At 35.2% G+C, this 72,089-nt stretch overlaps 3 protein-coding genes and 2 long non-coding RNA genes across 5 annotated transcripts in view; 3 read left to right on the plus strand and 2 right to left on the minus strand.

Annotated features, from left to right (window-relative positions):
• Positions 1 to 3,129, plus strand: part of LOC126681605 (uncharacterized) — a 4,124-nt gene extending 995 nt beyond the window's left edge. Inside the window, exon 2 of the mRNA XM_050377151.1 lies at positions 3,083 to 3,129. Within this exon, the coding sequence (XP_050233108.1) occupies positions 3,083 to 3,129 (47 nt within the window). The remainder of the gene's footprint in view (positions 1 to 3,082) is intronic.
• Positions 3,130 to 5,080: 1,951 nt separating this feature from the next.
• On the minus strand, positions 5,081 to 8,448 carry LOC126681607 (uncharacterized). The gene is made up of 6 exons (XM_050377152.1): positions 8,270 to 8,448; positions 8,102 to 8,198; positions 7,775 to 7,984; positions 7,397 to 7,466; positions 5,328 to 5,466; positions 5,081 to 5,228 (listed from the first exon to the last, which is right to left on the minus strand). The coding sequence occupies exons 1-6, from the start codon at positions 8,446 to 8,448 to the stop codon at positions 5,081 to 5,083; spliced, it is 843 nt and encodes a 280-aa protein (XP_050233109.1).
• A 13,147-nt stretch (positions 8,449 to 21,595) lies between these two features.
• LOC126680539 (uncharacterized) lies at positions 21,596 to 23,784 on the plus strand. The gene is made up of 3 exons (XR_008790798.1): positions 21,596 to 22,299; positions 23,298 to 23,384; positions 23,466 to 23,784. It is a non-coding gene; the product is annotated as an uncharacterized LOC126680539 (long non-coding RNA).
• A 628-nt stretch (positions 23,785 to 24,412) lies between these two features.
• Positions 24,413 to 37,137, minus strand: LOC126680536 (probable LRR receptor-like serine/threonine-protein kinase At1g56140). Its single transcript, XM_050375673.2, has 24 exons — positions 36,947 to 37,137; positions 35,086 to 35,269; positions 33,924 to 33,995; positions 33,768 to 33,839; positions 33,443 to 33,514; positions 32,862 to 32,933; positions 32,709 to 32,780; positions 32,545 to 32,616; positions 32,338 to 32,409; positions 32,137 to 32,208; positions 31,979 to 32,050; positions 31,824 to 31,895; positions 31,647 to 31,712; positions 30,876 to 30,938; positions 30,471 to 30,515; positions 30,252 to 30,313; positions 28,751 to 29,130; positions 28,464 to 28,659; positions 27,971 to 28,129; positions 27,597 to 27,715; positions 27,294 to 27,504; positions 26,178 to 26,409; positions 25,803 to 25,953; positions 24,413 to 25,436 (listed from the first exon to the last, which is right to left on the minus strand). The coding sequence occupies exons 1-24, from the start codon at positions 37,053 to 37,055 to the stop codon at positions 25,011 to 25,013; spliced, it is 3,123 nt and encodes a 1,040-aa protein (XP_050231630.1). The 5' UTR covers positions 37,056 to 37,137; the 3' UTR covers positions 24,413 to 25,010.
• Positions 29,129 to 31,003, plus strand: LOC126680540 (uncharacterized). The gene is made up of 2 exons (XR_007641218.2): positions 29,129 to 29,364; positions 30,818 to 31,003. It is a non-coding gene; the product is annotated as an uncharacterized LOC126680540 (long non-coding RNA).
• Positions 37,138 to 72,089: the final 34,952 nt, after the last annotated feature.

Here is a 72,089-nt window from a genome sequence, read left to right on the forward strand (position 1 = left end):
TAATTTATGGAATATCAAGATAAAGATTAAGTTTACCGAGCGGATTAATTGTTTTAGCGATTGTAGATTCGAATTTGACGTTTAAACCTTGGATTTCGCGTTATAGACGTGTTTGAGCGTTAATTGAGTGATGGGTACGTGGAATTAGGTCGAAAGCACATCGGAAACGAGCCCGGGGTGAAAACCCGCGGCTGTTGTCACGACCCAAATTATTGAGCCGCAACCGGCGCTAAGGAACGGGAGTGGTAGCTCCGGAACCCGTAGCAAGCCTCAAATCATTATAAATTTTTCGCAAATAATAAACAAATAACATAAAGCAACAGAAGCAAGTATACGTAACATATATACACAAACATTTACACTAAGTGTTTAAAACCTCGCAGGCTCTAATTACCGTACCCTGTACGAACTGGCCTCGCGATACTACATACATCAGTTAGTGTCTCAAGCTTATCACCGGCATCTGGTGCCGTGAACAAACATATTATACGTAGCCTATCAAAACATATAAACAAGACAACAAGTGAAATACACAATCAAAAATGTACTGCTGTCTAGGCTACGACTCTGTCAACGCGGGACCACTACTGCAGCATTCACAGAAGTCAGATACTATACATATACAGCTGACTTCTGGACTTCAAAATTGGCCTCTAGCTAGGTCCACAAACTAAGTACCTGAAAGACATCAAAGGTGAGGGGTCAGTATTTGGGAAAATACTGTGTGAGTTGACATTTACTAACAGTATTAATATAGAAACATAGCATCGCACCTCAAGAAAACAATAATTTAAAACATATAAACATGTATTTGATCCGTACGAAACTAATATCCTAGCATGCGACACAACTCTCGAATAATCATATATCGTTCAACCCAATCATAAATCTCAAGTTGTGAGTCCAACTCACTGGTGGGCCCAACCCACTAGATACGGGAACTTGCAGACTACACCGTAGCCGAGTTCACTCTCGTATTGAATTCATATCATATCATACATATCTCATCATTTCTCAAATGAAAACACACTAGACTGACCCATTACTTGTGATCACACGGCCTATTGACACCCAATAGGTAGCTAGTTTCTTCGGATCGCATACTAGTTCTCTTATATAGAAACTAATAAAACATATAACATTTCAATCAACTATATATAATGCGATGCGTGCAAACAGTATATATATATCTATATAAAATAACTTTAATATATAATACATGAAAGTAAAGTGCAACTCACAGTGACCGCAATCCAAGTAATGATATGATCGATCTGATAGTACGCTCTCGCTAGTTCGCTTCTACTGACCCCACTATTCGCTGATACGTCTGATAAATTGTTTAATAGTTAGACGTGAAACTCGTATTTTTATACATATAATACTTCTAAGTTTTAGGGTTTAGTTTCATTCTTATACTTATTTACGTATTCAATAACTTTAGTCGTATAAATGACTTAGCGAATACTACTTCTTATAATTTGAGAATCGTTTAACGTCCTTGACGTTTTCCATTATTATTAATCTCGAGACTTTTGATTCGCAAGTCCGAAATCCGTCCTTTAGAGTCAAATTACTCAAAACGTCAAATATCTAAGTCAAATACAGTTTGTATATACATGGGGGCGAGTCGGGGTGCACGGGCATGCCCTTCGGTGGGTGCACGATCGTGCAACCAAGTGCACGTTCGTGCACCTCACGGGTGCACGTTCGTGCACCTCTCGTGCACGTTCGTGCACCATGAAGAGTGCACGTTCGTGCACTTCAGGTGCACGTTCGTGCACCTTGCTAGGTGCACGTTCGTGCACTTCTAGTGCACGGTCGTGCACCCATGGTGCACGGTCGTGCACCACGTGCACAGCTCCCCGGAATTCTATTTCCGGGGTTTCGCCACAATCCCGACGTGCTAAACACTTCCCTAGTCAATACCCATATCTCAGTTTCTTTAAAAACGCCATAATAACCTCGAAAACGTCAAATTTCAACCCAAACTCAATCCTAATCAAAACAGCCCTCTTTATATCAATTTTCAACCGAATTTCTTGAAATTTACCTTGATTTGATGCTCGGATACGATAGAGATTTCAATTCTGAAGAGATCGCCGCTGGAATCGCTCGAATCGGACGTCGAACGGAGAAACAGCGGCGAAACGACGGTATCGCTCGATGATTCTTGATTTTTATCGATTCTTCTTCTTCATCTTCTGTTTCATATTCAAAACCTTATATATTAAGGTTAAAAGCTCATTTTGGTCCTTGTCCTTTTTATTTATTATCATTTATCCTTTAAACTTTTCTTTCGTACGATTTAGCCCATAACTAAATCGATAAATTCTTTTATTATAACTTATGAATAATACGAAGCTCGATATTAACACTTTCCTGTTAAAATCCAAAATTTCCATTTCCGACACAAAGTGGCTAAATTACCACTTTGGTCCCTGCACTTTATTTCGAGCTGTTCTTGACATTTTTCCTCTTAATTCCAATTCAAACTTTCAAATTGAAATATACTATTAAATTCCTCGCATATAATCCTTCCCAAAACCGACCTACTAAAACTTATTTATCGGAAAACTTTCTAATATCGTCACTTCTGCGACTCAAAATTGGACACGTGGTCCAATTAGCTAAATAATTAATTTGGGGTATTACAGCTGTGCGCCGCACAACCCAGCTGTGCGCGCGCATAGTCTTGAGACTGTGTGGGCGCACAGTCCCAGAGACTGTGCGGGCGCACAGTATGACTATGCGGGTGCATAGTCCCCTGTACAGCCGCACCGACAGACGCGTGCACGCACAGTGAATCTGTCGATCCTTTACGTTCTTAAGAATTCAAACTGTATTTGCGTATCGTGATCAAAATCGATTAGTTATCAATTAATTCGTGTAGTTAGACCTTAATAGGTTAATTGAGAATCGATTCGGAAAAGTGATACAAACTGAAACGAGTTATAAGTCGTTTATCGGGTTAGAACACGTGAAGCACGAGAGTTGATAAGTTTAATGTATCGTGTCTTGAGTCTAGAGTCAATCTTAGAATAGGATTCTGATATAAGTTATTGATTTAAAATTGTTTTAGATCCGGCAAGGCAAGCAGCAGCTCGACAAGGAGCTCGGGAAGCTTGACGGTTTCTGAGCACCGCAGTGTTTTTGGATAGCGTTTTCTGTGAGTTTATATTTATTTACTTTTAAAGTATTGAATTGAGCATTGTTTACAAAGCAAATGTTTTATATTGCTTTACTTTTGAATTGAATGTTTTCAATGCAAATACTTTACATGAAATGCATGTGTTTGGTTTAAAACCAGTATTGATCCGATGGAACGTGCCTTCCCATTGGGCGGTAATAGGAATGCGTGATCACCAGTTATGATTTATCACAGTTGTGAACTTGATTATGAATACGAATACGAAAGTTGGACATGTGAAAGATATATACGAGGTTGAACTCGGTTGAACTAACTTGGGACCCGTATCTAGTGGGTTGAACTCGGTTGAACTATCTCGAGACCCACAACTTGGGATTAGGAGACTGGCAACGGTTGAACTCGGTGGAATTGTCTTGGGATCGGGCCAATAGATTAAATGATTAATTCGGTTATGTTTGGCATGTTCGAGGACTAGGATTTCAATAAGATCTTTTACTCGGCTACACGTGATTGAAATGTTATTGCGTTGCCTTATGTTTTATATGAATACTTATTAGTAAATATATGAACTCAATTATTATATTCCCGTATTCTGACCCCTCACAGTTTTCCCTCTCAGGTGTAAAAGAACTTTTGAAGCGACAGACTTCTATCCTTGTTCGAGAAGTCTGATATTTTTGAAAGTATGTAAAGATACAATACTTTACTTCTAGAGCTGCAGTAGTTAGATGTTTTACATTTCAGTTCGTATCAGGCGGTTCGCTGTAAATATAACTCCGATGTTTTAAACTTATGTATGCATTATGTTTCTGCGCTATTACCATTTGTTCGTGCCAGATGATGTGTATGGTCTGGCATGTTTTTAGCTTGACACGTGTTTATGTTTGTCATGCATGACGTATATTATTTGCGAAAAATTATTTATCATTTTTAGGCTTGCTACGGGTTTCGGAGCTACCACTCCCATTCCCTAGCGCCGGTCCCGGTCCATGAGATTGGGTCGTGACAGAACAATTAAGCATGCACCCTAATAATCAAAGATCCAACAATATGCATAAATAATGACAGAAAAGTGATAGGAATTGAAATTGGGTCCTTATAAGCAACGTTTTGAGTCTCGGGATTATTTTCTAGTGATCCGAATGTAAAATCCAACTTTGGATCGAAGTGCAGCAGTGTTCTTGATTGATTGAAGCGTTTGAGCTTGATTTGGTATACTAGAATTGGTGTGTGTGCTTTGTGTGTAATTCAGCCTAGGTATGTTATTTTTAGGATTTCTGTTCTTTGATCGTGTATATTTTTTTTAATTTGTCCCCTCTTTTTTAAGGTTTCAAAAAGTAATATTTATAGTATTAGGTTTAGGGTTAGGTATTAAGAGTTAGGATTAGGTTTAAACTCTATTTTAGGTTAGATATATATAAAATTAGTAAAAATTAATATATGCCATGAAAAAAGAGGCAAGAAGGCTGTTTTGGTCCCTAAAAGTGCAAAAAGGGGCTTTTAAGGCCACCAAGGTATGATATTGGTTAATTTAGCCCATCAAATTTACAAATTGGCTCATAAACTTCAGAGACATTGTAATTAGTCCAATTTTTTAGACTTATATCGTAACCTCTTTGGATTTTTATGGGTTATTTATGGCAAATTACATTTCAATCCTCCAAGTTTGTTGTTGTGCATTGATCTAACCCGCTTGAATTCTAACATGCGGATCGCTAGCTCGTCACCCGGACAGATATCTCTGCAAATCATCATTGGACGCTTTAGTCCCTTATCACTTCTCTACCTATCCGTAAAAGAGGTGTCTATATTTTCCCCCTCTTTGACGAGAATTGATAAAGTAGGTCAATTCTTGTCAAAGAACGAGACTCGCTGTTCGATAAGCAATATATCGTCTACCACTAGAGGTTCTCGCTCGCTGGTGGTTTGTTAATTTATTAGCTTGAGCATTAACGGTTGAGGTGCACAATTCTGATTCCATGCCCTTACTTCTGGTTCACTCTGCGTCTGTTCAAGAGTAATACTTCTCAGCTGGCCTGAAGGTCGTCCGCTGAATCTGAACTGCCTATTATTTGTACTGTGTGGTTTGATTTAACACCATTAGCTTTATGTCCACCTCTTAAATTTTTTAAAAAGCCGCTGAGTGGGAGTCGAGGATTCCAAATAAGTAGGCAACAATAAATCAGTATAATCTGCTTCACCGGTTTGAATTCTCTTAGAAATGGCATAAACTCCCTTAAGAAAGGTCAATTTCTTAACATGGTGAGACAAAAGAGAGTCGATTAAGGACAAGAAACCGTCACAGAGAAGTAAAACTAATATCAGAAAGAAGTAGAATGGATTCAATTAGAGAAGAATCGGTAACAGAGAGGCTTCAGAGGAAGGACATAGGATCAGTGGAGAGTAAAAAGAGGGATCCGGAGGAAGAGACAATGTAGATTAGGGTTTAGGAATGGGAGGGTAAGAAAGATTGATTGAGGAAGCGGGGGAGTAAGAAGAGAGGTCGAAGGTAGAGTGAGGTTTGAGAAATGTTCGATTGGAAGATATTGGTTTTGTCATATTAGTAATCATGATGTTGAGAGCGGCATAGTCTATCACTATGACTTCGATGAAGCCATCAAGGAATGGCGGTATTGCAGTGTTGTTGGTTAGTTGAACCAAAGATGTAGTGTGAGAAAAAACAAAAAAAGACACCCTCCGTAATTTACAACAGTTACAGTTTACTTTCTCTTATTTGAAAATTAAATAATATATAACTCTCTACTTTTATTTTAGATATTATTTTAATTATTTTATTTATTTTTTTAAACTAGTCAACTTAATTAAATGATTAAATTCATAAAATTAAATTTTAATTTAATTTTCAATATATAAAATTAAAAATTATATTCTATATAATTAATGATTTGATGAATTCAGTTTTTTATATACTTATTCATGTTTAATATTTCTAATATTTTTATAATTTAAATTTTAAAAAAATAAAAAATCAACAAAAAATACTAAAATAAATATAAATTAAATTTAGGAAGCCATATATTCTAATGAAAATACAATTTTTATTTTTATTGAAAATTAATTGTTATTATCTTCATGAAATCGGGGAACTAGTTCAGATCTAATATCATGGAAGTAATAATGTTAACTCTTAAATTTATGTTAAGAAACTAAAGAATTAAATTGAATTTTAATTTTTTTTAACAAAATCCTTTAGTTTATTTAAACAACACAAAAAGTAGACAGAAAAAATAAATTGTTATCGGAAATAAATAGAGGACCGTGTCGTTTGATATTCAAACAAGATAAATAAAACTTTAATTTGCATCATATGTGAGGGGTGGCAGAGTAATTTACTCAAAATTAGCTTGCAGCTTAAACGCAAAGTTTTTCATTTACCAAGGCCAAATTATTAAAAAAGGCCAAACTTTTGAAAAAAAAAATTCACAAAAGTCCAAACCTTTCAATTTGATCCAATTTGTCTTGAAAAGTAAGTTTTTGTTCAATAATATCCAATTACGTGATTTTGTTGATATGGCACCTACGTGGTGCTGATGTGGCATGCCATACATCAGCGCCACATAAGCAAATCGCGTAGTTGGACATAATTGACAACAAAATCCTGTGTTTCAGGACAAATTGGATGAAATTGAAAAGTTTGGACTTTTGTGAAACTTTCATGAAAAGTTTGGCCTTTTTAGTCATTTGGCCTTAACTAAGATTCATTTTCATAAAATAAAATCTCCGCCTTTTGCGATTTTTTTGATTTTTGCATATTTTACTAAACGTGGCACCCTACACCCTAAACTTTCTAAACTTTTCATCATTTAATTTGGTGTAGTCTTAGGTGTTTTTCTGCAAAAAAAAAAAACGATGTCTTTTGACCTTTTTTAGAAACTAAAACATCAAATAAGACATTTGGGCTTAAAATGCCAAGAATGAAAGGTTAGGCTTAAAATTCCAATAAAGAGAAAATTACACTCTATGACTAATCCTTCATGTTAGATTTGGAACACTTTGTATATAGGAGAATCCATGGTATTTCTTTAAAATAGTAAGATTATTTCTTGTTTCGTATTGATAAGATTTTCAGCTGTTGATTCAGGTCACGACCAGTCATTTGTCCGTTTGTTGCATCCTCTTCTATCTATGTTATGTATTCCTACATATACTATAAATTTTTTGTTAGTTTTGGATAACAATATTTATTAAATTGACTATTGTAATTTATTTTGTTTGTCTTCTTACCTTTACTGCAACAATACTTCTTTGTAGACCACGTTTTTTGTATAAGTTTTTTCCCTTTCTTTTGTTTCGTCTGTTTTTACAAGCACTTTTGTTGTAGAAGAAGAAATTCCTCGTGATAGTGCGACGTATAGTTGACCGTGTGAGAATACATCTTGAGGTAAATATACTCATACATTAGGTATTTGTTTTTCCTTGAGCTTTATTTATTCTCATCGCGAAACATAATCGAACAGGGTATTGTTTTCGTTTAAAATGGAAAGGCTATCCCTCATTTTCCGCCGGTGTTAATGGTATTCTTGGTAAGAAAACTTATTTTCCTGCATGTTGTCCCACTGTTATTTCTTCATGTATCATATTTTTTTCAAACCTTCCGCATACCATTCTTGTGCCATTGCATAATCCATTGGATGCGTCTAGATTTCTTAGTAGAATGATTGGACAATTCACTCCGAGTTCTAGTCTGTGGGGAGATAAGCCATTCAGTTGTAGCGTGTTGAGAAATTCTTCTTGATAGTATTTGTTTGTATCATCGACTGCCTCATCGTAGCTATTATATAATTGGCCTTGTCGGGGAAACATCTCTATCATCTTATGGTTTAAATCATCCACAGATTCATTTTTTGTTGCAAGGATGGCTCAATATGTCATGTAATCCGATGATTTTGAATTTTTATACATATTAGGGAATACAATATCTATCAATACCATTTCACAATCATTGTTCGCATCATGCTTTATGACCATTTCTTTGGGTATCTCTATATTGTCTTCATCTATTGTTGGCTCTTCTCCATTTGCAACTCTGAATAGAAAACATTTGTCGATCTTGCTCTCATATTGTTAGTCAATTTTATTATTTCAAATTTTCTCTACAAATATGATCTTACTAAACTTGCATATACAGTCTCTTCTCTTGTTCCTTTAGGTACAATCAGTAATACCTGTCGAAGATCATCTCCAAACACAACTATTTCCCCCCCAAAAAGTTCAATATTGTTCATGAAATCTCTTAAAGTTTTGTCAACAGTCTCCATAGCAAAATATTTTGCCATGGGTGCCTCAACCCAGATTATTACTTTAGCCTTTTGTATTAGTTTTGCGAGTCCGCCTTACTTTGATATATCACACATGCTTGTTTCATTTGGGGTCAGGGGGTATGTGGAATCTTGAGTGTGAAGTTCTGCCTCTTGGCATAATTGCAACAGCTACTCTGGAAGTTGCAGTGGCTAGTGCAACATTCCCTTTAGATATGACATTTGCTAGTATTGCTTTGTATAAATATGTTTTTCCTGTACTTCCTGGACCATCTACGAAGAAAACACCTTTTCTGTTCGAGTTCAGCCTCTCCATTATGATTGTGTATGCATATTTTTGTTCGTCGTTCAACTTTGTTTCTACATCGATGTCCTCTTTGGATATTTCTACAGCTAATTCATCTTCTATCTCCCTTGTATTCATATTTGTTTGCTGATGTTGTATATTAGGGACGTCGTAATTTTTTATATCCTTTCCCATGCTATATAAGTATGCCTGAATGCTTTTCAATTTTAGTGTAATTTGAGTTTCTATTGATTCAGGATAATCTCTTTTAAAATCTTTAGACATAAATTCTACATTATCTTTCCAATTTTTTTTACGTCCGTAGGTTCGCAATACACTAATAGAATAGCAAAAAGTCTTCTTAGCTCATTTGGCATCTTGAATGCAACTGCTTCACTCATGCACTCTGATGGCATTTGGTCGGATTCCAATACGCCTCTTATGATTGCATATTAAAGGTGGGAAAAAAACAGGTCAAACCGATTAACCAAACCAAAACCGCAAAACGAAACCGGAATATGTGGTTAACTGGTCCAGAATTTTAGGTGTAGGTTTTGATTTTTTATTTTTATGGATAATGATTTAAGTTTAGGTTTTGTAATTTTTAAAACCGCTGTTAACCTGTTTATAAATAATATTTATTTATATATATATATATATATATATATATATATATATATATATATATATATATATATAGGATTAATTACATATAAAATCACCATATTTACACGAAATTGCAAAAATAACACGACCTTTAAAACGTGGCAATTCAGGGCACCACGTTTCATTTCTTTTCAAAAACAACATGAGCACATTTTTAATGGCGTTTTTGCTGACGTGGCATGACACGTAGCACTCTCATCGGGTGTTCAAGTCAGCAAAATTTTATCTAAAACCGTGCCCATGTTGTTTTTGAAAAGAAATGTAAGGTGATGCCCTGAATTGACACGTTTTAAAGGTTGTGTTACTTTTAAGAATTCGTGTAAAGATGGTAACTTTATATGTAATTAATCCATATATATATATACATACATACGTTTTTAATTATTTAAATAAAATATATTTTATAACCTACACACATAAAAATATTTAAAAAATATTTTATTTAGGAATTTTTTTTTCTGTTTTAGGAGAATATATATAATATTTTGAAAGGATTTTATTTTGCTTTATAAATATTTACCTAATTGAAGTGGGAATGTATAAGATTTATATTTTAATAATTAAATAGAATGGAAATTAAAGTTTAATTATTAGACTATATTTAAAATTTTATCTTTTTATATCTAATTTTTTTTAATGGTTACATGGTTAAAAACTGCAAAACCACAAAACCAAACCATTTTAAATGTTTAACTGATTTAATGGTTAACTGTTTAAAATTTTAGATTTAGGTTTTTAATTTTGAAAAGGGTTAGTTACATATAAAATCACCACCTTTACACAAAATTGCAAAAATAACACGACCTTAAAACGTGTCAATTCAAGGCACCACCTTTCATTTCTTTTCAAAAACAACACGAGCAAGTTTTTAGATAAATTATTGCTGACTTGGACACCCGATGGGAGTTCCACGTGTCACGCCACGTCAGCAAAAACGCCACTAAAAATGTGCACATGTTGTTTTTGAAAAAAAATGAAAGGTGGTTCCCTGAATTGCCACGTTTTAAAGGTCGTGTTATTTTTGCAATTTCGTGTAAAGGTGATGATTTTATATGTAATTAACCCTTTTAAAAACTATACTACTATGAACCGGTTTACAAATTACCCTCGTGGACCGGTTGACCGGTACATACCCACCCCTATTGTAGATTCTTTGAATGTTGGATACTGGACACCATTTACGGTAAGAAGGTCATTGAATGATTTTGGGCCTTTTACATGACTAAGAAGCAGTCTCAAATAATATCTTTCGCCTTCTATTGGATTTGCAGCATTACTCTACCAATCACGTGTCCTGTTTTCCTTTTTGTCCACCTTCGTTGATCTGAATTTCAAACATAGTGTTCAGGCAATTCTCCGTATAGTAGTTCTTGCTTGTCCATTAATAGAGCATACAGTGAAAAATTCAGTGAGCGTCGTCTTTTTAACGTGTTCCCAAAAAAGTATTTTCTGTAAGTTTTGTTTATGAAAAAATGTCACCATCTGCTTGTTTGAAAGATATAGTTGTAGGTTTATTACCGCCAGATTCATTTCATTCATTTCAAATTGAAATATTCTCCACATAGCCTCTTGTGCTAAGACCCATCTTGCATCCTGGTACTGTTTTATTTCATCTATATGATTGTCTTCACCGCTTGTACTAATCTAAACGGCTATTTTATCATGGCCTTTATATATGTATTTGTATAAATATTTTACTGCTTTTATATCAGAACAAACCTGTTTTAAATTTAGTAGTTAGTGGTGATTTATAAATAATAATAATGAGAACAAAAATTTGTTTTTAAATTTAGTTAGATTCGTAAATTTTCAGGTAAAACATAATTTAGAATTTTTGATAATGCGTCTAATAATAATATGCATAATAAACTATATGTAAACTCAAATACAGTGAATGACATAAAAGAAAATGATAATAATGAAACTCAGATTACACTACAACATTATAATTGAAGTTGTCCCGTCACTTGTATTTTTAAGTTTTACTTTTGAATTTTGGATATGATGTGTTATGTTTTGATTTTATCTTATGGCTGTTAATGATGCATTTAAAGAATATATCAAGTTAATATTACTGTGCAGCGAAGTCATTTTACGGATGTGGTTGTCAGCACATTTGGTGATTTGACTACTATTTTTAACTTGTATCTATCCTGTTTACTGTTGTTTTGTTATAAGTGCATATTATATAGCTGTATATTTCATAAATTACATATAAATTTAGATTAATTTCAACATTGATATGACAATCATATCGTGATAATAGATATGGATTGTAAGCCACTGTCATTTGATTGTCCAATGTCTTATTTTCTTTTTTGACCTGGTAAGTTATGCTTCATAAGTAATAGGGTATAATAAAATTCTAAAATGAATAATTTAACATTAAAAAAAATGTTCTTATTATTATAAATGTATGAATTTCAATACCTTACGTCCATTATTAGGTCTTCTATTTTCACGACTCAATTTCTGGAGTCGAGATCGGCGCTAGGGAATGGGAATGGTAGTTTCAAAACCCGTAGCAAGCCTAAAACTCACTAAAACCTTTTCGCGAATATTAACCATACGATGACCTTATAAACGGAAGAATTTATACACTAGTAACTCATCGATACAAACTACTTGGTCTTATCGTTTCCGTATCCTTTAAGTACTAGCCCAATACATACTAGTGTTTCCGATCATATTACGGGCATCTACCTCCGTATACAAAAGATATTCATCGTACCCAATACACTGTATATATACCAGATAGCAATATAGACAACCATCATATCAAAATGTTGTACTATGCCACGACTCGATCAAAACGATATTCTACTGCAGCAACTAGGGAAGTCAGGACTGTACATTGTAAAGTTGACTTCCGTTTAAAGGATGGACTTCTAGCCAAGTCCAGAGTCTAAGTACCTAAAAACATTTTTAACAACAGGGTCAGCTTAATCTGGGTCAGATATACGTTACTTAACATATTAACAAAATAGCATCGCATTTAAAAATATTTCAAACATATACAATCACATCATATAAGGTAAGTATTTGATCCGATCGAAACCTTAATCCTGAAACAAATCTTAACCTAGGTATCTTCCTAGGTTTATCGAGAGTACTGCTTTCTCTTATCCTTTTAGGTAAGGTCCCGAGATAATTCGACCGAGTTCAATCTATACCAAGTGATACAGTCCCGGGATAGTTCCACCGAGTTCAACTCCCTAGACAGGTCTCGGAATAGTTCCACCGAGTTCAACCTCGTGTCTGTCGTAAAAGAGCTCGTGTTTGTCGTAGAAGAGTTCGTCTACTTCTACTTTCTATTGTCTATGACTGACTCGACTCTGTGATCACATAACTAGTACGTATCTTCGGATCGTATACAAATCATCACATTTACAATTAATCATCGAATCCATATACAAAATAATATAATCAAATCCAATTCAATCCAATCCAATCCAATCCAATCCAATCCAATCCAATCTAATACAATACAATACAATACAATACAATACAATACAATACAATACAATACAATACAATACAATACAATACAATACAATTCAATTCAATCATATACTTTATGCAATGCATTTAATATTATCCATATAATATTTCAAATAAGTTTAATACAATAATATGCGTAAGTAAAATATAACTCACGACTTGCTATCCAATTATCTTGATAATTTTACGTTGGCCGAATCCCGCCAAGTCGATATCGTCAATCATGTAGCTCGTCGATATGTTTGTCACAAACACATTCAAATACGTTTAATTCCATAAACGTATGTCTCACATAACAATCCCAAGTTTTTCACTTAGGTCGACTTTTTTTAACCCCGACATATGACTTTAACTTTTAATTGCATTTTATATCGTCGAATAATTTATCTCGTATTCGATTTCGATCGTTATTTGATTTCCGTATCAAATAACCCGACATACTATATTGACTTGACTTTAATATTTTTATCAATATCTTACCTTAAAATCACATTTTAGAATGATTTATACGTTAATTAGAATTGTTTAACGATTTATCATAAAATCGTCAACCTATCTCGCTTAGATTCGAATCAAAATTATTACGCGTTGGGACTATAAATCTATTGAAATTGACGTAAAATAGAGGCTTATCACCGCCACTATGAAGTGGAATCGCTTCCACTCCCATTGGTGCCATGTTCATCATTTTCCAGACCCAGATTTCGACTTCCAGATCCTTTTGGACCCGATCCAAACTTGTTTTCGTGTCTCCGGGCTCGTTTGAGCTCGGAATTGGGCCCCGTTTGAGCCCATGTGTACTTGATTAATTGTGATATCCTAATATGATGTGTAATGGGTCTGTCCTAATTTAATTTAGGCCTCAAAGCCAAAACTTGTAACCAACTAAGCAAACCGGTCCCTGAAGCCCACGATGACGAAACCAGCAGCTTCCAAAAAAGATATCGGGTTCTTTTGAACGCGGAATCGACCGCGGTTCAAACTATTATATCCGTATCAATAAGAAGAAGAGCTTCAGTGTTCTTCCTGAATCCAGTTCTAACCACACCGATGATAAAAATGCATCAAGTTCCACGGACTCCAGTCAACGAGGTTAAAAAGTATTTCTAACCTTGCATGTTTACCAACTGTACATGACTATGATGATACTGTTTAAATCGCTTTCCAAAAGCATGCCAAATCCAAACATTAACAGGCTAAAGGAATTACCATGTTAACTTAGCAATTAAATCAATCAAATCTAGCAAATCACCTAGACATCTTAAGACTCCCATGAAAAAAGTGTTGTATATGATTTCAAGGTGACTTAAAAATAAAAGCAATCTCACTTAGACATCCGGTTTTAGGTTTTATGCATGTAAACTAATCCAGACCAGACATTACTTGACTATTTGATAGAAACTACTAAATTTAGATGTATGCTTAGAAGTAAGTGCTATTTGCCTCAAATGCTAGAATCGAGTCATATGCGCGTCTTGTATGGGCCCCTTTACCGATTTCATATGTGTGTAATCTCCTACAAATTATACCGTGAACTGCATGAATATTGAGATAAGATAACCAAATATGTCTAGTAAATAAACCGGTAATTGATAAGCCAAGCACACAAGTCTCGGGGAGGTCCACGAACTTGGTCTTTTGGTCTGGCATACGATAATCTTACCCATAAGCGAGTAAGGTTATCCAGTTGGTATAAAAGACATTTCCTAGTTGAAGTAGGTGGCGAGTCCATTATTTCAAACCTTTTCAGATCCAAAGTCCGCCATATGGTTGGGAAAGCGGCCCCCGAACCCCGCTTCTCTCACAATACCTTGAAAAGGTGAATTCCTTATTCACAATCTACTTTTGCTTTCTCTTTCTTACTTCCTTTCTCTCTATTGTTTGCATTGTTCTCTCTCAACTTTGAAAGCATTTTCTATTGATCTTCATCATGCCACAACAACGAATATTCAGAGAACTGTGTTCTAACCTTGACAAGTATGATGTGCATGATACTTTGTCTCTCGAGATGGGCCAGGATGTACTGCTTTTTCTTTGTTTGAAGCGTCATATTTGCACCAGATTTTAATCTAAGGTAAGTTTTTCCAAATTTTTCTCTAGTGTAAAGGCGTTAATTGCTTGAACGCTCGAAATACCGCTCGAAATTGTTCAAAATACTGCTCGAATATAGGTTCGGGGTTTGAAAAACAGTTGTCCTGGGGGGATAAACTGAACTGCCGTAGGCGCTGTTGCCATAAAGAACTGGCGTCGCCGCCAGTGGATTGCCGCCATGAACATGGCGCCGATCCTCTTGGACTGTGTGATTTTTTACCGGTATTAACAAACTTGGCATTCTTACAATTTCAGGATAGAGACACATTCCGTACATCATGTAACTTTCACCATGCTTTGTTTCCGTTTGAGTCTTTACCTCTTCCAATTTAAAGGCGGATATATGATACTGCTTTTGGCAGCTTTGTCCATGCCTTCTTTATTAAAGTTAGAAAGTGTGACAGTCCCTCGTTGCATGCTCTAATAGAGAGATGGATGGACACCACCCATACATTTTGCTTACCGATAGGGGAGATGACAGTCACTTCTCTAGATTTCTCGCTCATTACCAGCTGGAGTTTGGTAGGCAGCCTGTGCCCTTTAATAGCGGTGTTATGAACTACTCTCTCCATCCCAAATTGATAGGCAGTTTAAAACAAACACAAATATTAAGAAATTTAGTAAACCTATACAAAATGAGTATTCTATAAAAACATACCACATTTGCCCTTATTAAATGCTGTGTTGACTTTATTTTTTAGTGGGTTTTCCTCTCTTTTTAATGTAAAATATTATAATTAATGAGGGTATATCTGCCATTTAAGCATTTAAGCAATAAATTACCGCCTATAATTTGAGACAAAAAAAAATTCAAAATAGTGCCTACCAATTTGGGACAGATGAAGTATTTTTTTTGGGATGATTACATCTTCGAGATGCTGGGAGTGTTGTCGGATGCCAAGGGTCGTATCGCGAGGAGCAGTTTTGATGTTGATCAAATGTTCTGGGCCTTTCTATTCTATCTGCTTGGGACCACCTTATTCTGCAACTCGGGGTCTACTCTGCCCCTTGGTGTTCTTCCGGCGCTAGAGGACTTAAATGAGATTTCAACCTATGAATAGGGATCTGCTTCCCTTTCATATCTGTATACTAGCATGGACTTGGTCTTCCGAGGAGGCTCCCACCTCTATGGGATGTGTTCTGTTGTACACGTGAGTTCTATTGTGACCCTCGTTTTTTGTACATTCTATGTATACTGATTTTTTTATTTGATCCTATATTTTGTTTTCAGATTTGGGCCATTCAAACCGACATCTTGTCCTGATTCAACCGTGTTCCAATACTGGTTATTCCCTTGTTGAGGAATCGGTACATTTACCCAAAATCAGGGATCTGCTTGTAGGGGTCAACTGAATTACATAGCCTAGGTTGATGTAAAGAACATATGAGAAACTCTTGTTAGTGCATAAACTGCATTTAAAATGCATGCTTGGAGTAATTTTGCAGGTGAGATCGTCATGGAATACCCCTCTAGGGAGGCATTGGCCTAGCTGTCTAGGGAGCCATTGAGCGATCTAGAATGCGCTACTTGACGCACGACCCCAATTGTTGGGCTTGGTTAATAGGTGAGCGAGTGCTCCGCTGAAGTGAGCTTCTGATTCCTAGAGCGCCTTTTATTTTCTATGCTGCGTGGCCGAGATATGCAGCCTTCTAGTGTTCGTCGTGATTTGCAGAGCTACCCTGCTACTAGCTTTATTTATGCGCCTCAAAGGAGCTATACGGATGATCTATTGAGATCCCAACTTCTGGGGAGATTGCCTCTGATAAGCGGGGTGCCTCCTCCGGTGCCAATTTTTCCAAATGCTCTGGTCCAATGTCTTAAAAACCGGACTGGACCGGCCGATTGAACATGTTGAAATGAGATTTGGTCCGCTATTCGATTTGAAAGACTCTTAAAACAAAAATTCAATCGTACCAGATTGGACCGTATCAGGCCGCCAGAACCGGATAAAACCGGCGAACCGTTAAATTCTTAAGAACTGCACGGTTAATGGAAAAAAGAACGATTATAGCAAATAAGAAGAAGATATTTGGCTTGAATGATGACGCGGGAAAGGAAATTGCAATCCTTTCTTAAACATTATGAAACTTTACACAAATTAACATACAGATAAAAAGAAAAATTATCCAACTGACATTAGGTTAAAGTTTCTAACAGAGATATTCAATAATCCTAGATAGGCTAGGGTTCTAGCTAACGCTAAATAGCAGGCGACGGTAGCTGAGTAAATAAACGGCGACGGAAAATCGAAAGCAGCTGCGGCAGATTAGGGGCAGTAGGCGACAAAATAATGAAAAAAACAAATGAAATGAGAAATAGAGAAAAATTAAAAGAATCAATTGAAATGAAAAATAGAGAAGAATAAAAAGAATAAAAACAATCAAAAGAAATTAACCTAAATAGACTAAGGGTAAGATAAGCCATAAAAAATTTGTTAATAGTTGCTCATATTTAAGGGCTTTTAAGGTAAATAACCTAAATATGCTAAAGCGTGAGAGGAAACAAAATGAAAGAGGGGAAGCGGAATATACGTAGTTCTCAAATTGTGGGTTGACGTGTTCAACTCTTTTATTTTCCTTGGTTTTTCCGAATAAAAAGCACCAAGATAGAAGCGACAAAATAAAATAAATATTATTTGAGAAAAATTTCTCAAAAGGCAACGACCAAATTATATGAAAAATATTTCTCAGAAGGTAACGACCAAATTACAAGATAAATAATTTTCGTAAGGCAACGGCCAAAAACACTTGAGGAACACTCCTCATAAAGCAACGACAAAGCAAGAAGTGAAAAAAAAACAGCAACATCGAACAAAGGAGAGAAGGAAGAAATACACAACAAAAGAAGAAAACACAATAAAATCACATCAACAACAACAACATAAACTACCATAAATGATGATCAACAAACAAAGTGCATAAATACAGCTGTTAAGGTATCTAATCTAGTGAAAACAAAAACAAAAAGATAAATATCTATCAACTATTAGGTGTGTTCAACAATCCAAATTCACCGGCAAGAAAAGGCGTGTTGTCTAGAAACAATCAACGATTGAGATGCCAAGGGTGCAGACAAGCCCAAAAATAAAGGAGGAAGATTGGGATGAGCAGTTGAAGGAGCAACAAAAGGAGCAGGAGCAGGAGCAGAACTCGGCAGAGCAGCGGATGCAGAGGGAACCTTCTTCTTGGAATCGGCTAAAGCACGCCGAGCTTCCTCCTTCAGTACACTTGCATCCACGTATCCCCACCAGGATTAAGAGCCAAGAAGTTATCACAGAGAACCTTCCGATACAGCTTCGGCATGCGGGAAAGAAAGCAACAACAATCCTTGTACACCTCTTCAAGAGCAGCGTAGTTCGACTGAAGACTCTAAAGATCATCCCTCAGAGCAACGACATCCCTTTTCTGAGCCTCTTAATGTACAATGGCGGACTCAACCTAATTAGATACAAATCAAAGATCAGCTCACTTATTCACATTCCTTGGAGACGTACCTCTCCTGCGCGACTTGAACCTCATCAACAACCGTAAGAAAACCTTTAGAGATGCATCATACAACTCATTGTCCTTGGAGACTCCATTCCCCCAATAAAGTCCCGAAGCTGAAAAAGAATGCCCAAGTCATTTCGCTGGCTATCATAAGGAAGAACGAGGTGAGAACCGGCATGAACGACAACACTAGGAACATTAATGATGGTATCATTAGCGACCTTAGGGAGGAGGCACAAGCAACATGCGCCCCCACGAAAAAGACGAGAAGCTGGCGGAGGCACCAAGGAAGTAGTCACAAACGCGGAAGAAACTGGGTATGCCAATGGGAAAGGAGTATCTGCAACAACCTCAGCAGACGCGGAGACAGACGTTCCCCCAACCAAAATAGCGACAACCGGGGAAGAAGGAGGCAAATCCGAACTAGGAAAGTCCTTCCGGCTACCTTTCTTTTTCGCCGGAAAGACCAAAGAATCTTCCCCATGACGTTTGCGATAAACAACAAGAGACGCCTTACCCTCGGCAGGAACAAAAACAACAGCCAAAGAGTGATATACAAAGCATAAAAAGAAAAGACATAAATAAGCACACAAAAGAGAGCACCAAACATACCAAAGGGGGACCAGAAGAAGACACCTACTTGTTGAAAGGAGCGGCGATCTCCAACGCAGGAGCAGGAGAAGCGGCCAAACACCAAACGTAGTCACTTATCAAAGTGGTGTACGATATAGGCTTCTCAAAGTAGGCATTTCCTACCCAGGTCATGAGTGCTTGCTCAGACCTAAGAACATCAAGAGTAGGATTCTACTCAACATGATAGCGCCACGATCGAGGTCCAAATGATTCACTAGGATGAGAAATGATGTAAAAAATGTCCTTCCACTTCTTCAGATAATCAGGGATGTCCTTAAACATCTTCAAACCAGACCTGAAACCCAAAGTAAAAAAGGGTAAATCTTTAAGGCGATAATGAGAGTTAAACCAGTAATGCAACCGAGTCAGCGTTAGTTGCTCGCCATGAAGAAAATATAGCGATTTGAAGCAAATAATTTGGCAAATGGCGTTGGAATGCAACTGAGAAAGAGCGATACCCGAGATATTTAGAAAACAAAGTATCAAATGGTCCAAAAGGAAACGGAGGTCACCATTCAATTGCTCTTCAAAAACAAAGGAATGGAGAGGAGGAATAACGTTAGGAAAAACATCAGCGTTAGGCACTTTCATGTCAAATTCGTTGGATATGCCATCAATTATTTATATACAATTATTTACTAAAAAATAATTAAAATAATTCCATTTTTTCTAAAACTATTTGTTTTAATCTTTTTTTTCAAATATTTTTTTTCCAAAATTATTTTAAAATTTATTCTAAAAAATATTCCAAAAAGGTATTTTTTTTGTAAGAACTTGTTTTTTTACGAATTTATTTTTTTGAAATAGTTTTAACATTTTTGGTCTCGATCAAAATTCGAAACTCAAATTTGGTTTGGTTCGTGGGGGACTTGGAATTAAATTTTCACGTATATTAGAAGATATCAAATAAAAAAGAAATCATTCTATTATGGCAAATATACTAAATCAAAATTCAAATTCTACAACCAATTCCCATTTCAAATGTTGGTAACCAAAGGTGCACTTAAGCTATATTATTTTCTAACATATTAATCTGTCATCAAAGTTCAACTGAATGAGCTTTGAATAGTTTACTTCCCATCCATTTGAACCTTTTTTGATGGAATTGGCGGTAGCTTTGGATCAAACTTTACCGTTGCTATGTATTCAGAACATATCTCATTTTACCTTGAAAAAGTATTAATTTTAAAATTAGATTTAAATTAAAATTACACATGATTAATTGAATAAGTAGAGAGAATGAATTAATTCATTACTTCAAATCAAATTGTAAATAGAGAAAAAAAATCAAATAAATAACATTGCATACACTCAAACAACAGAAAACAAAGTAGGCATACATACAAATATACTAGGAAAGTGTTTTCTATTGTAATTTTAAACATTGTCCAAATTGTGAAGCTTGGAGTTTGGAGGTGGAGATGACGGAAACGCAGAAGGAGGCGGAGTGGGTACTCCGTAGACTTGAGCATTTGTACGGACATCTTGTCGACCTCTGGCTCTTCCGAAGAAATAGCAACCGAATCCAAGCGCGATGCTGAATATTATGAATGGCAACGATATCACCACTACCATACCCATTTTTATTTCTATATAAGAGAGAGAGTGAGATGTATGTAGAGTGCAAATATGTGTGTATATATTTATATTTAGAGAGATATATAAATGTTTAATAATTTGGTGAATGAAGTGTAAATTAAGGTTCACGAGGCTGTACAGCAAATGGGGTTCTTGCAACGGTAGGCTTCAATAATGCTAACGGATACTTTTTAGTAAGAGGTATATGATTTTTTTTGAATCCAACGGAAATATGTCTTCATGTGTGCCAACGCACTCAAAATTCGAATCCAATGGAACCCAAAATACACTATCTGTTTAGGCTTTAAAAACCGAAAAATTATAATCTTTTATATTAAAATAGTACTATTTTTTTAAAATGTTCAAATGATCAAAATGTACTATGACAAAAAAAAACAAATTATATATTACTATTTAACATAGATTTGATTTCTAAATTTAATAACTATGATTTCTTTTTCATTTTTAACATTTTTAAAAAGAATAATAACTCTTGTCTTTTGGTTAAATTGAAAACCAAACCAAACAAAACTTTATTCTATAATCCAGTTTGATTTTTATTCTCTTCAGAAACTGAATGGTTTTCCTTTTTTAACTACCGAACTAACACGAAATCTTAATTTTAATTATGACTCTAATTTCCGTAACTAAGCAATAATTTTTAATTGAGAAAGGAGTTATTACAGTCCTTGTATTTAAGCATCATGACCAATTAACTTGCACTTAGTAAATTTGAATCAATTGAAATAATGCTCTGTAATTTTAAGTCAATTAACTTTTAAAATGGATCATCAGGGTCCGTGAACGCGTTTATTCTATACAATATGTGAGTTAATTGATCTAAAATTATAGAATACTGTCCTTAACAACTTAAAATTGCTAAGTGACTTTCACACACAAGTTTTAGGATTGGGATGACCCTTTGCTCATTCTTAATATCTTTCTAGCCACTTACAACCATTGCCTAATTTCTTAAGATGGAAAGGAAAAACAAAACTCAGAGAAAGTAAGAAAATTCTCAAACCTAACTGCAACTATGTACAAAGTTTGGAATCTTTGAAAAAGTAGGAACGCGCGTATCTTTTAGAGAAGGAATATTTCGGCAGAGGAGGTAGTTTTTGAAAGCTTCACTGCAGCAACAAATCTATACTATTCTATAATCCTGAACTCCACAAAATCTTTTAACCTGGTTGTGCCACGTGGCTCTTTTAAATAATGACACGTAGACTCTCAGCCCATTAACTCTGCCACAAACAAAAGCGTTGCAGAAGTGAAACCATACACAACCGTTCGGCGTCTTTCCGCCTTCTTCAGCAACTTCCATCGCCCATTACAACCTCCTTGCCCTTTACACCGTTGCACCCATTAGCTATTCAGCTTCCATCGCCCTTTACACTGCCCTTTACAACGTTACATGACAGTGCAGACGGAAGGACTTAAATGGACTCCAGACTCATATATGCGGCCCCATATATATTCGAAAAAGACAGCAACAATCGTCTTCAGCACCCAGAAAAGCAAAACGTTCTCAATCGTCTTCATCACCCAGAAAAGCAAAACGTTTACAATCGTCTTCGTCACCCAGGAAAGCAAAACGTGGGAACCCAACAATCTCGGCAACCCAGGTAATGTTAAATTTAGAAGTTTCCAATTGCTTTGTTTTACTGTTGGTCCGCACATAAACTGCTTGATAAAATGGGTTTAGCTGTTACATCCGTTCTTTGTATATTTATATCGATTATATTGAGCAGCTGTTTAGAATACATAGTCATTTTAACTTACTGCGTGCCGTAAGTCTAATACGAGATCATTTTTCCCCGGATTAAAGCTCCCAGTTCATTTTACTAGGTTAATCAGTTAGTTGACGAAAAAACAAACTTCATTAGCTAGATGAATGCAATTGAAATCGGCAGAAACAGGTTTGTACACTCTTGACCTACTCGGTACTATGGCCGTTTCCCTATTACTTTTGAGGTTAATTGGTTGTCTAAAATTGTTGTTACAGTAAATTAGTTCCTTTCTTTTTGGCATATTGTATGGTCATTTTGCTGGAACAAATTTTGTTGAAAGATTTAGAATTTAGTGGATTAGCTTGCCACTTCTACCATCTCACGTTCACCAATTAGATAACTCTATTTGAATAACTGCAAAAACAGTGCAAGAATTTGATTTAGTACAGTTCTAAATCTAGGCCATGTTATTTCTATGTTTTTTAAAAGAGAGGAAGTATGCATTAAGTTATATTATTTTGGCAAGAATTTCAGTTATTAGTTTTGAATGTTTAAATGCAAAAATTAGTTTCATTGTTTAAACTTCCATTTGTCATAGAATATGTAGCTAAGTTAATTGTTGATGCATATGCTAATAGACAGAGACCTTCATGCGGTTTCATGACAATTTTGCATGCACTTTGTAGCAGATTCTTATGTCTATTTGCTACAATCTTTATTCATTTATGTTACACAATGGACTTGGTAGTTATTTTCCCATTGCAATATAATAATGGAGTAGATACTCTACATTTATGTTTTTCCTGTTACTAAGATATACTAATAATCATCTTTTGAAGCACCTAGAACTTAATTTTTATAATCACGTTTGTTGGCTTTTCATGAAAATTCAGGTAGTAAATCATATTATTGGATTTATATAGTATGTGCCTTCACTTCAGTATATATAAGGATTTAGTTTGCGCTCCACAAAAGAAGAGGTCAGCTCTTGTAATATTTTTTTATTTTGAACTTACATTTATTATTTTTAAGTTTGAATGAATTGATGATGAAATTCATAGGTCTGTCGAGATTGTGGGGTAATGAGTTTCCTCTGTGAAGGTAAAAGAAACACAATGCTTGCTTTATTTTTATGAGATTACTTGAGCTATGAAAATTAAATCAATACATGCTTTGGGGATGTATTTCTCTATAAATTGTAAACTCAGCAAGTTTTGTAGTGACAATAACATAAATGGAACCGAAGCTTTCTTCACTAGATGAGCATGAAACAGATTCTCAATGAGGAAAATAAAAACGCTATTCCAACTTCATAGGAGTATTGTTTATACACAATTGGAATTAGAAGCTCATTTCATAATACACAAGAGTTTCTGTGCTCTTTTTTATACTTCATTATTAGAAAGTTTTGATAATTTATTTTTTGTCTAAATATGATTATGAATACAATAATTTTCATTTATTGCTCAAAGATATATCGTCTTATATCATATTTAATATTTGTATTTCATTTCTTTATATTTATTAATTTATATTTAAATTGTGAACACTCATACATCACGTATATTAATTAATTCAACTATTACATTAAATAATTTTTTATTAAAAATATATTATTATTATTAGTTATTAATGTTTTTTTAAAATTTAAATTAGAAAAATTAATTATAAAAAAACTTGAAAGCTGTTAAATAACCCGCGCAACGCGCGGGCATCGACCTAGTAACTATAAATACTTGAATCCGTCTTTCTATTATTCTAGTTTGGAGTTGTTTAGAAACCCGGATTGTATTTTTTTGATTGCTTCTTTGTCTTTGCCTCGCTCTAAATCCGTTTTGTTTTTTGAGCGTTGGTTTGCCTTTTCTCAAGGCTTTTAATATATTTTCATTCATTAAAAAAAATAACTATGTACAAAGTTACTTGATTTATACTCCTTAAATTAATTTATATTTTCTTCTATAATTAGGCTCAACAAATAAGAAAATGCTAGAATGAAAAAGAAATTACATAAAAATAAAAAGCTACTTTTCATAAAAGATTAAATTAATCAACAATTATACACTTGTTTATTTTGAATTGTATTTAATTACTCTTCTAAGGTGCAACCAGTACAATAACATTCTCTACACCAAATGGGTCTTCTCTTGCTTGAAATTGAATTTTAAAACATGATGTAACAAAAATATTCCTATGTGTAGTTTACTTTGTACAATCATTTTTCCTATTGTGTAATTTATTTTGTATAGTGAATTTTTTCTCCCAGTTCTATAATATTTTCTTTTCTCAATTTGTTCCAATACTATAAAAAAGTGAACTCATTTCACCATGTAAGATTATTACATGTCCATTCATAATCAAACACGGTGACATAATTGAGTTAAAATCGCCGATCGGCCGCATCAAATCTAATTAAAACAAGTTAACTCAATCACCAATTGATGTGGATTCTATTAATTGGCGACGTAATCCAATTAGGCCACGTGTTAGATTATGATTAACAAGTTTATAATTCTACATGATGAACTGAATTTAACTTATAACTTTTCAAGGACCAGCTCATGAATTTTAGCAGACCTATATGAATGGCATAGACGTGAAAATGACACTCATCTTCCTGTGCCAATGAGGTCACTAAGCCTCGGTTCTGTAACATTTAGAGGAGTGTTTGCTATTTCAACTTCTTCCCGCTTAATCGCATTGATTGGATGGTCACGACGGCTTCCAAGATTCCTGTCAATACTAATCAGAGATCCGGCGGATGTTTTAGTATCTCCATAGCCATAAGAGATACCACAATGCAAATCCTTGAGATCCCAGTCACTTAAATAGCTTGGCTTCGACGTAACAACACTAACTTCAATGTCTCCAGTAAGCATTGCCACAACACGCGACATTGCTGGTCGCGTTAGGGGTGATGCCTGGGTGCACAAGAGGGCGACTCTTATGAGTCGAAGAGCTTCATTTTCATCAAAACCCATTAATCTTGGATCCAGCAGTCCCAAACTTTGATTATTTTCATAAAGATTCCATGCCTAGATACAAAAAGGATAGAAATAATTTTTTAAGAGAGTTAACCGGGCAAAAATCACTCAAAAAATCCGGACAAACTTTATTAATTCTAACCCCTAATCTTTTAGCATAATTTAAATAATCGCATTTCAATTATGAAAAAATGCTCAATTTGAGTGAATTATACTCAGTTACATATATGGGCAAGTCACATACGTAGTACTCGCTCAAACGAGACATTTGGCTACAACTGAAATTGCAATTATCTAAATCAGATTAAAATTGACAACATTAAACGGTTATGGTAGAATTAATAAAGGTCGGTAAGGAGTGAATGTTTTAAATGATTATGCCGAAAAAAAAATAACATCAAAGTATGATGATTTTACCCATCCAAGAAGATATATCCTTTTCTCTTCTGAGCTATTCTCATAGTTAGGTAATCCGCTAAGGACTTCGAGAGCAAGAACACCAAAGCTGAAAACATCAGCTTTCTCCGTTAGGTGTCCACGCATTGCATACTCTGGTGCCATATAGCCACTGCATGTAAATAAAATGTCTAGTCAAGGCTAATGTTGTTTTTGATTATCACATAAAATTCAATGAAGGAGAAACTATGAAAATTCAATGTCATTTTGATTATCAACAAACTTGCATGAATTGATAAACATAATCATTGCTGTACTTGTAAATGGGCATTCAGTACAATTAGGCAAGGAGTGGATCATGGATTTGAGCAATTAAAAAAGGTAAGAAGAGATTACATTGTTCCGGCAATTCGAGTGCTGATGTGAGTTTTCTTTTCATCATAAAGCTTTGCCAATCCAAAATCTGATAATTTGGGGCAGAGTTCGTCATCAAGCAAAATGTTACTTGCCTTCACATCTCGATGCACAATCCTTGGCCTTGACTCCTCATGAAGGTACGCTAGCCCTCTAGCGGTTCCTAAGCATATACTGAATCGGGTTGGCCAGTCAAGATGCAAGCTAGTATCTCCTGCATGAGTAGCCAAATCTATATTCAATACTTAAGAAGTTCCATTTGAATTTTTAATACCTTTTTAACATAAATTTCCTTCTACCCTTATTCTATTTTAATGGTTGAACATGACTAATTAGAATTTCAAAGCAATTAATAGGCGTAAAAGAGACATAAAAAATATGTATTAATGTCTTCTCAAACTGCGTATATTAAAAAAGTTCATTTTTTAAATGTGACGAAGGGAGTACTAGTTTATAACACGGGGTCATCATTGTATATAAGTAGGATAGAAAATTAAAACGCAAGTTATACTAGAAAATTAATAAAACCAGTAGTTGTACAAATAGAAAAGAGCCTGAAATTTTGAGTAAAAAATGGAACTTAAAAATAAATACAAAAAATCCTTTTTAGGGGGCCGTGGTCCCCCACGGATTCTAAGAACGGTCCACTACCAGTGCCCGGTGGACCAATCAAAATGAAGGTTGCTTCTAAATCAGTACTTTTAGTACAGGTTAAAATTGGTATTGATTATTTTTTAAAATAATTTTGTCCTTCACATGTTTCCTAAGATTAGGATATTATGGTCAAGGGTGCGCAAAAACCGAACCAAATCAAACTGACAAATTCAGTTTGATATTATAAGAATTTGTTTTTTGTTTGGTTTGCATTTGGAAGTAAAAAAAAAAGTTAGTTCAGTTTTGGTACAACCAGAATCCAAAAACAACCAAATTCGGTTCATTTAGAAATATATCAAATTTTTGTAAATTTGACTCAGTTTGGTTTTCTAAAAAAACCGAAATTCCGGTTAAGTTCAGTTCAACTGAACGCACCACCCCTAATTATGTTCACCATGTTGACAAAGTACGCGTCATTGTTGAACCAATTTTCTAAGTTCATACCAAAGAGTGCCTGATCGAGACTCTTGTTTTTGAGATATTCATAAACCAAGAGGCGCCTATTTCCTTCAATGCAGCAGCCATACAGTCTTACAAGATTGCGATGCTGCACTGCAGATATTGTAGCTATCTCGGTTATAAATTGATCTTTCCCCTGGTGAGATGCCAGGGAAAGTTGCTTCACTGCAACTTCCCTTCCATCAGAAAGTGCGCCCTGTAGATTACCAAAATTTAGTAACCAAAATTTGACATCTATGTACATTGTATGAAATGATCGAGTAACAATCTTGCGAATGAATTTATTACCTTGAATACAGGTCCGTATCCCCCTTCTCCTAGCTGATTGGAAGGGCTGAAGCCTTTTGTGGCCGTTCTTAATTCGGAGTAACTAAAAGTGATAGGTCTAGAGCCTATTCCGGAGAGCACTGCAATGTGAAGCATTATAAAAAGAAATTCATCAGCTAAAGACAACTTTACTCTAGTCCATAGCACTATGCTAAAGTTGAAATATTTCAGTAAAACAAAATGAATAAAAAAAGTTCACAATCTATTTCTATAAAGTTTCTAGCAAACAGATAACAAGTTTAAAAAAAAAATCACCTCTTCATTGATGTTAAAATGCATGAAAGCAGCAAGAAGGTTTAGTATTGAAATCGTTTCGACTTTATCATTAGTCATACCTTCCTCATCAAGACGGCGTGCTTTCCTTCTGATGTAAAGAATTAAAAATATCAGTATGAAGCTCAGGACTCCAGCAGGGACAGAAATACCAACAATCAACCCTTGACTGCTCTTCTTCCGAGTATTAGGCGGTATTCCACTAACTGAGGGTCTGAATGCTGTTATTCAAATTCAACTACCATTAGCAGTCGGCAAAAGCAAGCATATTTTGAACATCTTTAGTAGAGTCAAATAACCAAATCGCCTAAAAAATCAAGTAGGTGGCGTGGCTCCAACCATAGTTATATTATCTTAACACACCCTCGCACACGAATATCCATTGGCTTGAAGCAACTTGAAGTGTGGCTAAATAAGCACACGGGCCCACCTCACCTTATGCTCAAATGTTTTAATTAACCAAATGAGTGTTGCTAAGGATTGAACTCTAGACCTTTCAATCATAGAAGCTCTAACAATAGTTTTAATATTTTAACAAGTAGGAAACTATACTACCTGAAACCACACTTAGTGCTGAAATGATTGGTCCATAATAGCCTTGTATGGGCGTGCAGCAGGTCCCCTTACCAGCCCAAAACAAGTGAATTTCAAGATAGTTCTCTGTAACAGTAGCATTAAATCTCTTAGTAACTGCACGCTCAACTCCACCTGCGTCCTTTGATATGTCAAAGTCCTGCAATAGGCGTCTTCCCTAGGAAACCAATAGAAAACAAATGCAACTTTAATATATCGGATACATAAAACTTAGATTATTCACAATTTTCTTAATACACCATTTCTACCTGTATATAAATGTCAAAAACACGCCTCCCATTGCTCTCCCAAATTTGCGAGCTTCTGTGTTTTAATGCGGTTTCCGCAAATAATAGAGTTATGAGGTAAGGTCCATTTTCGAGGCCAAGGCCATAGTATCTAATTGAACCAGGGGAGATCCTTGAAGTCAGATATAGTTCTGGAGTGTTGGTGCTGGTCACCATTGATTGTGTATCTTCAATATACGTTGGATTCTGTCTATCAGCATAGAAGCCTGTAATACTGACTGCCCACTTTTGAGTATCAATTACACGGATTGATGCCGCACCTAGAGATGAATTTTCGGCCTCAAACAGAATGCCATCAGCTCTCATCTCTGGGCCACCGCTCTTTATTGAAAAATTTGCATCTATAACAGATAATAGCATAATGTTATAGTTCCCAACTGATTACATCATGCTGCTAATGGATATGAATGAAGTTAAAATCAATATCTCCACACCTTATGATAATTCAAAGAAGTTCCGAAGGATCAAACATGGTTTACGAGTCGACATAAATATACTCCAATATTTCCATCCTATGGGATTTAAAATCAAGTTTTGAACACACTGGATACTACAGGGCAGATGAACAGATAAAGGTTTGCAAGTTTAACATAAATAGATAAATGATATGCTTGAATTATATACTGCTTTTAACATCATGCGACCTCGTCCTTTTAATTCTTACTTTTATCTTTTGTGAAGTTAAAATTACTTTATGTTTGCACTAATTTTAGGTAACAAACATTATGCTCAGCCTGACAGTATTAGTTGAAACTTCAATCGGTGATATTTCCTGACTAGTAATATGCTTACCTAAAGTATAAGTAGCACTTCCAATTATAAGATCATCCTTGACCCTGATTAATTACAAACAATTGATTCTATTCGTTCAAAGTTCATCCAGCATATATTTTCAAGTTCAACATGCCATTTTTAATTAATAATGACATTAGACTATGACACCAGTGTCTACACTGAGCTGGTACTGAATTGCCGCACTGCCTTCACAAAGAAAAAAACAAACGGAATATAATTGTGGCCACATTCCCATCGCAGAAAGCCCTGCGCACCTCTAACCTCTAGGCTGATCTTTTCTCTGTCAATCTAGAAGTCTAGCAATTCAAGATATTAATTAGAATCTAACAGTTCATGTTATCCCCAGCCGGCTCAATGATGTCAGTATTACCAACCAGTATACATGTAACATTCAAGGCATGATTCTCAGGCCCAACAATAATTAGTATCATGTATAGAGTCTAAGGTGCAATCAGAAGAAAAAATTATAATACATAATTCAAGAACTTCAATAATTTGTGCAAAGTTTCATGAAGTTGTTGCAAATGGAAATTCCTCTTAAAAATGGTCATCTGGTGAGTAACCTAGAAAATTCAAATGTATTTTCCATTTATATATATATTGACTTTTTTTTGGATAAAATTGTTGGCACTTCCTTTGGGAAATAAATAAATGTGTGAGAGCTTACAGCGTGGAGCATTTCTGTTGCAAGGAAAGTTTCTCTGCAGACAGTTCAACCCAGGAATAACACTGCATATAGTAACAACTGTTAGTGCTTCTTTAGATTGGAAAATACAAATAAAACTGCTGATAAAAGCTCAAGTGCGGAAGAAATGTAGCATGAGCTTTTCTTCAGTTAAATATGCACTGAATAAACCGAAGGTCAGTTAGTGACTCAGTAATTCACCTTATGTTTGAGCGGTCGAATACAAAGTTGTTGGCTACTAAATTCCTGCATAATTCAATGAAGAAATTATCACACATGCATGTAGTACCATATACCAAAGATGCAAAGATGATAAAAATTAAAAATAAAAACCGGTCTTGTCGTGATGGAAGTTCATGCCATCATCACATTTCGGCTATTAATCACTGATGTCGGGAGATTTTGGTTTAGCTGATTAAAATGGTTTTCTATAACAAGATCAGCTCTCATGATATAAACAAAAATAGTTTATCTCTGATGTAATGCATCATTATCATCTCTGGTTCAGTGCAACTAATCTGATGCCATTTTCATTAAAATGAATACAGGGAGGAACGCCACAAAATGAAGATGCATGAAAGAAAGCAACATGATTTGGGGACATACAGTTGTAGATTTGAGTTTACCCATGAGGGAAATCTTCCTGTAAGATTATTGTAAGATAAATCTCTGCAAAAAATAAGTGAATGCATCAGTACTAGTAATAGAGTGGAAAAGAGGCGACCATTTGAACTTGATAGAATAGTAATGAGATGTTCACCAATTATGTTTTCAAAAATCAGGAAAGTAAAATTACAAATAGTCTGAGAACATGTCATCTTGAAAAAACTTGCTTCTCCTTTTCATGGATGAAGAATCAGAAACATACTAACAACACTCGGTCATTGCAAATAGAGTGGAAAAATGATTGATATACGCAATGAGAACTGTCATTGCAACAACACTCGGTCTAACAAATGAACTAACTAAATGTAGGTCCATGTACAGCTGTCAAAGATGGGCCATGGCAGTTAATAAAAGTTGCAAGACACTGCTACTAGTACTTCTAATTTCATATTTATTAAATGGCCGACTCCAATTCTGTCGAAGTACAGGACAACGGCTGACACTTTGATCAAAAGTTATACATCTCATAAAAGGGATCCATTTGAACAATGAAATATTAAGAACCGAAGAAACGTAGATTTCCTATGCACACGTGCACACATAGACACACATGCAATTTTTAAAGTTTAATAGCACACCAGTATGTGAAAAGCAAACCACCCAGAAAAGAGATTGAAGAGCAGGAGAATGGGGAATGCTCTAACATTGCTGATAAGTATAATACAATAAAAAGCAATAAAGCACCTTCTTTTCTTTGGCATGAGCACTTACATAGCTTGAAGAGCATCACTTTTTGCATTAGGAAGGGTTCCAGATAGGCTGTTATTTCCAAGAAATCTGGAATATAAGAATGACATGGAAGGGGTAAAGTCAACAGGATAGTTGAAGTAGAAAAACAAAATCAAACTAAGTTCAACTAATAAAGAAAATATGGCATTCGATATTTACAAGAATTCGAGAGAACTCAAACTGAACAGAGCACTTGGAATTTGGCCAGTTAAACTGTTGAAGCCCAGATCCCTGCAAGGAAAATGAGTGATAAACAACAAGACGAACGGAATTACAAGACCGGAATTTGCATTTTGAGGTTATTGGTAACTTACATGGTTTTTAAATTTTGGTATTCTCCAATGTCAGGTGGAATAGTATCAGTGATCAATGCATTCCTTAAATTCCTTTATACAAATATACGAAAACATGAGCAATCAGTATAAAATTAAGACTTGAAAATGATTACTGATGGTTTTTTTTATTAACTTACAAGTCTGTCAAATTTTTCAAATTCTTGATAAAATCAAGAGTAGAACTCATATTTTGTAAATCACTGATTCGCCTGCATGGACACGTGCACAAATTACTGAAAATGGCTTCTTTTATACACAGGAACACATATAAGACAATAAACACCCTGTGTGTTTATGCCAACAACAGACTCTTAGAATTTTTGCAACGAAATACTCACAAAGAGCTCATTGAGACCAAATTAGAAAAACTGGATGGTATTGGACCTTCAAAAGAATTCCCTTGCAATCTCCTGAGATTAATCAACAGCATAATTACTCCTATTGACATAGACTGCAGCTTATACATAAAACAGATATGCAAACTGCGATTGCATTTACAAAACAAGGACGCAATCATGGACAAAACTTAGAAGATTTTATCCTACAAGGTTGTAAGCCCTGTCCAAGTTCCAATGAAGTCTGGTATCTTCCCGGTGAAAGGATTATCGAATGCCCACCTAACATAGAAAAATCATGCCCTTCAAATCAATGAAGATCAAAACAGCAAAATAGCTCAGATATATGCATGTGAAAGTGAACTTTTCCTTACAGGATTCGTAGCCTTGTGAGATTGGCAAATGTAGGAGGAATTTCACCATCTAGACCACAACTATTAATATACCTAAAAACACCAAAACATGGTTAGTCTCAAACGAGATAAGTATAAATTAAGCAAAAGAAATATGGTCATTCGGGAAGTTACAATTGTTCCAGTTTGACCAAATTTCCTATTTCAGGAGGAAGCGATCCAGAGAAATTGTTTACACCAAGTGACCTGTTTAACACAAGATTCAATTCAAACTGATAAGCATATGCTTAAATGCACTTATGCATGATGTATGCACTCTACTCTCAGGAAAAACTACAAACAAGTAAAAAGCATAAGAAAAGTATTGCCAAATAGAAGCTAACTACCTGAGATAAAAAAAAACTGCTCAAGCCATACCAAAAGCCAGAAAGAAGAACAAAACCCCGCAACTGTTTTGATAAATTCATTAATATTTAGTTTTTGACAAAAAGATGTCAAGTAGAGATTTTACTTATTCTGTACTAATTGATAAAATAAAATCGAGCTTAGAACTAAAATTTGTATTTATACATTCATATTAAATAATCTTTATGATAGAGATAATAATTTTCAGTTTCGCATTCCTTTCATCTCTTTAAAAACATAGAGGATTGAGCATTTATATATTAAAGTAAAGATGATTGAACATCTATTATCATAAATAGGAACATTTCACAAATGAAATCGAAGATGAATTGCATAGAATGGCGTCTTACAACAATGTTAGATCTTTAAGGTTTCCGATTTCCTTTGGGATGGGACCTGAAAGTACGTTGTGGGCAACTGACCTAATTACACGAAAACACAGAACGTCATTCCGGCCAAACATGAAAATCAAAGAAAATAGAAAAATGAAAGAAATCAATTAAAAGTTAGTAACCAACTCAATAAAAAAAAACATAAAACTTCACAACAAGGATCATTGTCGAAACCTGCAAAAGTAAGTTACTACCAACTCAACATAGCCTATGCTTTACAAATGTATAGTCATATATAACAAACTTCAAAATGTTGATGCACAGTGAGAGGTGTTGTACTTACAGAGTTCTTAATGCAGTTAAATTTCCAATAAATGCCGGTAACGGACCAGTGAAGTAATTTTTGTCAAGTTTTCTACAGCATAGAATCAAAATGTAAATATAAATAACTACTATCAATTTAGAAATAAACATTATTTTTAATATAATCCATCCTTACAGAAAGACAAGGCGTTTCAACACCAGAAGTGTTTCTGGAATTATGCCTGGTTTACTCAGTCCATACACTCTCCTGCAAAATGTAGTTGCAAAAGAACTCATAAGCAAACAACTTACTTATTGCACTCATCTTATTTTCATCATTTTCATGACATGTTTTTTCTTAACGGATGACATGATGCACGGAGTCTATCTAAAAATTTCTCAACATAACATTTGTTAAAGTATTTGTTAAATTTGGTAACACAAAAAAAGAACGTTATGACATGCTTTTCAAATATTTATTGTCATTTTTAATATTTATACTATATTTAAAAGTATGGATGAAAGGTGGAGACGTGCACATTTAGATAAGTACCGTTTTTAATTAAATTGTTAATTTAAAAATTACACTACTAATGTAATTAAGATAAACTAATATGTTACTTATTAAAGTAAACCGCTAGTATTTCTTTTTTTTTTACCAAAGGCTGGAAAACCGCTAGTATTTCAATACAATAAAATTACCACAGCTTTAATATTATCATATTAATTAAAAAATTACACTATTGTTTACCTAAAATAAATTATATTACCACTTTAATATAATTTATAAAAAATAAAATTACTTCATTAATAATCTACTACCGCTTAACTACTATTCTCTCTGTTCCAAATTGACATTTAGTACAGGACAAACACAATCATCCGTATTTAACTAAGTAGTGGCTCTATTTGCTTTTTTTTTTTCTTCATGCATTCTATTTAATTACATAAGTAATAATTGAGTGTCTATTATTTGATTCGCTAAAATTTAAATAGTGTCGATTAATTTGAGATGGATGTACGATTAAGTTGGTCTATTCCATTGCTTAAGAAATGGAGGATGTGTTATTCTTTTGATTGAAGTGTGTAATCCAGTTTTTATTTAGTGATTAAATTAGGCCCCGAAATTTTTATTGAGAGATTAGAATTATTTAGTAAATTCATCTAAAGTTTTTGTCCAAAAATTAGCATTTTCTAATTTTTATTTTATTTTATAGTATGCTAATTATTATAAAAAATGATGTAAAATTTGAAAAAATTATTTAATATTCACCAATTATTTACTTATTGCACTCATCTTATTATCATCATTTTCAGGAAATGTTTAAACAATAAAAAGAATGGGAAGAGAGACGTACAGTCTGATGATGTGGCAAGTAGAATTATTGTCGAAGGTACAATCACATTTAATAGCAGGATTATTGGCAGCAGCTTCCAAATCACTATCATCAATGGCTGTTCCTGTGCATGGATCTCCGCTTATGTTCCACAAATTCACCGATTGTGTACTCCATCCTTCAAATATCTCGTTCAATGCTCTCACTGTAACACAACATTACATCCTAGCTATTACTATCATTTTTATACATTATATCTCGATATGACATGCCACTACTCGGTTGCCAACTTATCAATTTTCACCGGATTTTTAAATGGTATATGTATTTGAGAAAAATTGATAGTTCATGTATGAAAATGTTTAAATTGTGTGATTAAAATGAGAAAATCCTATAAAGTTGGTGAATTTTTATGACATTAACCCTTAATTTTTTAATCTTTTACAAATTTATCATTCATTTTTTTATTATACCATTATTATATGCTATGACTAATCCAATTTTTTTTTTGAAAAATGATAATAAAAATACACTTTAAATAAAAATTATATAGGAAATTTAATTTTAAAGATTGTTATTATTAGAAATGGATAAGTATTTGGGAAAAAAAGAAAAAAAATGGACAATTATGTCTTCATCATCCAAAAATACACGATTTTTTTGATTTTTTTTGTTTATAGCCCAAACTTTTAAAATTGTCAAATTTAACTTATTTCTCAATTTTACAGGGCCCTTTGCTTTATATTATTCCAATTTGTATTTTTACCATCAAGAATGCTAAACATGAAGGGCATGTTTATAAAATATTCTACTACAATTTATATAATTGACTATAATTGAAACTGAAAATTAAAAGATATGTTAAAATTGACTATTTTGAAAGTTAGAGCCATGAATATTCTCACCATATTATTTTTCACAATACTATTGTTAAAACTATACTAGTATTATCTTAACAACTTGGAAAATTGGAAAATTTTAAAATGTAATAATAACATGTATAGTAAAAAATAGTATAAAATTTGTACAAGTTGGTTTCTGTAGTTATCTTACGTTTTCCTTTTTACATATAGACGAGCCAGCAGTTTTTGAAGAAAAAAGTAGGTGGGTCCAATTTAAAAATGTTGACTGAGCCAAAGAAAGAAACAATCATACGAATTTATTAAAACAATGTTTGAAATAATAAAAAGAATAAAAATTAAATAGTGCTCGTCCCATAAGAAAATATCATTTTGAAATTCCATAAGTATAAAAAAAAAATACTTTTATTATTAAATAGTATTAAATGAATTATTAAAATACCTCTACCCATTGAGCATTAAATATAATATTTCTGTTTTCTAAATCATTAATTTATAAAAAAAAAAATTAAAGGTACTTTAAATTAGGCTTAATTGTTAAAGAAACTCATGAATTTGAGCGTGTTTTGCAATTTTATCACGAACTTTTAGTTATGACAGTTTAATAAATGAATTATCATTTATTTTTCGAAATTTCAAATACCGAGCAACTTCGTGCTGTCCACATCACTAGTTTTGTTAACGGAAAATTGTTCAGTGTTTAAAATAGTGAAAATTTAAAGATTAGTTTCCATCAGTGACAAAATTAAAAGTTCGTGTAAAAAATTGCAAAACACTAAACTTGGTGATTTTTAAACAATGAAGCCTTTGAAATAACTACCTACTTCTTAGAGTGAATGTGTAATTTTTTTCAATCTTTGAGGAGGAATTTTTTACCAAATAAGAAGATAACTGTAATGATCATCTTAATCAACAAACAGCCGACGAATCATAACCGTATAAACAAACAGAGAAGGAACATAAACAGCAGAAATTAATACTAAAAACTGGTAAAAATTAAAGGTATTGAGGAAGATAAGTACCTTCAGCTGGGTCTGTAGTAGTAGTATTTTGAGCAGTGGAAGTTCGAAGTAGCGAAGCAAAGAAGATGAAGAAGTAGCAGATAATAGAGCTCGACTTTTTCATCTTCATCGTTCAATGTCTTCTCTTCTGTCTGCAATTTTAGTTTGAAACCCATTTTGTAATAAATAATTAAATAGGTGATGATGACTTGTGTCTTTTGTATTCTACTACCTACTCACTACTTTTCAATTCTTCTATTTCCCAAACAACTTTCTCCTTTCTCACCACCTCACTTTTTCTCTTTTTATATTCTTTTTTTTATTTAAGGGTTAATTATATATAAAATCACCAGTTTTATATGAAATTTCAAAAATAACACGACTTTTAAAACATGTCAATTCAAAACAGCACTTTTCATTTCTTTCCAAAAACAACATGAATATATTTTTAAGTAAAATTTTGTTGACTTGGACACCCGATGAGAGTGTCACGTGTCATGCCACGTAAGCAAAAACGCCACTAAAATTTACCGATGTTATTTTTAAAACGAAATAAAAAGTGGTGCTCTAAATTGACACGTTTTAAAGGTCTAAGATTTTATATAAAAATGGTGATTTTATATTTAATTAACTTATAAATGTCCTGAGAAAGTATTATAAGGGTACGGTAGTCACATAAGTAATATAAAATAATAAGATAGATAGTAACAATTAATCACCAAGATTATCTATTCCACATTTTTTTAGAAATAAAAAGAATAGTTTGATTCAATTAAACTAAATTAATAACTAAAAAATAAAATTAAACAATTAATTAAAGGGTTAATTATTTATAAAATCACCACCTTTACACGAAATTGCAAAAATAACACGACCTTTAAAACGTGGCAATTCAGGGCACCACCTTTCATTTCTTTTCAAAAATAACACGGGCATATTTTTAGTGACATTTTTGCTGACATGGCGTGACACGTGGCACTCTCATCGGGTGTCCAAATCAGCAAAATTTTATCAAAAACGTGCCCCTGTTGTTTTTGAAAAGAAATGAAAGGTGATGCCCTGAATTGACACGTTTTAAAGGTCGTGTTATTTTTGAAAATTCGTGTAAAGGTGGTGATTTTATATGTAATTAACCCTTAATTAAAGTAAAATTTAAACAAATAGATTTAAAATTCAAGAGTTAATATTATATGGTACAGTTTCTAACATCATAAATTATGAATATTAAAATAATGAATTGTGATTCGAGCTGTTATAAATCACCAATTCACTTTCTCAAATATAAAATTAAAAAAACTATAAATCAATAAAATAGGGAACATCTAACTCACTCTCGTATTATTAAGCATATAGAGAATAAATTGAACTATAATTATGAAACAATCCTTAATAAATATTTAATTATTCACTCACTCTCGTGTTATGAATTCTTAAATTTCTAATTACCGGTTTCTTGTGTATTAGCTCTCTCAAGTTAAATACCCGACACAATCCAATAACATATGCGATCAAGCTAAATTAAGCATTAAGCACAGTAATTAAAATAAAGACAATCGCTGAAATTTCAAATCCAATTAATTATTGATGGAGTCTGCCTTCTGATCCGCTGATCTGAGCCTGCAAAAAAGGGTAGAAGCTAATCGGACAGTGGTTGTCCGATCGACTCTCCGATGCTAAAGTCAGTTTAGAGCTTTGAGCAGCGTTTTTAGTATATGAATATAATTGTGTGTTTAGGCATACCTCAAACTTCTTTTATAGTAGATGATAGTATACCTTGTAGAGTTATAGTAGGAAAGTGAATCCAACTTTATAGGATTTGACCCTAATTAGAAGTGATATTTCTTATTCAGACATGAGTCCTATTTAGGAACGTCAACATAAATAGTGTCGTCTTCCTAAGTTAGAGGTTATCTTACTAAGTTGGAGTATGTATCCAAATAGGTAAGATACTCGAAAATATTCTGTAGATATGGTAATCTGCCTGAATCCCGGGGTCGACGTGCTTTGTCCGAGTCCTCGGGGATTTGGTATTATTCCTGTCGGATATTGTTTCAGTAGAGGCAGATCCTATAGATTCGGCCACCTATTTCGTATGATTTGGCCCTTCGGGCGGGAATCCGGTATCGTCTGAGAATGGATCTTCTGCGACTCGACTCCAATGTAGTTAAGATAGGATTTAGTATCCATCAATTATAAACACATACTCAAATAGTAATCCTTGAATAGGGAGTTTAGCTATTCATATTATCAATAGGAACAACAATCATAAAAGATAGAAAACATAATTAGAATTATATACACGCCATATCTTGATATCGGCACCGTCGTTTTTCGTCTGAAATCAATCTTTCAGAAATTTATTGTCGGTTCTACGATGAATATATGCGGAGCTAAAAACTACTAAATCTAAAATCTAAGCAAAAAACTGTCTCACCTAATTTTGAAATTCCATGTAATATTTATAGAGCTTTTGCTAAATAGAAATAAAAACTAGGCCAAATGACCAAAAGAGGCCAAATTTTTGAAGAAAATTTCACAAAAGTTCAAACCTCTCAATTTTATCTAATTTGTCATGAAACTCATGATTTCGTATCAATAATGTCCAATTACGTAATTTTACTCATGTGACGCTTATGTGGCGCAGATGTGGCATGCCACACATCAGTGCCAAATTAATAAAATTGTGTAGTTGGATATAACTGAAACGAACTCATGTGTTTCAGAAAAAATTAGATATAATTGAAACGAAATCATGCGCTTCAGGAAAAATTGGATAAAATTGAAAGATTTAGATTTTTGTGATAGTTTATGAAAAGTTTTGTCTTTTTTAGTCATTTGCCCTAAAAACTATTATAATCTTTATCTAGTTAGAAGTTGTGACTCGGACCAAACATCTTTAGGTTGAATTGGAGACTAAAAGTCACGAACTAACCCAGCCAAATTTCTTCCTCTTCGAATAGGGTCTCGAACGAGACACTTGAACTTTTCCTTTTGTCACGACCCAATTTCATAGATCGTGACCGGCGCTAGATTATGGGAGTGGTAGCTCCAAAACCTGTAGCTAGCCTCGCAGATAAACATGTAAACATATATTATATCAATCAACCTATATAAAACCAATGTTCAGGGGCAACCGAGACTCCAACCTTAATCTAGCATTTAAACAACAACATAATAATGCCCGTCTCAACTCCGAGACGCCAATATCATGGCATATATATAAATAATTAACGAATCAAAGCATAATCATGCAAACAAAAATAAAATAACAGTCGGACCAACCTGACAAACCACAAGTCTAAAATAATAAAGACATCAACTAATATTACTGCGATCTAAGAGTTTAAATAGTTTTGACCATCTTTAATAAATAAAAAGGAGACCTTCATAGGAATGTGAAAACTGGAGATCTAACAAGTGCGCTCAAAATCATAAACCTGAAAAATGGAAAAACAACATGGGTCGGATATATTGAGATGAGTTCATATTACTATTTACATTTATTAAGCAAAAAACCTTTAAAACAATAAGACACTTTTATACTTATATATAAAATTACAAATAAGTATTGAAAATAATTCCAAAATAGGTGAGACGAATCTCCACCGATCCCAAATTAGGCAAGATGTATCTCTACCTATCCCAAAGTAGGCGAGGCATATCTCCGTCGATCCCAAAATACTTACTGGTGCACACAGTCTCGATGATATCCATTGAGTAGCTCGTTTCAATCCGGATCCATAACGATTTGAAAAAAGTTTGAAACTACGTATACAACACACACACACACACACACACAATCTGGTTAATTCCATAAAAAATCACGACCTTTACACGAAATTTCATTTTAATCACGACCTTTAAAAGATATAAAACCATGAACTTTTATTTTTTTCAAATCTATCATTTTAGTGTATTTTTTTTATTAAGTTCTTCATTAAACCATGAATTAAAGACCAAAATTATAAATCGACACCAAATATTATTATCATTCGATTACAATGTGTAGGACTAGTAATTTTTCGTTAGAAAAAATACACTGAATTTTACTTTGCTGATAGATTTGAAATAAAATGAAAGGTCGTGCCTTTAAATGCCAACTTTTAAAGGTTGTGATTAAAATGAAACTTCGTGTGAAGGTCGTGAATTTTTATGGAATTAACCCTATACAAAATATACAATTTTACTTAATAAAGAAGTAGATAATAATAAATTTACGGCTTGCGAATTCCTAAAAATAGTTTGGCAAATAACTACACCCGATTCGACTCTAAAGCACGAACAGTCGACAGGTCTAAGAAACAAAGCATAAGTCATAATTAATATCATCTCCTAACTCAAGAGAGTAATAGACACCAGATAGAACTAGCACAACATCCAATAAGGCAAAGGATATATGAGTCATAGAGTAATCACACATGCTCAGTCTAATGTCAAAGTCAAACCATAGCCAAGTCAAATTAAGTTTCCACTTTGAAAATATAATCTGGAAAACCATTTCAAATAACTTAGGGGCCGTTTAGTTCAAGGTTGGGAATCAGAATGGGAATCAGAATGATAAGGAATGGGAATAGGAATGATTGTTTTCATTTTTTGTTTGGTTCAAAGTGTAGGAATGGGTAAAGTTTAACCAAATATTTTTCTTTTAAAATATTTTTTATATAAAAAAATTATATTTTTAAAATCAAATATTTTTCTTTTAAAAAATATTTTTTTTAATTTTTTTTTAAAAATTATTTAGAAAAAATAAAAAATAAAAAAAATATTAAAAAAATGTTTTTTTTTATTTTAAGTATATTTTTTAAAATTTAAAAATAATTTTTTTAATAATTATATATTTATTTTTATCATTAAAATATTTTGTTAAATTTTGATTCTCATTCCCAAAAGTTCATTCCCATGGGGTAAGGGCGGAATGAGTGCTTCCCATTGAAGGGGTAATCACATTCCCATTCTTTAGTGTAATTTGACAAAACAAACACAAACAATGAGAATCATTCCCATTCCCATTCCCATTCCCCCCCCCTTTTTGGCGAACTAAACAGCCCCTTAGTTAAAATAATTAAACCTAGTTAAAACTAAAGTGGTGAGCTAGCTGAGTTATCCCAACTGCCAAGTCTATAATCACAAATTGAGCGATTCAAGTCTAACCCAAACCAAATATCCTACCCAAAGTAAAATACTAAGTTTAAAGTACGAGAGCACTTTAATAAACCAAAATCTCAAATTAGAAAACAAGGGAACTCAAATTCAACTCAAAAATCCAAGTATAGCAACATGCTTACAAAGTGTTCGATAAAAGTCCATAAAGGAAAAACACATCTAGAAAGGCTAAAAATCAACATACAACAGCCCTATCATGTATACTAACCACATTCGATATAACACATACCATAGCAAAACATTTGGAATCAATTAGCATGCCTTTTAGAAAAACAAGCCAATTAAGCATTCGTAACACTTAACCCTAAACGGGTCTAAACATGCATCAGCAATCCAAAACACCTTAGATCAGATTACATACATGCCATAATCAATAATATGAAAAAAATCAGATCCTAAGTCACCACAAAGCATCGAATTCGCAAATATGACATTTTAGCGTAAAACTGGCTAGTTCCAGAATTAAACCAACATGTATTAACACAAACATGAATCAACATTCCAAACTCATAAAGATCAGTAGCATATCTCAAATGAACAAACAATATTAAATTAGATCAGATACAATGTCATGCCAAACTCACTAAAAGAATTGATAACACAATTTCATTAGGAATATTCTAAACATGTCAAACAAGCCAAAACATGAATCCAAGGTTCCAAACATGTAACATCTGACTACAAACATTTAAAACATCATATATATCATCTTAGAATAGTAGGTACATCGTTTCAATACATTCATGCGATTACAACGCTCATAAACCATGAATTCACCATATTACGCAATAACGCCTAAAACAATCGATGACATGCAAAGGTGTTGTTAAATCCAAATAGATAAGATCATAAACATGTAATTCATCACACATATCATAGACATCAGTAGCAATAGCATGACAATTTCATAGATTCAATCCACCAAAACCCTATAGCATGCAATTCTACGTAAAACACCCAACAACGAATCCGTGAATCATAAGGATAAGAAAACATTACCTACGGATGATGAACAACAAGATATAATAGAGATTAAACCTAAGGAATATGTCATGACCCGATTTTCACCTGAAATCTCGAGCCGAGACCGGCGCTAGGGAATGGGAGTTGTTGCTTCGAAACCCGTAGCAAGCCTATAAACCTTTACAATTTTTTTGCAAATTAAGATCATATATCACATACGGTATGTTTTCAGAAATTACCGTTAAAACCTTTCTCTCGTTTAAGAAAAACACATTTTTGAAAACGGGTTCGTAAAATCTTGATTGTATTTCAGGAAACTAAAGCATAAACATAAATTTCTTATGACGTGCTTGATCTATTTCTAATAAAATACTAAAAATGCTCAAAATGTAAAACCAGTGTATCTCTTTAACAACTGGTAAAGGATTTTGGATCAACATGTAGCTTTTAAAACATTTACATATACAATAGTTCAAACCAAAGTTTATCAAAATTTAATGACCTATTGAAAATGTCACTATCCATCATGGATCGCGACCGACGCTAGGGTATGGGAAATGTAGTACCGAAACCCGTAAAGCCTTATGGATAACGTACAATCACATAAATCTGCAAGAAAACTAATGCTCGGGGGCAACCACAGACTCTAGCCTAATTCTAGCTCATAATATTCAATTATTAAATAATAAATGCTCGGCCAACTCCGAGTCTCCAACATGGCATAAAGAAAAACCAGAGTTAACAACTTAATATGCCAAATAAATATAACCCAATTGGACCAATCCGACAACAAACTAGAATAATAAAGACTTCTAGTTTACTACTGCGGTCTAAGAAAAAAATTAATTTGTCAACTTTATTAAAATAAAATGAAACCTCTGAGAAAAATAAACAATCAGAGATTGCTCAAAATCATAAACCTGAAAAATTGGGAAAACAACGGGGTTAGATATACTGAGATGAGTTCATACCTCTATTTACATTTATTAAGTGGGAAAACCTTTAAAACAGTTAAAACATTTTATATAGGAATTACGATTAATAGTTGGAATCTTAAACCGCAAATGTTCTAATTTATATACTTTAATCCAAAAGGCCTGATCTCGAGAGCTAAGCTACACCGAGTTACCACCGACCACACTTAATCCATAATAGAGTCCCGAGAGATGAGCTACACCGAGTTAGTCTACTGGGTCCCGAGAGCTAGGCTACCATCGAGTTACCTCAAATAATAATTTATCTTACCCAGATCAACACCGGTGCGCACGCAGTCCTATTGATGCCCATTAGGTAGAATGTTCCAACTAAGATCCATAATGGTAAAACAGTTCGAAATATGCATGTACAATATATATATATATAGCAAAATAACAATTTCCTTAAGGCTTAATGCCTTAAAAAAACCCGACCTTTCATTCCCTATTCAATCCTACCCTGACGTTGAAATTTGTCAATTTTACCCCATTTTGCATTTTTTCATTTCAATTGTACTCTGAAGCATAAAATTAATCTTTATTTAATTGACAAAAATTCAAAAAAATTCTTTAAAAATGGTCAATTTAATATAAAAAGTTAATGTAATGTAAAAAAGATCATTTTAGATAATTTTTGCCAAACAAAAAAAGGTCAATTTTATGCTTTAGGGTACAATTGAAATGAAAAAAAATCCAAAATAGGGTAAAATTGACTGATTTGCAACGTCAGGGTAGAATTGAAAAGGGGATGAAAGGTCAGGGTTTTTTTTAAAGACATTAGGGCTTTTTTTAATAAAGCGTTAAGTAGTAAATATAAACTCACTGTTTGATATCCCTGTGATAACCTGGCAAACAACCTAATCCTGGTTTGCCTCTGAAGCACGAACAGTCGACGAGTCTAGACAAGGTATAAACAATTATTAAAAACATGCCTTAATTATAGAGAGTACTAGACACCACATAGAACTAGCACAACAAGTCAAGGTAAACCAATTAAAGTAAACACAATACTCAATTAGAATAACAAGCCAACAACAAGTCAAGTCAAGTTGAGTTTCCGTCTTTTAAAATATAATCTGGAGTGGGTAAAAGTCAAAACAAACATTATCTCAAAATAAGTAATTCCAAAGTCGTGAGTCAACAGAGTCATCACTATGCTCAATTTCTTCTCACATGTCGGGCGACCAATGTCTAACCGACCAAAAAACCAAAGTATAAAAAAACTTTAAAATCTGAAATATCTTTACAACAATATAACTTGAAAACCAAGGAACTCAACATTAGCAACAATAATAAACCAATTGCAACAGCATGTCAATACTTAAGCCAGCGCTTGGCAAAAGATCATCCAAACAACACAATGAGTTAAATCACTTAAATATATACAACAATGGTTATATGCACCTTTAACAACTCAAATTAAATTTTTAAATAACCTTTTAAAGCAACTATTAAACCATGTCAATCTTATCTCAATCTTACAAACAACTTGCCCAATAATTACCAATTCAGTCAATTTACCCAACGTATTAGAAATATCCAAACAACCCTTTTAAAAAAATATTTTCCAGCCACATTTATTTGCTTTTAAAACAGCGAATTACATTTAAGAAAACAACAATTTGGCATCATACTTAGGTCTAGCTAAAGATTTCAAGTCACCCAATGTAAGGTTATTAATTAGCCACCTATTATCAAATTTCATAAGTATTTCCTGATTTTTAATACATACTTTAAACAAAATTACAATTCAACAACGTCAATAATTCGATTCAACCCTCCAATTAAACAACCATTCCAATCCATCCAAAGCACAAGTGATATACACAAGCCTAATCCACGGGTTTTTGATATTTGGATGCCTCAAAGGCACCCAAAATTCTGGTTCAGTGCCTCTTTTGGAAAAAATTCCAAAAGAGTGCCTGGGACCACTGGTTCCGCATTCTAGGAATGCAGAACACAAGGTGTTCCGCATTTCTAGAATGCGGAACCAATGAAGCAGCTGATTAACTTCGTTAATCAGCTGCTTAAGCACGTTCCGCATTCCAGGAATGCGGAACGTGCTTCCCCAATGATTGGGGAGACAGTTTTGTCTCCCCAATCATTGCTGATTGTTAATTAAAAAAAAATTATTTAAATAAATTCATAAACTAAAAACAATATAAAATAATTTTATTAAACGATATATTAAGAAACGATTTAAATGTTTTTTTTAACTACTGATTTTAACAAACGCTTATAAATAAACGACAAAATTTAATAGACGATATAAATATTTATTTTATTTAACTAATGATTTGAACAGACACTGATAAAAGAATAACAATTATAACAAACGACTATAATTTACAGAATATAGTAAACATACAACATATACTAAAATACAAAAATTGATAAATGAAGAAAAATATGAAATCTAATCCTCATATCTACGAGTCCTCGGTCTCTGTATCCTCAAACCGTGAGTCTCTCGCCGGTGCCGCGAGCTGTCTGTGATCGAGTGAAACTGTCTGGGTACCGGAGGGCTCTCGCCGCTGTCGTGGGCGTCCTCGTCCTGAGCTGAATGCTCAACGTCTGCTGGTGGTGGTGCAGTACCGGTCTCCTCCTGTGTGGGCGGTAGGAGTCTAAAAGATGGAGGTGTGAGATCCGGCCGTGCTAAAAGCTCCTCGTACGCCTCTGAACCGATCTCCGGACCGAATAACCATGACTCTGACAGTGTAAAATGTAGCTGTGATGGATCCTGAGCCTGGTGAGAAGAAGATGGCCGTGAATGTGACGTCGACGGCTGATCATCCGAAGGCAGCGTGGGACGGTAACACTGATCGAAAGAAGTGAACAGCTGATCATCTGTATATGGCGCTGGACGGTAATACTGATCTGATGCAGCAAACGGCTGTGGTGTGGCCTGCCGAAACGGAGACGCCGGTGGTGTGGCCTGCCGGAACTGAGACGCCGGTGGTGTGGCCTGCTGGAACTGAGACGCCGGTGGTGTGGCCTGGTGGAACTGAGACGGCGGCGTGCCCAGAGGAGTCGTATAGGCTGTCTGTCCGTACGACGGCTCAAAAAACGGCATCGACGAAGGCGGGACCTGATACGATGATACCTGGGGTCCCTGAAATACAAAGTTAAAAACGCAACATTGAAATTATATATTTAATTACAAGTTAAAAAAGCAATAAAATAATTAATAAATGACATGAAACCTGTGGAAAAGAGGTCTGATGCCACGGAGGCTGTGATGCTGAAGCGGAAGTGGAACCATAGTACTGAGTCAGGCCATAGTACTCCCCCCGTCTGTCTGCAGTGGCTGTAGGATCGAAGTGGTAGTAGACCGGTGGGGGGATAGGGTCTGTCGGGCGCTCGCGAGGCTGGGCGGCTCTAGGCTGCCATCTACGCGCTCCCCTGATGTGAGCCAGATCGATGGTCAGGGGAGGAAGAGGAGGTAGTACGTAAGCCGGAACTGCTGGCTCTGGTGGGGGCAGTGTGATGTCACGGCGCTCCTCTCCGTAAGCTAATTGGGAACTGCGTGCAGCAGTCCCAATCCTAGACGCACGCGCCTGGCTCTGAAGGGCGATCATCTCGAAAGTGTCGCGCTGTTTACATCAAACAAACACATTGTCAGTGTATACAATAATAAGAGAAATTGAATAATAAAATAAATACGTACACTTTGTCCGGCCGCTGCGCCCTCATGGGTAATCCAACGCCGGCTGCGGCTCCGAAACCACTCCATATACGCTGAATGGTAGTGAGGTGGACGGTGGAGCTGGTAACCCTGAACAACGTAAGCCGCTCTGTTGTTCCAAATCTGAATGTAATCTGAGAGCAGTTCATCGAAGTTGTAGTTCCACTGATACTGGATGTTATGAAGGCGCCGATCTTGCATAGCAGGTAGGGGAATGGGCTGCTGTAAGCCGAACTGCTGCAGAACCCTATCCGGCTGGTGCCACTCGACGATGTGATAGTAGATCATTGGCACTCGGGCACGCCAAATATGTCGCCCTGTCAGGTAGATCTGTGGGATGGACTGGAGAACGTCGTCTGAGTATGGCTGCCAAACGATCTGCGTACGTAAATTAAAAAGTTAGTTAACATTTTTCCATACGTTAGTTAAATTCAAAAAAAATTAAAACTTACATCGTCGTAACGCATCCCGTCCAACAGTCTGAAGTGAGAAACTGAGTGTCTGGGAACTCGTCGTGTCCCCCGCTCCCGCTGTCTGGGACCCCCCCATCTGCACATATTATTAAATTATATTTTAAGTGTAGTGAAAAACGTAAAATGAAGATAACTTCATACGAAAAATGTACCTGTCACCCAAAGGCAATCCCCCCGTGACATCAAAGTCGGCCAAACGGGGTCGCAATGGCCTAAGTCACAATAAACATCAGCTATTGCCTTTTCCTTTGCATTCCAGGTTCGTTTATACGGAGGCCTAACTCCATATTGTTGCCAAATTCCAGCTCTGAGGGTATCGATCCGTATATCACGTTGCAGCTTTACTTGACCCTTGATGTAGTCTGCGATTGCAACAGACCCAAAATTCCGATGGTTTGGATCAGGTAACAGCTGATTGCACGTGTGCGGGCCAATATATTTTGTCAACGTCCACGTCTGAGTTGCTTGCAGAAGTGTAGCGCGCAGCCACCATTTTACATACAGGGTTCTGCCTACAAGCCAACACTATTGTGGAGTTGGTAGTCCGGCGACCCTTGAACTCCCTTCCCACCTCGACCGAATAAGTAGTCGCACAAGCTCGGACGGCCTCGCGATTTGGGAATACCATCCCTACTCGGAATTCCATCCCAGGATCCCACATAATCTTTTCATCAGCCTCTGGGGCGACGTCAAAGTCGCAAAGATCCGCCGTTCTTACATGCTCAGGAAGTTGCGACTCATATTGTGAATCTGCTCCTAAGTCTTCCTCGACATCCTCTTCGTTGCTGTCGTAGAAATCCTCTTCTTCCTCTTCTTCCTCTTCACCACTACCCCTCTCAGACCCGCTTGAATCACCTAAGACCAACTGATCCAGTAAAGTCTTGTTGCGAACCACGGCCTCGTATTCCACGTACAATTCTAAAATCTCCAGTTGCGGATACCGCACGACCTCGTTCAGAATTCCAAACACATGCTCGTTATTCTCCACAGAAAACAACGAGTACGACCGTATCGCACCCTCAACTATTCTTGGAAGCCGGAAGTAGATTTTTGAAATTTCTACTTCCCCGTCGGTTGAAACTGCTCTTCTACAAATATTTTATAATTCTTCGAAACTCATTCTCTCGCTAAGCGCCATATTAACCGGACGACCCTCGTGGTATTCTATTCCACACGGAGAACTCACAATACGGCCATCACACCATATCAACAAAGATATATTTCAACTCGTCATTTCTAATTAATAAACAACAAACATATCACCGTTATATTTAAAAGGCTTATCCTCTTAAAAACCCCCCACCTTTTAGCCCCAATTCATTTGCACCCTCGCGTTGTAAAACCACCAAATATACCCAAATTATGACCTTTCAGTTTCAATTGCACCCTCAAGCATTAAATTGAACTCTTTTCACTTGAAAAAAGTTCAAATCAATACTTTATATTTTAGCCAATATTCTAAATAAGGCTTAATGTTATATTTAGAACAAAAATAAAACTATTTTTTTCAAAAATCATAAATCTTAATAATAGTTTTTTATTTAATATAAATAAATATATTTATTTAATAAAAACTTACATCCGCAACCACGCCTCCTCGGTTCACAAAATTAATTAAGATATTCTGATATTTGAATAATTTTTTATTTAATATAAATAAATATATTAAATTAAATATTTCTAGTTAAAAATTAACACATCATATAATCTCTTTATTTCATATATTAAATTTTAAAAATAATAAAACTCTATATACTGGAATCTTATACATTTCCCACTGTTTATTCATTTACTATTCTTGCCTCAATGTTACTCATTGACAAAAATTATACTCATTTGCCAAAAATCAAGAACACCAAAATTTTCATTCAGCATCAATATGCAAACATGTCTGACAACACAAAATTTCAAAAAAAGAAAACCAAATAATCATTTTTTTTAATTTTGTTCTTCTTCTAAAATTGAAAACACTACCATTGTCTCCTTTGCTTGCTGAGTCGTTCGCCTTCATCGACATCAACCTTCCGCAGCAGCACCATTGATCGATATAGAAGCCAATAAAAATAAAAATAATTGCAAGCTCAAAAAGAAACTAAGAACTAAAATAACTTCAAGAAAAAATTGACATGGCTTTTGGAAAATGGAAAAATTTGAAATCTGAGAAGACCCATTACATAAAATAAGGAGATGAGCAAAACCCATATGTGATTTTATTCGTCTGTCCTCGTACATCGCTGCTGCTTGTTCGTCATTCATCGTTGTTCAATTGTTCATCGTTCATCGTTCATCGTTGCTGTTTGTTCGTCGTCTATCTAGAAAAGGAGGAGGCGGCGGCGGGGCAAAAAAATAAAAGAAAAAAAAACGAATTAAGGTTTTTTTGAATGCAGGTATAGGTTCATCCTCTAGCACCAATTTCTAATACCAACAGAAAATTAAGTTTAAGTATGTTTAATTATGATAAATTAATTTAATTAGATTATGTGATGTGTATTAATTTTTAATTAAAAATATTTTATTCAATGATTTATTTTGATGATTTATTTAATTTTTTTAAAATTATTTATTAACATATTTTAATTAATTTATATTCAATAAAAAATTATTATTAATTTTTGAATTTTTAAGGAAGATGGTTTTTTTGTTTTAATTATAACATTGAGGATCATTTCGAATACTTATTAAAATTTAAAGTATTGGAAAAAAGATCAATTTGATGCTTAAGGGTGTAATTGAAACCAAAAGGTGTGAATTTTAATATTTGAGGGTGCAATTGAAACTGAAAGGTAGTAATTTGGGTATATTTGGTGGTTTTACAACGTGAGGGTGCAAATGAATTGGGACTAAAAGGTGGGGGGTTTTTGAGAGGATAAGCCTATTTAAAATGCAAATCTTAAATTTATAGCTTTAACATATCAATCGTAATTACTATTACTTTATTTCTAATATTTTTTTTCAAATATTATAAAATTAAATTAAACATATCCTAATATTGAGGCATAATTTTTTTAACAATTAACAATATTTTTGTAAACTACAATAATTTTTAACAACAACAATATTAATAATTAAAACAATTATAAATATTATCTAATTTTTTTATATTACACATATATTTCTAAATTATAATTAATAGCTAATAATATTTTTCTACATTATAATTAAATTTCTACATGCATTCTAAATTATAATTAAAATCTAACATTTTCCTACATTATAATTAAATTTATATATGCATTTCTAATATTTACTAACACTAAAATTATTTAAAGTAATAAATGAAAAATTAAACGTACTAACCTCTTGTAGTCCTTCAAAATAATTAGTATCGAATAAAAAATATAACTCCTTAGCTCCAAAATATGTCTCTGTTTAGCTCCGAAATAAAAACACCTCGATCCAAAATTTTTTCCGTGCTCCGAAATAAAAACACCACGATCCAAATTTTTTTCCGTCCTCCGAAATAATAACCGACTCACTTGAACTATTATATTTCACTCCTAATATTTTTGTGAGAATTTAAAATTTGGTATGTGTTGTGGGGGTGTGGGGCGGATTTTATAGGCATTTGAGAATTAAATGTGTTCCGCATTCTAAGAATGCGGAACACATTTATTACCGTTGGGAGCTGTCAGCTCCCAACGGTAATCTCTGCGTGTTCCGCATTCCTAGAATGCGGAACACGCATTAATCAGCTGATTATTTATTAATCAGCTGATTAATGTGTTCCGCATTCTAGGAATGCGGAACACCTTGTGGTCCGCATTCTTAGAATGCGGACCACGTGGGACCAGGCACTCTTTCGGAATTAAATCCGAAAGAGGCACTGATATATAATTTTGTATCAAAAACCCCTAATCCACTATAACCTAATTATTTCCCGCCACTATAACAGTTCAAAAACAGTAAACAATGATGCCATACCATACCAATCAATGTAGCATTTTATCTATTTAAGGATTACAATAACCAAGGTAAAATCATCAACCACTATGCTAAATCCAATAGTCACATATGTAATTCCAAATTTGATAACAACAAAAGTCAAGAGATATAAGTCACAAAGCACTAAAACCAATCCAACACATTAACCTAGAATTTTATACAAGGGAAACAAGGAATAGGAATCAAATACCTCTTGATGATCAAAGGAAATAAAGAACCCAGAAATAACTAGACAAAATCAGCCTATAGATAGAGAAAACAAAGGGAATTGAGTATTTAATCTAACGAGACACAAATCAATGAAATACAACCATAAAACCATGTTAGAATCACTTACCAATGATCCAAATTGAAAGGAATGGGTGGGGAATGATTTTGATTGATGTAGTAGCCGTCCTAGGATTTTTTGGGATGAAAGGAATGATTAGCAATAGGTTTAGGTCGTGATAAGGGGGGTTTAAATAGAAATCAGCGAACTGGATAGTTCACGTGTTGTGCCCGCTACAACATTGTCGCGCCCGCGACACACACGTCGCGCCCGCGACACACACGTCGCGCCCGCGATACATGCTTGTCGCCCCCGCGGAAAGCTTCTGCTTTCAAGAAAAATTAAAATTTTAAAAATGAGCTCGTGGTCAGTCTGAACTCCAAGACCGCACCCAAGACATCTTAAAACATATATTAGAAGGTTTGGAACTCGAAAACCACGATTCCAAGTGGTCGAACCACTCAAACAAACCAGAAGCATAGCGACAAGATATTACATTCAACCCAACCTAAAAAACAATCATCCTTGATTTTAACGCAAAGCAAACTATGCACGAAACACACCAAAAACGCACAAAACAACAAATGTGAACCACATAACACTAAAGCAAATATAACAAAACTGTAACACTTGAAACAACATCAAATTCAATATACCTCAAGGAAAGAGGAACATATCACGATTCCGCATATCAGACACGTCTCCCAAGTGCACTCTCAACAGAATGATTACGCCAAAGAACTTTGACCATCGAAATCTCCTTGTTCCGCAACTTACACACATGCGTATCAATAATCTCAACGGGCTGCTTCTCATAAGACAACTCTCGGTCAATCTCGACACTCTGTGTTATATTCTCATGAGAAGGATCAGAAATGCACTTCCGCAACATCGAAACATGAAACACTGGATACACTAACGACATGTCTGGAGGTAGAGCCAAACGATAAGCAACTGCTCCAACTCTCTCTGTAATCTCATATGAACCAACGTATCTCGGTGCTAACTTTCCCTTCATACCAAAATGAACAACGTCTTTCATAGGCAAAACCCGAAGAAACACAAAGTCACCACCCTAAAACTCAATGTCCTTCCTTTTCGAATCAGCATAACTCTTATACCGACTAAACGCAGTCTGCAATCTACGCTTGATCAACGGTACCTTCTCTGAGGTTATCTGAATAATCTCAGCACCAAACAACTTACGCTTGCCAACCTCCTCCCAATAGATCAGAGATCGACACTTGCGACCATATAAAGCTTTGTAAGGGTTCATCTCAATACTCGCATGATAACTGTTGATATAGGAAAACTCAGTCAATGGAAAATGAGTTTTCCAGCTACCCTGAAAATCAAGTACACACATCCTGAGAATATCCTCCAACGTCTGAATAGTCCTCTCAGGCTGACCATCAGTTTGAGGATGAAAAGTTATACTGAAGTCCAACCGAGAACCCAAGGATTCTTATAACGCCTTCCAAAACCTAGAAGTGAAAACAAAACCCCTGTCTGAAACAATCGAAACCGGTACACCATGCAAACTGACAATTCTGTCAATGTACAACTGAGCCAATCTTGAAGTTGAAGCAGTATATGAAACCTTAATCAGTAGGAAATAAGGAGACTCAGTCATGCGGTCGACTATCACCTAGATGGAATCGTACCCCTGCCGAGTATGTGGTAAACCAACCACAAAATCCATGGCAATCCACTTCCACTTCCATTCTGGAATCGGCAGTGGTTGAAGATAGCCAGAAGGTCTATGATGTTCCAGCTTCACCTGCTGGCAAGTCAGACACTTGGAAACATACTCAGCGACATCCTTCTTTGTACCGCTCCACCAGTACGTACCCTTAAGATCGTGGTACATCTTGGTAGAATCCGGATGAACATTTTAAGCAGACTTGTGCACTTCCTCTAGAATCTGGTCCCTCAAACCATTTGAATCTGGAACACACAATCTCGAACCATACCTCAGAACTCCATCCACAAACACAAACTTAGAGTTACCATCCTACTAAACCTCATCCATTATCCATTTTAATTGTGGATCCTCAGTTTGTAAAGCTTTGATCCTATCAATCAAAACAGGTTGCACTTGCAACTGTACCAACAAACTACCACACTGAGAAACCTGAAATCAATAACCTGAAGCTATCAAACCCTGCCACTCTCTAACCATGGGTCTACGCCCAACCTCAAAATCCATAGCAATCCGCTACCACTTCCATTCTGGAATCGGTAGTGGCTGAAGATAGCCAAAAGGTCTCTAATGTTCCAGCTTCACCTACTGGCAAGTCAGACACTTGGAAACATACTCAGCGACATCCTTCTTTGTACCGCTCCACCAGTACGTACCCGAAAGATCGTGGTACATCTTGGTAGAACCAGGCTGAACATTTTACGCAGACCTGTGCGTTTCCTCCAGAATCTAGTCCCTCAAACCATCTGAATCTGGAACACACAATCTCGAACCATGCCTCAGAACTCCATCCACAAACACAAACTCAGAGTTACCATCCTACTAAACCTCATTTATAATCCATTTCAACTATGGATACTCAGCTTGTAAAGCTTTGATCCTATCAATCAAAAACAGGTTGTACTTGCAACTGGTGCCAACAAACTACCACCCTAAGAAACCTGAAATCAGTAACCTGAAGCTATCAAACCGTGCCACTCTCTAACCATGGGTCTACGCCCAACCTCAGAAATATGAGCCAAATTGCCCAGAGGACTTGCGACTTAACGCATCGGCTACCACATTAGCCTTATCCTGATGGTACTGAATAGTACAATCATAGTCCTTCAGTAGCTCTAACCACCTCCTCCGTCTCATATTCAATTCTTGCTGATCAAAGATATACTTCAGACTCTTATGATCAGTGAAGATATCACTAGTCGCATCGTACAAGTAGTGCCTCCAAATCTTTAGAGCAAAAACAATAGCTGCCAACTCCAAATCATGAGTAGGGTAATTCACCTCATGCTTCTTAAACTGACGGGAAGCATAAGCTATCACTTGTCCATGTTGCATTAACACGCAACCCAACCTAATACGAGATGCATCACAGTACACAGTGAAACCATCAATGCCAGAACATGAGTTGTGGTCAAAATCTCTTTTGGATTTTCAAAGCTTGCCTCACACTTGTCAGTCCACTCAAATTTAACATACTTCTGTGTCACTTTAGTCAACGGTGCAGATATTCGAGAAAAATCCTGCATGAACCAACGATAGTAGCCAGCAAACCCAAGAAAACTTATGATCTCGGTAACTGACCTCGGTCTCTGCCAGTACATCACTGTCTCAAGCTTCTCCGGATCAACCTTGATCTCATCTTTCGACACAATGTGTCCTAGAAAGGTAACCTGATCCAGCCAAAACTCACATTTTGAGAACTTAGCATACAACTGATTCTCATGCAAAGACTGTAAGATCGTCCTCAAATGGTAGACATGCTCCTCCTCACTCCGATAATAGATCAAAATGTCATCAATGAACACGATAATAAATTGATACAGAAACGGCTGGAAAACCCGATTCATCATGTCCATGAACGCTGCTGGTGCGTTAGTCAGACCAAAGGACATGACCAGAAACTCAAAATTCCATAACACGTTCGGAAAGCAGTCTTAGGCACATCGACGTCCCGAATCCGAAGTTAATGATATCCGGATCTCAAATCGATCTTAGAGAAACACTTCGCACCCTGCAACTGGTCAGACAAATCATTAATGTGAGGAAGAGGATATCTGTTCTTAACAGTAACCTTGTTCAACTGCCTGTAATCAATGCACAACCGAAAAAAACCGTCCTTCTTCTTCACAAACAGAACAGGAGCACCCCATAGAGAAGTACTCGGTCTGATGAAACCACCGTCTAACAACTTTTGCAACTGATCTTTCAACTCCTTCAGCTCAGCAGGAGCCATCCGATACGGCTGTATTGAAATAGGAGTTGTTCTAGGAACAACGTCAATGCAAAACTCGATGTCCTGATCAGGTGGTAATCCAGGCAACTCATCTGGAAACACATCAGTGAACTCATTCACAATCGGAACACTGTTCACACTACTAACTTCCGTATCCATATTTCGAACCACAGCTAAGGGACTCTGACAACCCTTTCTCATCATACTCTTTGCCTTGATAGCGGAAATCAGATTCTTAGATTTCTCTGCCTTCTCCCCTTGTAAATAAAAGGGCAGATCCCCCGGAATCCAAAAAAGAACCGACTTCTCCCGGTAGTTAATAGAAGCAAAGTGGCGTGACAACAAATCTATCCCCAAGATGACATTAAAAGAAAGCACGTCAAGCATAATGAAATCAACACATAATTATCTACCATGAATAACCACAAGACAAGAAGGATAGACGACATTCACCACTACACCATCTAACATAGGTGTAGACACAGATAAAGGCTCAAGCATACGAGATTATGAAATACCCAACTTATCAGCAAAACAAGTAGACACAAACGAATGGGTTGCACCCGCATCAAACAACACCAAAGAATCTACTAAAGAGATCGGAATGATACCTTGCACCAGGACATTTGATGCACGAGCATCCTGAGGAGAAAGTGCAAACACTCTGGCATGACCCTGCTGTTGCTGTTGCGACGACTGACTCATGCTAAAGTTACTACCGTGGCAACCACCACCTCGGCCACCAAGACCTCTACCACCAGAACCACGGCCCCGCTGGCCACTAAAAAATGCGGCAGGTTGAGAATACCCTACCGACGGAGTAAATGCAAGTCTCTAATGTTGATAAGACGGCTGCACCACACTTGCATTAGACACCTACTGCCCAGATGTCAGAATCTTTCTAGAGAAATGACCCGGCTGGCCACAAGTAAAACAACCTCCCGGATATAATTGGCATACACCGAATTGTCTACGTCTGCAATTTTGGCAGAACAGAATGTTAGATCCACCAGTATCACCGCGTCCAGAACCACGGCTACTCCCGCTGTTGCTAGAACTGTAAGAACTACTCCTAACACTGTGTCTTCCCTTGTTATGTGTATGACGATTCCCCTTGTTAGGCTGAGAAGAACCGATGTAGTAGTTCCCACTACCATACTGCGCTGGGGCCTGCTACACTCCACTAGAGAAATCATTCTTCCCCTTCTTATTCTAGGAAGGGTCAAAAATCTCACCAATCTGAAGAAATGTGCCCTCAAGTCGACGAGCACTATCCGCAACTCGAGAAAACTCCCTGTCTGTCTCCATCAGCAAACCCACAAACTTCGGGCCTAAACCCTTAACATAGCGATCGTTCACCCTCAACTGATCATCTGGTAGATCTGGAGCACACCGACTCAAGCTAACAAAATCTATAGTGTAATCCTTCACAGACCTATCCTCCTTAGTCAAAGTCAACAGCCTGTCTATGAATGCTTCAGTAACAGAGAAGGGCAAAAAGAACTCTATCCATAGTAGTACCTATGACACAACAAACACTTATCAAATTAAACACATAGAATGCAAATTGTCTTGGTTTGAAACCAAAGATCTGATACCAAGTTTGTCATAACAATATTTAACAGAGCAAATACAATACTCAATTAGAATAACAAGCCAACAACAAGTCAAGTCAGGTTGAGCTTCCGTCTTTTAAAACATAATCTGGAGTGGGTAAAACTCAAAACAAACATTATCTCAAAATAAGTGATTCCAAAGTAGTGAGTCAACTGAGTCATCACTATGCTCAATTTCTTCTCACATGTCGAGCGACTAATGTCTAACCCGACCCAAAAACCAAAGAATAAACCAACTTTAAAATCTGGAATATCTTTACAATAATATAACTTGAAAACCAAGGAACTCAACATTAACAAAACAATAAACCAATTGCAATAACATGCCAATACTTAATCCAACGCTTTGCAAAAGATCACCCAAACAACACAATGGGTTAAATCACTTAAATATATGCACCTTTAACAACTCAATTTCAGTTTTAAAATAACCTTTTAAATCAACTATTAAACCATGTCAATCTTATCTCAATCTTACAAACAATTTGCCCAACAATTACAAATTCAGTCAATTTACCCAACGTATTAGAAATATCAAAACAGACCTTTTAAAAAGATATTCTCCAGCCACATTAATATGCTTTTAAAACAACAAATTACATTGAAGAAAACCACAATTTGGCATCACCTTTAGGTCTAGCCAAAGATTTCAAGTCACCCAATGTAAGGTTCTTAACTAGCCACCTATTATCAAATTTCATAAGTATTTCCAGATTTTTATTTAACACTTAAAACAAAATTATAATTCAACAACGTCAACAATTCAATTTAACCATCCAATTAAATAACCATTCCAATCCATCCAAAGCACAAGTGATATACACAAGCCTAATCCACTATAACCTAATTATTTCCAGCCACTATAACAATTCAAAAACAAACAATGATGTTATACCATACCAATCAATGCAATTTTTTAATCAATTTAAGGATTACAATAACCAAGGTAAAATTATCAACCACTATGCTAAATCCAATCCTCACATATGTAATTCCACAGTTGATAACAACAAAAGTTAAGATATACAAGTCACAAAGCACTAACACCAATATAACACATTAACCTAGAATTCTCTACAAGAAAAACAAGGAATAGTAATCACATACCTCTTGATGATCAAAGGAAATCAAGAATCCAGAAAATAACTAGACAAATCAGCCTATAGATAGAGGAAACAAATGGAATTGAGTATTGAATCTAACAAGACACAAATCAATGAAATGAAACCATAAAACCATGTTAGAATCACTTACCAATGGTCCAAATTGAAAGGAATGACTGGGGAATTATTTGGATTGATGTAGTATCCGTCCTAGGGTTTTTAGGGGTGAAAGGAACGACCAACAATAGGTTTAGGTCGAGATAAGGGGGGTCTAAATAGAAATCAGCGAACTGAACAGTTCACGCGTCGCTCCCGCTACAGCTATGTCGCGCCCGCGACACACACATTGCGCCCGTGATACATGTTTGTCGCGCCCGCGAAAAGCTTCTGCCTCCGAGAAAAATTAAATTTTCGAAAACGAGCTCGGGGTCACTCCAAACTCCGAAACCACATCCAAGACATATTAAAACATATATTAAAAGGTTTGGAACTCGAAACCACGATTCCAAGTTGTCGAACCACTCAAATGAACTAGAAGCATAACGATAATCATAATGAAACTAGTCGGAAAAATATTGGGTATTACAGAAAATAGAAAGACAGACTTCACGATACCCAACTACTTGCAGCTCTAGATGTATGGTTGACATTGACTTCCAGAATTATGATGAAAGCCCAACCTCGTACCTTGATAACCTGAAAGGCTAAACATTAGGGGGGTTAGAAATATAAATATTTCTGAGTGAGTCTACACTTTTACAATTTAATATTAAAATCACATATATAAGAAATCAGTTCAATATAAAAGTATTACCAATTAATCGATTCAAATAAAATCCTAAACCTCGATTCATAATATATATTTACAATCCTCCAAATTGTCCAATAAATTTAGACCGTTAACAATTTACCGTAGCCATATGACTTAACACATCAACACACTTACCTATATACCAGACACATGTTTATATCTAGAACAATACTGGTGATCACACAGTCCTATTGACAACTAAGAAGAAGCTTGTTCAAATCGATCATTATTGGTTCAGTTATACTAGTGCGATTTATTATTTAAAACAGTTTAATATAAATATTCAAAAGTAAAAACCACAAAGTAAACTCACAAACCCGATATCCCCCAAAACATGTGCTCTTGGTAGCCCACTAGTCAAACACCCTGGTGTTCTGTCTTGACAGATCGATACTCGTTGTATCTAGTTAGAATTCAAACGTCAAAATAATATCAGGCATCGAATTCCTAACTTTAGTCGTATCGTATAAATGACATAATTTAAATAATTCCCATATATAAACGACTCTATAAATAAAACATATAACTAATCTCGATATTGCACTTCTTGTTTAAATCTTAATACCACTCTCGGTATAGACTTAAACTCATTTTAACATTAATTGTCTTGATTAATGTATAGTTTTATTATATTATCACATCGTTTTAATAAACCGACTGTCCTTAAACGTCTAGATTCTTTTTGACCTTTTAAACATCTCAGTTCACTTTTTTGAGTCCGATTGAACTAAGGTCGAACGCGTTGTTTGAAACAGGCAAAAAATCCTTACGCCCCCTTTGGCATCGTTGTGTGGTCGCACAACATGGTTGTGCATCCACACAGTGTAGCTGTGCAAGCGCACAACTATCTCATGTTGTGCGTCCGCACAGCTATGCTTTGCAACGCACAAAAGCTGTGCTGATCACACAACTTTGGGGAACATTCCCCAGGCCACTCCAATGTGCTATTACTTTAATTTTCCGCTTCGAACACTAAACATCAATCCAAACTATTCAATTTCACAATTTAAACGTCGAATCGATACGAGTTTGATCGATTCGATACGATTACCATTATAAACTCAAATATAATTCATATTATAAATAACCGGATTCAAATTGGTTATTTCCCCAAATACGTGCGAATTATCGAAGAAATTGGAGCCGAAATCGAGAAACATATCAGAAACTTCTAAACCTAACATTTGTTGTCAGTGTAACCTAAGCAAGCACGTGAACCAAATCCTATAACAAAAGAAATGAAGCCCTGACTTCTTTTCTCAAAACCCAAATGCTATATATATTTACATTTGGCTAAATTGCAACTTAATACTAGTTCAATCATGCATTTTAACCCAAATTCTTAATTAGTCGTTTGTAGTTGGCTTAATGCCTTAAAACTTCTTGACTTTTCATCCCCTTTTCAATCCTACCCTAACGTTGAAAATTTATCAATTTTACCATCTTTTGTATTTTTTTATTTCCCGAAGCATAAAATTGACCTTTATTTATTTGGCAAAAGTTCAATAAAATCCTTCAAAAATGGTCAATTTAATATAAAAAGTTAATTTAATGCAAAAAGGATCAATTTAGAATATATTTTTTGAACTTTTCCCAAATAAAAAAAGGTCAGTTTTATGTTTCAGGGTACAATTGATATGGAAAAAAAAATACAAAATAGGATAAAATTGATTGATTTTCAACGTCAGTTTAGGGTTGAAAAGGGGATAAAAGGTCGAGGTTTTTTTAAGACATTAGCCCTTTGTAGCTCAAACAGAGATTAGTTCCAAATTTCACGAAACCTTACCCAAAAATCCAATAAAATATAAAACGAATAAAATATAACTTTTATTGCATCGGACTTATATTTTATTTTTAATAAATTTTTGAAGATTTATTGGGTCTAAATCAGTCTCACTTGAAATAAAAATTATGTCCAAATTTCATAAAATTTTGGCTATAGCCACTTAAAATTATTTCGCGAATATTGACATAAAAAAATATTCGTTCGGGACTTATAAAATATTTTATGTTAATGTATAAGTTTTTCTTTAGTCCCTATAAATCCTATTTATTAAAATTAAAATTTTCAATTAAAATTTTAAACTTTTATAATAATAATACACTTTTAGGGACATTTATAAATTAAATTTATACTAAAATTTAATTTACGTACTCGTGGTTCATTAAATCACTTCATGTGATTTAATTACCGACTTAAAATAGTCAAATTTGACTTTTATCCTTGGACAATTAAAATTAGATTTTTTATGAGTATGTTTTTTAATATTCAAACCTCAAAATATTATTTTTAATATTTTAATTATCCAAATTTGATCTCGTGGCATATTTTATTCACTTGAAATTATGGAGTGTTCCCTTCCTTATAATTTTTTTCCTTGAATTTAAAATCAAAAGCCACATATTTCAACTGATATTAGGTAAGGGTTTTGACCTTATCCTCATAGTATTCACTTCGTGGTCGTACGCAAATGCTTACTACAAAACTAGTTCATCAGTTGCATCTCCATGCAACCTCATGTATGTCACGATTTATTATGACTCGGAGATAACGTTCCATCTTCTTTATAACCTAGGTTATACTCTTTATCTTATTCATCTTAACCTGTCTATTACTCCTTTACTTTAGATCTATATCCTTTGTCAATTCTTCTCTCTTATAACCTTTCTTTCCTACACTTTTCTTTGATCATATAATGCCTTCTTATAGCATTACTTTATGATCTTTCATTATCGTTTAAGTTTTCCTAACTCCACAGTCTCTTATACACTTGGGGTGTGTATATTCTTACTACTTAGTTTACTTCTTTAAGTCGACTGCTACTTATGGGCAACAAACGATACTAATTTCTAATCACAGATCTAAAACTTTTTATAAGTTCCAGTCGTCCGTTGATTTCACTCTATTGTTAAAACTCTCGTCAACTTGCTGTAGTACGCAAAGTCTTGAGAGTATGGAACATATCATCTTTATCATACCATCCATAACCACCTATATCCAGTCAAAACTGTCCTAATACTTAGGTATTTAGACTGTAAATCATTTGACATACCGCTACTCTTATCGTTCCATCCATACACTTCTTTGACATGATAGTACCTCTTCATGGTACTGAGACAAAACACTTACTATTGATATTCAGGCTATAAATGTCTGGTTATGAGCAGAGCAGGGTTCGGGGGGACGCTCGCCCAGGCTTATGGCATGACTCTTAATCCGGAGTGGGCTTTAATAAAATAAGGAGTCGCCACCTAGTTTATCTAGGGAAGTCTTTTATACCGACTGGATAACCTCACTTGCTTATGGGTAAGACTATCGTACGCCGAACCAAAAGATCGGGTTTGTGGACATTCTACCGAAACTCTTGTACTTGACTTATCAGTCACTTTTGGTTTTAAGGGATGTATTCGTTTTATCTCATCTTGACATTTATGCAATTCATAGTATAAATTGCAGAATTTAAACACAGATGAAAGCAGTAAGGGACCCAAATTTGACACTTATATAACTCGATTATGGAAAGTAGAAAGTACTCCTATGCATTCATCTAACCTTAGAGGTTTCTAACAAGTAACAGAAGTCTGGATGGTCTGCATTGACTATATGCACTAAGCCTAAAACCGGGTTTCTATGTTTGATTGATTTTATTAGGTGATCTTGAAATCCTATACAACCTTTTACTACTTTTTACATACAACCCTAAGATGTCTAGGTGGTTGGTTGGAATTGATTTGAGTTACCTAATTTAACGTGGTTATTCCTATAGCCTGTTAATACTGAATTTGGCATGCTTTTGGAAAGCTATAAACATCGTAATTTTGCTCACGAGAAGCTGGTATGCATACAAGGTGAGGAATACTTTTAAACCTTGTTGACTTTTGAATGCTTGGCACTCGCGCGTATTTTACCGTTGGTATCATCCGAAATGGTTCTCTGGCAAAACACGGAAATTGTTCGTCTCGTCGATACTGTTCTATCAGTTTGAATCAGGGTGGATTTTGAGTTTGGGTGGTCCCTCAACTCGGTCTAGATGCGGTTGGGTTTGCCGATTGTGGGCTCATGGGCCTGGTTTATACTTTATGTTACACTTTTGGATTTTGAGGTCTGGATTACATCGGGTTTGGCCCGTTACAGTTCATAAAAGCAAGGTTCATTAAATTCCCTACGTTTGGGTTCAAACTGGGCCTAATTCTGATCCCAAACGAGCCCAAAAACCTAAAACCTGGATTAGATTAAAGTTTTGAGAATTTGGAGATTGGTTTTGGGGAGGGAGGAAGAACACGCGGTGCCGCCACCCACACTGTCGGCGGCGGCATTGTGTACTACTGGCGGCAGCATCTGTAGCATGGGCAGCAGCTTAATTTTCACTCGTTTCAGCTTCGTTTTTTGTCGTTTCAGTTCTCTTTTTCGTGTATAAATAGACAAAATCGCATAAAAAAAACAAGGGATGCAAATAAGACTATTAAAGAGTGTTTAGAGGTGATTTAAAGCATCAAAATAACAATTTACATCAGTTTATAGGCAAAACAAGTTCATGGCAAATAAGCTCAAAAATCACCTACGCATGTTTTCTATGCGTTTTAATGAACTGGAATTCTGGGTTTAAACATACAAAACATAATAATCATTCTATTATCATCTAGTCGATTTTATAGCAATTATAGTAAACACATTTAATTGATAAAGAAAAGCAATTATCGGCAAATTTTTACAAAACAACTAATCATGCACCGTATTTCGCAAATATTCAGCAAATATGAAGAGAATGGCAAAAAAGTGATACAGGAATATAGAGGGTCCTCAGAATTACTGGTCTGAGCTCTTGGCTCGTTTGTTGGCAAAGAGGATGCAGAATCCAGGTTTGAATTCGTGCAGGGTTGTATTTTAGAGAATAGACGTGTATTTAGTTGTAATCTAGTCTAGAATTGAATAATTTTTTTATGTGTGTGATAGGGGGTGTTCGGCCAAGCTAGGGTTTCCTGAGGGGAGTACGGTTTTTTTAAGATTTCTGGTTGATGATTTTTGCCGACCTCCGGCTAGGTGAATTAATAGTAGTATTTATAGGGGTGAATTAGGGTTAGGGTTTGCTAGAGTTTTCTAGTGTTGAAAGTGTGTGAAGCCTTTAGCTATTAGTATTAGTTAAACCTTCTTATTTTTTTTATTAAATTCGGGTTTAAACTTGATGGTTAAGTAAGACAGTGTTAAATGTCATTTTTGGTGCCCAAAAGTATTAAAAACGGTTCATGGGGCCATATAGGTTTGATTATGGTCAATTTTAGTCCGTCAAACTTGCAAATCGGCCCATAAACTTCAAATATATTGCAACCAATTTATGGACTTAGAATACAATCTCTTATGATATTTATAGGCTATTTGCGGCTAATTACGCTTTAATCCTCCAAGTATATTTATAGGCTATTTATGGATTCCAGCAAGCAAATTGATAGCTCGTCACTGGGATGAATTTCTCTGAAAATCATTATTGGAGTCTTCAGTCCCTTATCACTTTTTACCTGTACGGAAAATAGGTGTATCCAGTTTGCCCCCTTCATAACGAGAATTGACAAAGTATATCGATTCTTGTTAAAGAAGTAACTCGCTGTTAGACAAGCGACAAGGATACTGCCCACCATCGGAGGTACTCGCTCGTTGGTGGTTTAGTAATGCCCTAGCCTGAGCATCCCTATCGTGGTGCATGACTCTAACTTCATGCCCCCTAGTTCTGGTCTGTTCCGTAACTGGCTAGGAGTAGGTCTTCTCAGCTGTCCTGAAGCTTGTTCACTGAACTTCGAATCACCTGTTGCGTTCCCCGTGGAATGAAGCTATAAACCTTCATCCCTCCAGAGAGTGAGCCAATAGTTTGGACCTCTAGTAATTATCTTGTCTAGTACTTTTTAGGTTTGTAGAAGGGACATCACCCCCTTGGTCGTCCGAAGAGCCACGTTATTGCATAGATTCCTGGATTTATCCTCATTGGAGCCTCTTATGTTTGTAGAGGAAGAAACATCCCCTTGGCCGTCCTAAGGGCCACCCTATTGCATAGGTGCCTGGTTTCCGTAGTTATCCCACAACCAGTAGAAATGTTTAAAGTTTATTTGAACTATTGCAGACAGTATCTAGGTGTCTTCTTGACAATAAATTATCCTTCGTTTGGAGTCTGGCACGTAGGGTTAGGCCGATGCTATTGCGTTTTGCATGTTCCGGATGGCGTGGCGATGTCTTTCTATTGTTGGCCGATTCGATCCCGTCTCTTGGGTTTCAGGTTCGATTCTATGGGAATGATCATAATTTGTTTTCTTGGGAAATGCCATCTTTGGTCCATTCATCTAGGGCGAATGTGTTTATAAACTGGTCCTCTAGGGTGTCCGTGCTTCTAATTTCATCCCTTGGGGTATCTGTATATCTGATTTCTATCCTCTAGGGTGTCTGTATATCTAATATGGTCCTCTAGGCATCTGTATTTCTGATTTCTATCCTCCGGGGTGTTATGTGTTCCGTACTCTGTCTTCTGGAGAAATTTTTCTGATATAACTCTCTAGGAGTGTGATTTTTTCAGATCCTCTGGGGGTGCGTGCTCTATGTCTTATGGGGTAATTTTCTAACATAACTCTCCAGGAGTTTCATCTTCCGTCTTTTAATGGCCTTGTGCCTTTGAAAAGAATATGCTCTTTATTTTTTACTTTCATTTCTCTTTCCTTCCTTGCATTTCTCTGAATTTGCAAGCTTTTCTTTTATTTCGGAAAGACGCCGCCATGGAGGTGTAAGGAGCCGTGTAGAGAGGCCGACCGACAATCTATCCAGCATGTTTCGCTACTTGGGGAGGCCGAGGAGGTCCCACTCTTGCTGCGTTCAGAGCACCACTTATGCACTAATCTTCATTCTGCTGCATTTTAGCTCTTAGATAGACATGTTTATTGCATGTACATTTGAAATATTTCCAAAATATTGTCGAAACTTGATCGAAAGTGAGGTCGGCCCCCAAAATTCGTACGGAAGTGATGGCAACAGTGCCAGAATGCAGTGGCGCCACCGCCACTACACATTGGCGGTGCCGCCAGTGTACAGTGGCGGCACCGCCATGGTGACGGCATCACTTCTCTCTTGGCATGCGTTTTCTAGCGTCTTTTCTCCTAAAGTGACTAGCGCCGTATGTTTTTGATGATTCTGACTCCGGTTTTGGTCATTTTGTGTTTTCAGGATAGGGATCCGTTCCGTACTTATAGGAACTTTGTTGACGCGCGTATCTGGTACAGTTCTTTAACCTTTGTTTTTCAATCCCGGGAAGATGCTTTAGGCTTTAGCCGTCTTGTTAGTGATTTATTTACCGCGACGAGGGTACGTGACAGTACTTCTCTGTGTGTGCTGATGAAGCGGTGGATGGATACCACCCATAGTTTTCACTTTACCTTTGGGGAGTTGACCGTGACTCATTTGGACTTTTTGCTTATTACGAGGATAGCCTTTTGAGGTCGTCTTGTGTCTTTTCACAGCGGTTTAGCGACCTATGATCAGAGAGATGCATACATCTTGGTGATGTTAGGTTTTATACCGGAAATGAAGGGTCATAGTCTCCGACATAGTGAGTTATATGAACGTTATCAGGATTGTGTTCCTGGGATCAGTGATAAGGTTGATTTGATCGCCCGAGAATTCATCTGTTATCTGTTGGGGTCTATGCTATTCTGTAGCTAGGGTGCGACTTTGCCTCTTTGTGTGTTGCCCGCCTTGGAAGACATAGATCAGGTTGCAACTTATGATTATGGGTTTGCTGCTCTGGCTTACCTGTACACAAGCATGGATCAAGTGGTTCGTGGGGGATCCCGTCTTTCTGGGATGTGGCCCGCTGTACATATAAGTTCTTTTTCTAACCCTTATTTTCTTTATATTGTATTTTTATTCTTTGTCATCTTATCCAGTTTTCTGAAATGTTGAATTATTCAAATTGGATTATTTTAATTAGTCAAATATGATTTTGATTTATACAAAAGATATTTAAAAGGACCTTTTAAGTTGTATCGAGAACGATATGATACAAATACGACGAGTTATGTTTAAATATTAAACGTTTTGATTAGTGTCTAGAATTATTTCTAGAATAGAATTATTATTAAATATATTAACGATAAGATCCTATATTAGATAAGACGAGCTATCGAGCTACGGAATTGGAAAACCAAGAAAGCTTGACGGGGATTGACGTTTATATTTTGTTATCTTGGATTATTAGCGATCCATGCAAGTTACACTTTACTTTTGTGTATTATTACGCAATAGCTATTTTGCGATATTATATGTATGAATATTAAACTGCATCACACAATATATTATTTTATCATTATATATGAATTTGTGTATCGTATTATCAAATATTTAGCTTGTGAAAACTAGTTTATGATCTGAAAAACCGACTTACCTATTGGGCGTTAATAGGCTGAGCGATCACCACTGTTCGGGTAAGTCATAAAATTAGTTTCAATTGCTTTGCAGAGTAATCTTCTTGTTTGATTAGATACGAGGTTGACCTTGGTTGAATTATCTTGGAACCTGTATATAGATTTAACTCAATTGAATTATTCTGGGACTCATCTCGCTCGATCATTTGGATATAAGAAATGGCACTAGTTTAACTCGATCGAACTATCCCGAGACTGTACCACTTGGTAAAGGTTAAACTCGGTTGAACTATCTCGGGACCTTACCAAAAAGGATTTGAGAAATCTTATTCACTCGTTACAATAAGGAATTCTACCCTAGTCCAGTTTGGTTTTGGAATTAGGGTTTTGATCGGATCAGACAAACGTTCCCTTGCATGCCGGAAGTCCTTTTGCTTGTACAAAGTATGACTTCCTTTAGAGCTGCAGTAGTATATATGGTGACCAATTCCATGGCGTTACTCTATCACTGAGTTAAAGGGGCCCATTTGATTCAATTTCTGAGAAAATATTTTGTGTCTTTTATTAATCAGGCGACACACAGATTTGAAATGGGGAAAAAGGATATCCTCTATTTTTCCCAAGAAAGATTGATTAAATCATCCAAAATTCTATAGAAAAGTTTTGCATGCTTTATATATGTTTGTACCTACTATGTTGCATGTCTTATGTTAGGATACGCTACAGTGTATGACTGTTTTGGTGCTGTTTAGGTTAACAACTTTTGTATATGGATCAATAGATCGATAAATGGGCTAGTATCATATCATTTTTTGTATTAATGATGTGATTGCATATAGTATCGTATTGTTTTTACAAACATGTCTTGACTTTTACATGTTTGTATGTTTGTATTGGTTGCATTATATTGTTCATGTTTTCGCGAAAACGTTAGAGTGGTTCTACGTTTGCTACGGGTTTCGGAGCTACCACTTCCATTTCCTAGCGCCGGTAGCAACTCTGAGTTTGGGTCGTGACACCATCACTATTATCATGTTAATTTAGAACTGTTAGATTCAGCATTTTACATTGCATGTTAAGCAATTTTGCTGTGAAATTGCCATAAACTATGTTCTTGCCATGACTACATGTTTTTAAACTTTTGATATGATTGCCATGAAATTGACTTAGAAACATTTTTATAGGCTGTTTATATATATTGTAATCATCACATGTTAAAATTGCTTAGTTTTAATGCTTTGAATGCATGCTTGTATCTTAAATTTCCAAGATTGCCATGCTTGTTGTGTTCTTAGTTGTTTTTCCATGATTGCCATGAAATCGGCTTAGAAACATGTATTAAGGGTGTTTAATTTGATTTTAGATGATGTATTTCGATCCCAGTATGTTCTAGAGTGTTTCCTTGTGCATTTTGATCGTTATTTGAGCGTTTTTGCATGAAACCAAGCCAAAACGACGAGCACCTTCGACAATGACACATTGGCGTCGGCGCCACTTCACATTAACGCCACCACCACTCCAAAGTGGCGCCATCACCGCATAGTGGCGTGACTGTTCTTCGTTGCCTGCCGCTTCGAGATCTTCGATTCGTAGTTGTAGTACTTTTTTGTGTTTTCGGGCTCGTTTGAGCTCTAAATTGGGCCCTGTTTGAGTCCATTTAGTTGTAGGATATTATTCTATATTGTAATAGTGCAGAACCAAATTATTTTGGGCACAGAAGCCCAAATATGTAACCTGCCACATCAACTGGGCCTCGAAGCCAAGCCCGCCGAAGACCAGAATATTCCAGAACCATTACGGGTTTGTTTGAACTCGAAATCGTCCTCAGTTTGAACCAATAGATCCTTATTGACGAGACAAAGAACTTTTATAGTCTGACTGAGTCTAGATTACAATCACACAGAGTTTTTGATGACAGACGAGTGATAAACACTCCGAGTTTACAAGGTGAAAAAGTATTTCTAACCTTATATGTATATCAACTGCGCGTGTATGTTTATATTGTTTACATGCTTTCAGAGCATGTCCAAATTCATTATTAACAGGCTAAAATATTTAATCACGTTAACTTAGTTAAAATCCAGCAAGTCCAGCAAATCACTTAGCAATCTTAGGATTGTCATGAAAATGTAATAGTGGTTGTATAGGCATTCAAGGTGACTTAATAAAATTAACTTCACATATACATCCGGTTTAGGCAATCTGCATGCAAAATGGTAAAGATCCACCATTCGTTAATACATGATAGAAACCATCAGAATTTGATGATTGTTTAGGAGTACATGTTACATGCTTCACATGCTAGTCCAAATCGAGTCATATGCACATATTACTTGTCTACCGCTTTCAGACATGTTTACATTTTCATTATCGTATCATGTTGTCTGTATGATTGTTGAGATGAGATAACTAGATTTTTCATGCAAATATTTAAAGCGTTCGATAAGCCAAGTACAAGAGTTTGGTAGTGTCCATTTAAGCCGGTCTTTTGGTCTAATGCAAGGTGCTCTCATTCATAAGAAAATGAGGTCTACCCAGTTGATAGAACTAGTTTAGTTAGGTGGCGACTCCATTAGTTTCAAAACCTTTATAGAACCGAAGTCGGCCATAAGCCTAGGATAGCGGCCCCGAACCCCGCTCCACTCACACTTAAGTTAGAACATCCATTAGCATAATTTATTAATCTTTCTCTCTCAAAAACGCTCAAATATTTATTGTGCATTTATTTACTAGTTAGGTAAAATATTTAATTTCACCATTGTTGGTTGTTGATTAGTATAAAAAAAATCATTCATTGTTAGTCATGAGTTAAGCTTTTGTAAAAACTTCTAAGTAAGGTGTTGAACTTTTAAAAACAACATTTAGAATTTATTTAAAGTTTTAAAGATTTGAAAATTTCAGTTTTTAATTAAATAGTGAATGTATGTTTTATTTTTAAACAATCCACTATAAAATTGTTTATTTAGTTTCTTATATCTTTTTTTATTATTTATTTTTAAACAATTTTTTGTTTCTTTTTAATCAACCCATTTACACCTATAAATGGACATTTAGAAAATTTTATAAATGACATATTTATATGAAGAGACTTTTCTACAACATTCACGAGAGCAATAACATAATATGGTAAGAGACTTCATATCTTTTTTACTTACCTAAATTATCTTATTCAATTTTTTAATTCCAAAAATACCTTTTTTATTGTTCACGTTTTATATTTTCTTTTATATTTTTTTAACTTTTTTGTATTTCTGATGGTGTTTTTATAGTGTATTTATGGAATTTTATATGTTATTTTAGTGTAAAACACCATAAAAATACCATGGAAACATAAATCAGTTCGTTGTGTACGAAATAAGAAGCAAAAACACCATAAAACCACCACAAAAACACCATAAAAACATAAATCAATTTGTTGTGTATGAAATAGTTAAATGAATAAGAGAACAATTATATTAACAAGAGAACTATAGATCTATAATAATATGTGTACAAAAATTTAAAAAATCACAAAAAACCTAAAAATTAAAACAATCACAAAAAATTTAAAAGACGACGTCGAAGAAATCAGCAGAAAAAAGACGGCGATGAAGAAACCAGCGGAAAAGATACGACGTCGAGAATTTCACTGAAAGAAAGACGACGTCGAGAATGTCATCAGAAGAAAGACGACGTCAACAAAACCACTAGAAAAAGACGGCGTCGAGAAAACCACCGGAAGAATGCCGTTTTTTTGTGCTTGTAGATTTGAGAGGTTGTGGCTTCTTAAAAAGAGATAAGAAAATAGAGTAAAAGAAATTTGAGAGGAAGAAGAAAAAAAATGAGAGATGTGGCTGT

The sequence above is a fragment of the Mercurialis annua genome, linkage group LG5, assembly GCF_937616625.2.
Source record: "Mercurialis annua linkage group LG5, ddMerAnnu1.2, whole genome shotgun sequence".
Classification (NCBI taxonomy): Eukaryota; Viridiplantae; Streptophyta; class Magnoliopsida; order Malpighiales; family Euphorbiaceae; genus Mercurialis; species Mercurialis annua.

What these genes read in the sequence shown, in the direction of transcription:
- LOC126681607 (XM_050377152.1), bottom strand. Translation starts at nt 8,448, where the DNA reads ATGGCAAAATATTTTGCTATGGAGACTGTTGACAAAACTTTAAGAGAT. An exon ending in AGTTTAGTAAGATCATATTT is followed by an intron (nt 8,199 to 8,269) that starts GTAGAGAAAATT and finishes TTTTCTATTCAG; the next exon opens with AGTTGCAAATGGAGAAGAGC. An exon ending in GCAGATTATACTGATTTATT is followed by an intron (nt 5,229 to 5,327) that starts GTTGCCTACTTA and finishes CAAACCACACAG; the next exon opens with TACAAATAATAGGCAGTTCA.
- LOC126680536 (XM_050375673.2), bottom strand. Translation starts at nt 37,055, where the DNA reads ATGAAGATGAAAAAGTCGAGCTCTATTATCTGCTACTTCTTCATCTTC. An exon ending in ACTTGCCACATCATCAGACT is followed by an intron (nt 33,996 to 35,085) that starts GTACGTCTCTCT and finishes TACATTTTGCAG; the next exon opens with GAGAGTGTATGGACTGAGTA. An exon ending in GATACGGACCTGTATTCAAG is followed by an intron (nt 27,505 to 27,596) that starts GTAATAAATTCA and finishes GGTAATCTACAG; the next exon opens with GGCGCACTTTCTGATGGAAG.